The sequence below is a fragment of the Perna viridis genome, chromosome 12 (genome assembly GCF_037379345.1).
Source record: "Perna viridis isolate PV_CMFRI_1.1 ecotype Kerala chromosome 12, ASM3737934v1, whole genome shotgun sequence".
Classification (NCBI taxonomy): Eukaryota; Metazoa; Mollusca; class Bivalvia; order Mytilida; family Mytilidae; genus Perna; species Perna viridis.
In genome coordinates this window covers 2,956,429-3,013,147 of record NC_142456.1, presented here as the reverse complement: position 1 = coordinate 3,013,147, position 56,719 = coordinate 2,956,429, and the positions used below count along the sequence as shown (strand labels likewise).

Here is a 56,719-nt window from a genome sequence, read left to right as displayed (position 1 = left end):
TCCTGATTAAAAAATCATAGATATATACAACGGTGAAAAAGAAAATAGTTTGGAAACCACACCAAAACCACAAATTGAAGAAAAACTGAGAATAACCGAGGCAGTAAGTAAATATGTTAATACAAAACGCAATCCTCATTTATATGTTAAGAAACCACCTTAGCAACCACGTTCCCAAAATTTGTTTCTTCATATTATAAATTTTCAATACCTGTGAGTCACTTCTGCCATTATAGTTTGTCATAATGTTGATGCATAAGATTTCCACATGCCTTCAAAACTGACCCAAATTATGTATACTTCTGGACCCTTCCAAAGATCCCAACGTTCTACTTAAGACATAAAGAAAAAAATTGTTTAGGAATTGATAGAATATTAGATGTATTTGATAATTTTCAGTTAATTTTTTTGCTGAAACACAACTTCTTAGATTTAAGACATTTGCCGATCTGATTGAGTTTTGACACATACACGGTTGTCATATGTATATACGTATACATGTATATATTAATGCAGCAATTGTGTGAATATTAGTATGGCCTTTTTGTTCCACACAATTTTAAATCTAGAAGGTCTGAAAAATTTCCAAAGATGTTAGAAAGAGTAATCAATGAAACCAATGTTATAGCGGTAATCAAAAGAATGTAATCCAGGGACAAAGACCAGACATGGAAAACATACATACACAACAAAGAACATAAAGTAACTAAAATCATACATACAAAGTAACAAAAGTAAATGAGCAACTCGGACTCCACTAACAACTGGGAGCATGGACCAGGTGCACCGGTAGGATAAGCGTCCTCTGCTTGTCTAGAAACACCCGCCGACTTGCTCATAAAAAGTCAAGTCAGGGGCAGAAAAACGAGGAAAGGAAAACTATGACCCGTTGAATAAATCAGTTTTCATGGTGCAGATGGATACACCATAACGATCCACGAGTTCATGATGATGACCATAAAACTTCTGTAGTGATGACTTCAATCTTGTAGCAACATAACCCTGTTTCAGAAGTCTATTTGTTAGAGTTCTAGCACGATACGAAAAGTCTGCGTAGTTTCGGCAAGCTCTGGCATAACGTATGAGTTGTGATATGAACACTCCATACGCAGGAGCCGAAAGGATGTTACCACAGATGAAAGGAAAGTTGACAATTCTGAATGAAAAGTCATCACGTTTGTCGTAAAGTTTGGTCAATAGTTTTCTTTTACCATTGATTTCTAAGTGTTGGTCAAGATATGAGGCTGACTTCATAGTGTGTGTACTATACTTTATCTTACGTTCTATTGGGTAGATGAGATGTATCAAATCCCCGAAATTAGGATTGTTTAGAGATAATACGTCATCTATATAGCGGAAACTGAGATTGAAGGATCTAGCCAAACGATATTCTTTCTTTCTGATCAGATCAGCTATAAAGTCAGCCTCATAAGAGTAAAGGAATAGGTCAGCAAGTAAAGGAGCACAATTTGAATGTCGACCATTTGTTGAAAAACACGACCACCACTGGACAAATATGTTGCGATTACAAATTCCAGCATTTTGTATACATCTTAAATATCAAATATCAAATTTTTATTGCTCCCTCCTCGGGACTCGAACTCATACCGCTGTGACATCTATTTCAACACCGCCTGCACAAAGTTCAGCGCCCTATACCACTCGACCAGCTAGACTTTATAAAATATAGCTATAGCTGGCCGGGTCGGGTATTTCCTCTTCGTAGCATTAATCTACCAGGTCATTGGTCCAACTGAAAAAAGAAAAATAATGAGGATTTAAAAACAAGGATTTGAAAAAAAAACAGAGAAGTACCCTTAAAGAGTGCTTCTTGAAATTATATCTAAGGTGTATATTTTCCATTCTTCATTAAAATGCATTGTTGAAATAGTTTTTCAATGTTTTCATGTCCTCGGACATAAATTACATGAACATATATGTATATACCATATTTATTTACTATAGATTGCAATAATAAAATTTATCTCCACTTCATACTACGCACCGCATAAAATTTCAATCTCCTTCGTTCAGATTTATATTCTAAGAAAAGAAAGGACGCCATGGTTATAAGTTTAGTCCCTATTCCATGTAAAACTGGTATAAGATTTTGTTGCCTATACAACAAATCATCAAATGTTTGGTTTCAATAAAAGTTTATGAATTAAATTTATAACGACATTCAATTCTGTCATCGTATCCTATGTCCAAATTAAAGTACATTTTTATCAATCTATGGATTCCTCTTCAGTTAACAGTGATGTGCAGTCCTTCTCCTATCCTGGAAATTTTTCCCGCTTGTAAATATACCCTAAAAAGTCGTGATATGTTACGAAATATGTTAATCTATAGGTATATGGAAATCGGTTTCACCAAAAAAGTATGTAGGTAACTTTCACTTTTTATGAGCAACTCGGCGGGTGTTTCTAGAAAAGCAGAGGACGCTTACCCTACCAGTGCACCTGGTCCATGCTTCCAGTTTTTAGTGGAGTCCGAGGTGCTCATTTACTTTTGTTACTTTGTATGTATGGTTTTAGTCACTTTATGTTTTTTTTGCGTATGTCTGTTTTCCATGTCTGGTCTGTGAGCATGGACAAGGTGCACCGGTAGGGTAAGCGTCCTTATACATTATTTGGGAATATTCGTCAATATTTGGGAATCGTATTGCGCTAGTTACCGATTGTTTGAAATTGCTGATTTGATTATTTGCTATAAACCACTTTTGTTCGGTTTATGTTGAATATACGGCTAGGTAAACCTCAAAGAATTCAAACAAAAAAAATGTTTTACTAGTATCAAATCAGAATTTTTATAACGCGGATCAACACAGTCAATCATCAATCGAAATGGTCAGATGTAATTTACATGTATGCTTTTTGTGTATAAGGATACCAAAGAAGTAGTTCCGTAATAAGGGGGGGGGGGTGGCTAAAATACCAAGTTAGGTGATACGAAATGGAACATGTTGCTCATAACTGTTTAGAATGTATAAATATAACTTACAACCTAGACACCATATCAAACGTATGGGTCTATTTACCTGTTCATTCAATTTGTATTTAGAACAAAAAGTAATCAAGGGAACCACGATTCTAGCGGAAATCAAAAGAATGAATTTAAAGGACAAAGACCAGACATGGAAAACAGACAAACACAACAAAGAATATAACATAACCAAAATGATACATACAAATTAACAAAAGTAAATGAGCAACTCGGACGCCTCTAAAAATATACAATATATGCATCAACTTCTGAGCCTTCCACAATAAATATGTTTAATGTAAACGAAAACGTTTCTTAATCACAATAAAGTGTATATGATATACAATGTATATGGTAAATAAGACAAAACGAAAACTTATGAGACTATTAAGTATAAGTATTTGTAAGAATCAGGCAAATTGGAAAAAAAAAACAGAAAAATGCATGTCAAAACCCCACCGATCTGACAATATTTATCACTCAAGGGTACTTTCTCTATTTGAAAAGACCATTATCAGTTTTCTGCATCATTGGATTTGCTCAGAAATTTTTCAATAGAATCTTAGAAAAGTGAGGTTTTTGTCAGAGTTATCTGTCCTTGAAAATGTTCATTTTCGTTGCATTTCGATGGAATCGTAACTCAATGGTCCAGCATAATATGGAAAATCTTGATGTACAGGTACTAGTACTTCATGATAAGAAAATGTTTTCCTCGATTCTGATGGTGAAAATAGTCATATGAAACTATCAAAATTGTTGGGTTTTTTTTTCATATGTTTCATCGCGGACGATATTATTATAGAAACTGCCAAGGAAGCACGTTCTCCTGATTATATCGGTAGAATAAAAAACTAAAGGGTTCAGCATACAAAGCAGGATTGTCCGAAGAATTACTATAACAAGATAACAAGTTGCTGTACGTTTGAAACTGATATTGACTTCATACAAATAATACGCTTCCATCGTCATAGGCTAATTCAATTTCGTATATGTAGATATTTTTATTTAATTTCCAATTCGAATTTTTCATGCAGTAAGTTGACGTTGATGCAAAAAATATAAATGTTTTCTAAAGTACCCCAACCAAAAAAAATGGCTTGCGCATGTCTGTGTATCAAACGGAAAATATGAAATATCAGTCATACACTTTGATTCTAGAAATCTGGAAAGTACATTAAACACAGTTCCATCGGATTTCACTGTCGCAAGGAGTTTTGAATCACCGCCAACCGACTCAAACTTTTTTAGTATTATTCATAAGATATGTAAGTGGTGTCCATATCTTCTCACTTTTTTAAATCTGAAAATACAAAAAAACAAAAAAAAATCTATACAAAGTCGGATTTAATGCTAACGATGTATCAGTACAAGTCATTGGAAGGCCATAATTTAAAACAAGTGTTTCTGCCGATTCCTTTAAATCATTTAAAGTCATAATGTAAACATAGATAACTATATCTTTATCGTTAGACTGGTTGCTTACTGGGCTATATCTGTTATGTTATCATAGAATAAATTGTTAGGTAATTGTTTGACTCCTTCATTATCTGTGAGACACAACTCCCTGTTACAAAAGTAAACATGAATACAGAAACCATTTTCTTTGCTTAAATAAAATTTTATAAATATTTCAATTTTATTTTTTCTCCAAATAAATTACATGTAAATTAAAATTACCATATGCCGTAAACCTGTCAATGTGATTTAATTACAAAAACGCGCACAAGTTTGAGGAGATTGGGTTGCACGATGAATACAAAATATCAAGAGATTTTGATTAAGTCTAACCTATTAGAATCAAACCAAAAACCGTATTATAATTTGTCAAAGCACCCTAAAAATAATCATTAGGGACCAAATATATTGTGGTTATGTTGCTGCAAGAGTGAAGTCATCACTACAGAAGTTTTATGGTCGTCATCATGAACTCGTGGATCGTTATGGTGTATCCATCTGCACCATGAGAACTGATTTACTCAACGGGTCATAGTTTACCTTTCCTCGTTTGTCTACCCCGACTTGACTTTTTATGAGGAACTCGGCGGGTGTTTCTAGAAAAGCAGAGGACTCTCCCTACCAGTGCACCTGGTCTATGCTCCCAGTTTTTAGTGGAGTCCGAGTTGCTCATTTGCTTTTGTTACTTTGTATGTATGATTTTAGTTACTTTATGTTCTTTGTTGTGTATGTCTGTTTTCCATGTCTGGTCTTTGTCCCTGGATTACATTCTTTTGATTACCGCTATAACCTTGGTTCCCTTGATTACTGTTATATATTTTAGATTTAATGCAATATTTCAAGTGATTTCCAAAGTATCTTTTTTTTAAGTTTTCTTAACAGACTCAGAATTTATATTAGAGCTTTGGGAAAATATATAAAAAGTGTGAAATAATAGTCATTATTAGATAGAAATGATTTATCCAAAGCTATCTGTTTCAAAAAAATATTTCACACAATATTCAATAATTTCATTCTCGGAATTCTTTCTTTAGAACTCTGATGATATTTTCTTTTTCTGTGAGATCAGTTATAATTATATACGAAATAACAAAATTCATTTAAAAACTCTAAATCGTGAAAGAAATATGAATCGATGAGAGCAGACAAATGATAAAAACGTACAGGATAATTTATTTTCATTTTCCTCTGATGAACTTACGTTCAGAAAATATAAAATGATTAAAAATAAAACTCACAACATATTAAAAAAAACCAGAAAGATATACTGTGTAATGTTCTCGCAATGTAACGTCCAACGATCAGACAATAGCTGTTTTTTCTTTCTTCACTGTGGTCATATAGACAATAACAGTTTATTGACATGAAATAAAACAATATACGGGGTAAAACGCGAGGTTCACTGAGCTTTTCCTTTCGGATTTGTGCCGAATTCGTTTATCGATTTTAGTTCTAGTCAATTAATTGTAATTGTCATCATACTGCAATCTTTATTATGCATTCATCAAATTATTGTTTTTATCAAAATGTTATTTTACATTTCTTCCCTACTGGCTCCCGATTAGTGATGTACAGGTACCAGTACTTCATGATAAGAAAAAGTCAACACATTTTGGTTGTTCAAATAGAAAAAAATACAATATAATAATCATAAACTGAAATGACTGTATTGACCACCGTAGTGTCATTTATAATCATATCGTTATTTTTATGAAACGCATTGGCTTTGAAGACACAGGAATGGATGATACCACAAACGACAAAAGACACATTGCTGTGTAATAAAACGGAATTTTGTTATCAGTACAAAGTGCATGTTTTGCTTCACGAATTCCTATAGGACTTTAAAAAAAAAACCATTTCTGGTGACCGTCACTTTCGCAAGAAATAAAAAAAATCACTACCAGCTTTATTGCATTGTTAAAAGGTAAATAAGGGGTTTCCACATGTATCATCTTCAATGAGAGGGAATAAAGATTCTCGGGGATATCAAAATTAAATCCAGGTACAAAGACCAGACATGGAAAACAGACACACCCAACAAAGAACATACAATAACCGAAATAATATATACAAAGTAACAAAAGTAAATGAGCAACTCGGACTCCACTAAAAACTGGGAGCATAGACCAGGTTCACTGGTAGGGTAGGCGTCATCTGCTTTTCTAAAAACATCCGCCGAGTTGCTCATATACAGTCAAGTCTACGGTAGACAAATGACTAAAGGAAAACTTTGACACGTTGAACAAATCAGTTTTCATGGCACAAATGGATACACCGTTACGATCCACAAGTTCATGATGACGACCATAAAATTTCTTTAGTGATAACTTCAATCTTGTAGCAACATTACCCTGTTCCAAAAGCCCAATCGTAAGAAGTCTAGCGCGATACAAAAAGTCTGTGTAGTTACGGCTGGCATGACGTATGAGTTGTGATATAAAAAAACTCCATTGCCAAGTGCTGAAGTGATGTTGCCAACAGATGAAAAGTCATTGCTTTTGTCGTATAGTTTGTTTGTTCAATATTTTTCCTTTACCATCGATCTCTAAGTGTAGGTCAACAAGATATGAAGCTGACTTCACAGTGTTTGTAGTATCCTTAATCTCAAGTTCTTTGGAGTAAATACGATGTATCAAATCCCCGAAACTAAGATTGTTTAACGATAACACATTAAAGGATCTAGCTAAACGATGTATCTTGTTTTTGATCATATCAGCGATATGGGGAAGATTCCAATACAGAGACAGATTCCATGTGAACAACATGACAATCCAAGGCAACGCCAAGTTACCAAGCTATATAGATTTCCTGAAAATCGTTCAGCGATATTAGGTTTGTGAATGATTATTCTTTGTAAACAGAGTAAGCATAAAAATCAAAATGAAACCGATTACTAAAATTCATTGCTTAATTTTTGAGTTTTTAATCAGAATATTTTAAGTCGTCTGAACAATACTTATAAACGAAGGAAATTCCTATATTTTCTATATATCTAACTGCAAAAGATTGTTCTTGCCAATTGTACGATTCACAATAAACGTATAGGCTTACATGATTTTTCAAGGTAATCCAAATATTCAAGAAAGTTTAAGAATTCTTAATCTCAACATTAACGTTCAATAAACGTCTAACCGGTCCATATATTGCATTATAATCCTCAACATCATAAAATATCGACAAAATAGGAACTTTATTTAACCAGTTCTAGAGGTCTTCATAGTTTCTGACATAAGAAATAAATCTTTAGCTTATAGTAACCTATTAATGAATCTGATACCAATAGTATTTGTTGTCCATGACTTATAAATATTTTGGAAATATCGTTTAAATATAACATCGAAAAGAATAGGACAAAGTTGTCTCAGATTATCTTGATACTTCTACCATCACTAGAATTATGGTAATCTCTATACTTAAGACAGGGGATTACAATACCTTTTGACCAACTGTCCATTTACACCCCAGATGATAAAACACGGTTGAAGAGTTTGTTAAGGAGTAAAAAGGGAACCAAAATTCCAGCAAAAACCAGAAGAATATATTCCATCATTAGACAGGGAAAATTGACACAGACAATAACGAACATAAAGCAACACAGAATCCACTTAAAACTGGGAACATGAACTTGGTGCACCGGTAGGGTAACCATTCGCGTTTTTTCTAGATACATCTGCTAATTTGACCATATCACGACACGTCCAGGGTAGACGAAAGGAAAATAGAAAACTATGATATGGTGGAAAAATCGGTCCTCATGATCCAGAGTGTTACACCATATCAATCAAAGAGGATTTGTTTGTTTTTTGTTTATATATTTCGACAAAATTATGCAATATAACCCATTTCGGACATTTTACGCCTGATGAACCGATTCGTGAAGCCTAAACTACCCGAAAATTGGTTGTGCAAGCATACATTCGCCAAATATGGCCTCAGGGAAGCGTGCTCACTTTGAGTGTGAAAGGTTGTGGGTTCGATCCCCTGCCGCGTCACAAATAAAACTGTAAAATTAGTTGTCACTGCTTCTTTGCCAAGCACATGATTTTTAAGGGGATATGCACTATATGCTGTAGTCAGAATTATATATCCGAGTGGAGTTAAATACCAAACTGCTAGCTATTGTTTCAGATATGTGAGCTAGCACATTATAGATCGTGTCAGACGAGTACAACGAAGGGCTTTTTTGATTGGAAAATTCTGAAATAAAAGGTAACAATAAAAAATACTGAACTGATTAAATCCAATCAATATCAAAACGGAGCGTCAGTATAAAATCTTTTGTAGCTCTAAACTTCTTCCTTCCAATATTGTTTGGTATATTTCAACTCAAATGTGTGTGGTAGAATCTGGTACGGATTAAAATTCCAGTTCTTTTGAATCCATTCTTGGCTGTTTTACACCCCAAAATACATATAATCTAAAGTCATATAGTGTCCTAACATATTCCTCCCTTTCTAAAAACTATCAATTTTAATCAATAATAACTAACCACTGTCCTATCACACGTGTAGTATAAAATTGCCTATGGTGAAATCGGTTGTCAAAACACTATAATCAATTGAAAAATCAAGGAACTAAATAGAATTAGAATTACCTATATGCAAGTGAATGTTCCATGTAATAACAAAATTTCCGAACCGATAAACACAGTTTGAAAATAAGTTTCGGATTTTGTAGGAAATACGTCAAGTAAAGGACGAGTAAAAACTTAAGATAATAAATATAGATGAGAAACTGAACAATGATATCTGAATATTGGAAATTAACTTTTTTGTGCAGCGTATGAAACAACTTTTATAACCTTGTTCCAAAAATAGAACGAAATATAAAGACAATATGCGGTTATATTGGTATATGCTGGTATACTGGTTATATTGGTATATGCTGGTATACTGGTTATATTGGTATATGCTGGTATACTGGTTATATTGGTATATGCTGGTATACTGGTTATATTGGTATATGCTGGTATACTGGTTATATTGGTATATGCTGGTATACTGGTTATATTGGTATATGCTGGTATACTGGTTATATTGGTATATGCTGGTATACTGGTTTAAATCTGTTGTCAAGGAGAAACTCTTGCATACTAATCATATGTTGCTCGGTGTAGCCTATATTGTCTTTTTGTTCAATAGTGGCAAAACACATTTGTAAGATGCTTTGTGGACGATGCTTGAAAATGCCTGCTGTTTGAATTTGAACCAGCAATCAATCATTCAATGACTTATTATGATGTCACAGTACCAAGTCAGTTTATACAGAATATTACAATTCAAATGCTATCATTTTTTTCTATACAATCTCATATGCAAAACTTTCCTCAATTATGAATTTCCATGGAAAATTTAAATTTGTCGTAATATCAAATTATATATGTAAAAACACCCTTAAAGTCAATTGCATTTTCAGGTACTTCGCAATACCTACTTTATATATAAATAGAAATGTAGGAACAGATCTGCCAAGAATTGCTTATAACTCGTTCCAATAAATATTTTGACATTTGATAATAATGCTGCTGATCACATGTTACTCCTTGAAACATGTGTTTATCATATCGAAATTTGCAATATACTTGATTGATTTTTTTTATTTAATAACCACTGGGGCGATGCCTCTGCTGGTTTACCTAAGGTTCTAGAGCGTATCAGACTTGTCTGGCCCCAAATTTGATTAGATTTTATTTATACTATTGTATTACATCGAGTTGTGCCTACAAATACGTTTTTACACAATATCCGAATTGCTTTTGTTACTTCGTATATATTATTTTAGTTTCTTTATGTTCTTTGTTGTGTATGTCTGTTTTCCACTTCTGGTCTTTGTCCCTTGATTTTGATTTCTGCTAGAACCTTGGTTTTCTTGATTACTCTTGCACAAGATTCACTTTAAAGATTCCAATTTGTGTTACTTTTGTAATCAGAGTATAGAGACTATAGAACATCTGTTTTTTGACTGCTTAGTCACCTCAAATGTCTTATATGATTTTCAATTTTTTCTAAGAAAATACTTTTCTGATTTTCGTTTTTGGTGTTCCCAAGCAGATATCAAATCAAATCTTGTATTTCGTCTTATTTATTTCAAATTGAAATGTGTGTATCATGGAATGATCTTGAACATGAGAGAGATAGAAAGCATGATAAGTGCAGTCTTTCAAATTAATATAATATAGTGAGGAATAAATACATATTTACAAAACCCCATTACACTCAGATAGTGATGTAGGGGGAATTTGTAAAACCCTGACTACATGTATATTCAAAAAGAAATAAAAAAAAATTATATAAGATATTTCAAATGATTCTTATTCGAGACTTTTTTTTCTGTGTTGATATTAAAATATGATATTTAGTTAGATGCTGCTCGATACAAATTCTTATATGATTGAAATAAAAATTGAGTTACAAACAATTTGATTGAAAGTTGTGTTAGCTGATGTTGCAAACGAAGAATATATAATTTTTCATAAACTGCGGTTTTTCAGTTGTTTAGAAATATAATTTCTGAAAGTAAAACCAAGAGTAACCTTGTTTAAAGTAAAACTTCTAAATATGATAAACCAAATCCAAGTAACTAGGTATAAAATAACGAATATATGGATTAACGGATATCACTTCAGTGATTTGTGCATACTTATCAAACACTAGACCTATGTATTTACTAGTATGTTTTAAGTAAACAAATACGGTATGACTGGTGGTTTATCTTCTTTGCTGAACATTTGTGAATTTCTAATTTAATTTCTTTGAAACGCCCTGTTGACTTATATAAGTTATCAATTACAATCTTTCTACAGTTAAATACTATACTAAACCGCAGTAATATATACAACTAGGAGGTGTAGTATGTTTGCCAATGAGATAGTTATTGCATTAATAGCCAAACAACGAACAATTAAGATTCTACAGATCACCATGTATACTTTGATTTACCGATATCCGGTGAGTGTTTCCAACAGTTAATAAATGCTATTTATCGTGCCTATTTTGTTTCAACCGACGCGAACTGTCATATTTCTCTGCTATATTTATCTTTTCTTACCGGTGTTGCTAAAATATGAATTTATGATTTATTTACATTGGTTGACCTGAATAATTTATCTACTTACATTCATTAATAAATGAAAGCAATCATCAGTAGAAGCACAATATAAGTTTGTCAAAAACAAACCGAAAAAGTTGTTATTTTACCAATCAAATTAATGACCATGCAATGTACATTTAGGCTCTTAAATGTGTCATTCTTGATAACAAATCTTGTCAATTGCTTGTCTTAACCTTAGTATAAATTATTGACATATAAATCATTATCGATCACTGTACATGTACTTATAAATGTAAAAATAGTTCACTGTGAAAATCATAGTGTTCATAGTCAATTGCGGATCGAAAGAAGAGGATATAGACATTTAAGTAGAATGGCAGCAAGGTAACCATTGTTTGGTTTTATGTTTTTTTTTTAAGTTTTATGTTTCTTTTACTTTTGTTTGTTTGGATTTGTTTCTTTACTCTTTTGTTACAGAAAACCAGATGGTGATCTTGAGATTACAATGTTTCCATTTACTCCATATAATGGGTGGGACTGGCCTTCATATCCTTGCTTCATGGAGGATCCCGCAATGCAGCTTGATAGAATAAGAAACTTTGAATGTAGAAAAGATGATATCTTACTCTGCACATCTCAAAAGTCTGGTCGGTACTTTTTAAATATTATTACTTTTATTTTGTTTATTTTTTTTTAATTGTTATTTTTTTTTTATCAAATTTCTTATCATCACTTCAAATGATAATTATATTACTACAATGTAATAATATTATTGTTATTACATGTATAAGGTGTCAATCGCATTGAAAATGTGAACATCAACGTTCCTGCTTAAAACAGATATACTTTGTTTTGTGTTGTCAATAGCACGAAAAAGTGTGAAAAGTTTTAAAGACAGAAAGAAAACAACTACCGTCACTAGATTATTTATAGTCAAATTTGTCTAAAACTATGTAGAAGTAATATTAATGACTTAATTAATGAGGAACAAAGGAACGTTTGAGAGCTTTGAGCAAATCTAATAGTGCGTTTAAAACGGTATGTTCAATTCTGTTTCATCCACGACTGAAAGCAATATTGCTTACTATATCTTCTGGCGTGTATTAATATATGCACTTGACTAGGCAAGCATATAAATACGGAAAAAACTAGTAAATATATATTTGTGTATGCGTGTTGAAACATTACAAGTCCGTAACTTGCAAAGTAAATAGTAGAATCAAGTGTGTGAAACATTGGAAATCTTAATCGTTTATTTCATGTCGTATTAGAAATAATGATCTAGTCTTCCTTGTATTCTATCTAAAGTGAACTTTAGATAGAAGTAATACCGTACACACACGATAAACGTTTATCTACTTGCCAAAAACAAAAAAATATATATAATAATGATAAAAGTATACACCAGCAAAATGCATTTTTTTAACACTTCACACTGTACACCTATTTCATTGAGCAAATTTGTTTCGAATCACGGTACACCGTACACTGTTCACCCGTCATAAATGTAGTAAACCAATCTGTTTCAAAAAAGTTCTCTTCATCTTTTCACAGGAACTCATTGGATTCATGAAGTAGTCTGCATGTTGGTAGATCACACTTTTGAATACAACAGCCGAGATGCTACGTTCAAGATTCATCTAGACTTTACAACTGACTTTACCTTCATTGAAAATGAGACAAGACGACGAATTATTCACACACATTTTCCGTATAGCTGCATTCCGCAGAAACATAAAGAATTAGGAGGAAAGATAATTTACATGAACAGGAACCCAAAAGACAGACATGTATCGCAATATTGCTTTTGGACTAATCTTAGAGGGTTTCCGAATCCATTTAAATGGAACGATTATTTCAACAACCATGTACGAAACGGTAATGCATATTTACATACCTTATGAATATTACGTGGCCTTGATTGTCCACGGGAATTATGTTCATATAAGAGCAAAACTCGGTTCTTTTGATAAAACATTTATTACAGGACTGAATACTAGATGTTGAGGAACGGGAATTTTGAATTTCAAATGAACACTGATATTGCCGAAAACACAACGATCGGCGCTGCTGTCGAGTCATTGAAGCTAACAAATTATACAAAAAGTGTAAAAGGGCTGTATTCATACCTGTACCTACGCGGCGAATAAAGAAACTCAAATTAAATCTTCGGGTTTTTTTTCTAATAAAAATGAAAAGGACTCGATTGCAAATATGGTCCCTCCTTCTATGAAAAGGTAACGTTTGTATGATTTACCTGTCGTAGACTCCAATAAGCACACAATTTACCACACAAAATGAATCTTTACTACGAAATTACAAAACAAATCAAATTAATAAGAACAAAAGATTTTCAATTATAGTGCACACTTAAATTCAGAAATTGAGTAGTGCATAACACATTAACAATGCTATTTTATTAGTCAGTTCGTGTGTATTGTTTTCATCTCTATTACACATGTTTGAATGTATGTATTTAGGTCGGTATATATTTTTGATTATCATGCTACTAACGAAAGGTTACTCCTTGAAACACGTGAAAAGCGTATCGAAATGTGAATATATGATTGGTATTTTTATATTTTACCTTATAGTTCGAAAAAAAAATAAATCACATGATTGACACTATGGTCCGTTACACAACTTTCAGGTTGTTATACAAGCAGACTGCCTTTTTGTTATTAACAATTTGTATTTTCTCTTACTACCTATTTTTTTAGATATGTTCTATGGAGGATGGTGGAATTATACCAAGCAGTTTGAAGAAGCAATGAAGTCTAATAACAATATTCTCAGTGTCACTTATGAAAAACTTAAACTGGTAATAATATGACATATTTTACTCGTAAAGTAGAGTCGTTTTATAATTTAATATACATTTAAATCTTATCCATTCAATATATTTGGCCAAATACTTGATTGTCAAAAATATGTGTTAATGAGGCATTAGAATATATTAACAATACCCCATTATTTCAAATCTACATTGGCACTGGAAATACAATTAAAAGAAAGCCATGTTCACTCTTTTTAGCATCCAATTGATGAAATGCAAAGAATAGTGAAATTCCTAGAAGTTCCCGTTGAAGTCGATTTCTTGCAGCAAGTAGCTGATAAAATCGCTTTCAACAAGCTCAAAGACAAGAAACTTGATGCTACTGTAGCTGTCGCTCGTGACTCCAAATCTACTTTGTTTCGTAAAGGTAATATGAAATGTCATTCATATAATTGTTATTTTTTACACGTACTAATACATTGTATACTTATAATTGAACATGTATATATATTATATTACAATTGACTCATTTGATTAATACTAATAAGAAGTGCTTGTTACGTTGTTATTTACAGGACAGATTGGCGACTGGAAGAATTATTTCACAGTAGCTCAAAATGAGGAGTTTGATGAAATGTACCGGAAAGAAATGAACGGCTTCGACGTGGAATTTATATACGAAAATCCATAGTATGAAATAGGGAGAACACTCATAAAACGGTGTTGGCCGAATGTATACACTTTTAATATGGTAAAATAAATGTTGAATTTGGTCACTAGTCTATATTGGAATAACACCGCATTCCCCCAATGACAGTCAACAGACCTCAATAATTATTATTTTTTTTCCTGTCATGCCACACAAATAATGACATTAACGGACCGAAACCAATTAACTTTCCACCGGGTTTTAATTGTATAGAGGTTACGGATGTCTATGGATTAGTCCCAGGAATCTCCGGTATATCTTGCCATGTTTCTAGGATTATATTCTGACTTCCAATGTTTGGGTATAGATGAGGTACTGAATACTTCCGATGGCGTTGCTGATTTTTGTGATGATTTCCCATTTGGACTAGACCTGAAACAGCCGTGAATGAAATCAACATTTTTTTATGTATTTAAAAACTGTAAATCATCTTGTGGTGTGTTTGTTCCTGAACATCGAGGAAAATGAATAGCAGAGAAAAGAAAAATCATTTTCACTAGTCAGTGCAATTGCACTAAATACACATAATGACATTTTTTTTTTGTATAAAACACTTGGTTAAAACTATACAAAACACTTAAGTACCGTTACATATAACCTTTATGCACTGCTTATGGTAGAAGTGATTTATGTTGAAGAACATCCGACCGAGTAAACGCTGTGTTTTCAGTCTAAGTTATGATAGTTCTTTCAGTTTTCAGATTTGTATTTTTGAGAAGCACTACATTCATCACCCACTAGAATCCATCAAATCAAACGAAATCAAGAATAATAACTCTTGCAATTTGCCAAATTGATTCACAATCTGTATGATTTTTTATCTCAAGATTGCAATAAGCGAATGACAAACTAAGAATTGTTATGTGATCTGTGACTGCTTCTGAATTAGAATTAGAAATAAAACAGAAATCGGTGGTTTTTTGACAGCTGTTGCATTCTTGTCAATTACATGCGATATACATTTGTAGGTCTAGGGGTGTGATATAGTGTATGCAATATAGGGTAGATTGAATATAGGGTTTAAGCAAGCACTTATAATGCATGACAAAAAGTATATTTTCATCTAAATATATGATACATGTATATTTCGATACAATACCAAACTGTTTGTTGTCCTATATATTTTTTTCAATTTGGAATAAAAAATACTGAACAGATTTAAAAATGTTGAATTTTGTTGAAGCCATGTTTTATTCTTAGAGTCTATGAATTAGATCGTATTAAAGTTATATTGATTTTTCCTCAAAAGACATGTCCATTTGCATAGTACATTGTAATTTCATCAATTATGATTCTCACAATGATTCTTGTGAGAGATGGCAAAAAATAGCTAAGTTTATATATGGGAATGTAGGCAAAATAGCTTAAATAGTGCTTATGGAAAGAGTAAAACTATGATTCAATCTGTGTAAGTCTTATGCATGTATATGTAAATAATATAAAATTCACAAGAGTTCGCACTGTCAAGATCAACCTCTTGTCCTCCTTTACTTCCTTTAACTTCATGGAGCTTTTTAGGTTACATTTGTACTTTACTTCAAATAAAATTCCTGTTACTTTTTTTAGTTTAATCCTTAACAAGTTTAAGGACTTTTTTTTTTAAGTTTTACAACATTCTATAGAATATAAGATTATAGGTCTTGTTGATAAGAATATCATATAATTTTTGTTAAATTAAAGGATTTTTGGTAAATTTTTTTTCATTGCATAATTATTACAACATTATGTAATAATACATGAGCCATGCCTATATCAAAAACTTATATTGATTTGAAAAAAAATAAATACGAAAAAGTGCAATGTCTAGACGTCAACATGAACTGTTATAAATTAAAAATATTTATATAAAATTTATATCACAAAGTTCTTTGATATATTAAATGTCATAGACGCATTTCATTTTTGTTTTCGTGTATGTCCATATTTACAAGACACAGACTTTCGCACAACATTGAATCACCCCGTTCATTCTCTCTCGTTATTTTAATTATATGAACAGTTCTATGACCGCTATAACCTTGGTTCCCTTGATTACTCTTTCAGATTAATATTTAAAGACAGAAAACGGAAATATAATTTCTTGTAAGTTGCAGTTTTATATATTTTAAATATAAGAATATTACATTTGTAAAAAGGTGCAAAAATTGTATTCTTACTCCATGTATATATTTAAGAACAAACCGATTTAAATTTAAGCCTGATGTATTTCCATTCGCTCCTTTTGCTGCAAGAACACATGTGGCTATGGCTCCTAATAAAGAAATGACAGCTACAGCAGCAGCCGTGCCACCGGCCTTTATAGGCGTACTCGACTGGAAACCTACAAAGTTACAATAGATGAATGACAACTTTTTTTTTAAACCAGATATTAAGCTTTGAAACTTTAGCCTCTAAACTATGTCTTGCGTCGGCGACTTAACAAACGAGGCAATTTTGTAGCGGAAACTTTTAAAGATGACAAAATGATTATTGTTGTCAAATGGTTTATGGGTAATTTTAATTCTCAATACCCTTTGAAATTATTTGTATTATACAACCAGCCCTTATCTAAACGATGAAAAAAAAATATCTTAAGTCCATGCTTCTAACTGTTGATGTTAGTAAAGTAATTTATATTTCTTATGCATAAGAACAATAACCTTTTGGAAACAGTATTTATCGAATACATTGATTGAGTAGCACTACTTATCAATCTACAGGAAAAATATCTGACTCAATAGCATTGACTAAAACAGATGCCATGTTTCATAATAACAATAAGCCTTTGTTAAAATGTGTTTTTCCTTTGTCTTAATGACAATTTGCTTCTTTGTTTTCTTAGCAATTTTATGAATATATCAAGTCTCCTTATGTCACATTAATTTAATTGTTAGTAATTGCTCTGTTACTGCGGATTGTATTACTTTTGTTGTCGGCATCTTTTCAGTTTAATTAATGGGGCGTTTACACGTGTTGAATACATTTGATGATTTTAAAAATATATTCTGTTCTGTATTTAGGTTATTCAGTGATGCCGATGTGCGTTCCAATATCTTGTCCCTATTCTATTTTCTGCGTTCATCTGTATGTCATGTCTTTAGTGATCTTAGTCTTTAATAAACCATCTCACGCCTTGCTAAATGCAGCTTTTCAAAAAGATAATTTAATAATTACTCACTGTTGTTTGTAACCAAGTTATTGTTTGATGCTTGATTTGTTGTTGACTTGCTGTCTGTCATAAACGAAAAAAAAAACAATAAAAAAACGTTACTTGTGCAGTTCCACAAATACAGGATTGTGTGAAAGTACACAATCAAATCAACTGCTTAAAAATACACAAATATCTGAGGTTTTTATTGGTGAGAGATATATTATAAAGATTTGTATACGAATTTCATAGGTGATGATCTACATTTTGTTCTCTTTCTCGCAAATTACTAGTAGTTATTCCTACACAGTTGGTATACTAGAACGCGGAAAATATTTTCAATTGAGATTTCAATCAAACTGAGCCCCGTGCAGGTCCGGGTGTTAAAAGAATAGGCCTGCTGCAGCGCTAAGCTTGTAAAAGGCGATTAAATAGTGCTCAGAAGCCTATCCGGGGGCTAGGCGCTCTGCCCACAGAGCAACTGTGATGTGTGCCCCAGGTGTTGGAATGCGGTACCCCTGGCGTGTTTTATGCTGTGGTTGTCAGGCTATAATCCAAAAAATCTGACCGTAAACCACGGTGGTGCACCGTGTTAGGAAATATGCCACGTTCCTCTCACTTCAAAGAACCCTGCTTTGGTATTCGATAGGAGTTGGAACCTTTGCGCTCCGCCACAGAAGGCTAAATTGCCCGACCTTACCCATCCCTCCCTTATATCTTGTGACAATCATAATTTATCGACCCTATTATTCTTGTTTCATCCCTTTTTTCATTTTATCATCCATTTCATGTTCATCGCCTGAATATAGCTGAAATATAGCTGCTCGGGCGTTAAACCCCAACAAACAATCAATTAATCAATCAATCAAACTAAAAAAACATAGTATGTATGTATTCATTCTTTGTTTTGCTGTCGTTTTGTGTGGTATTTTTTTTATTTGTTCGTTCGTTTACTCTGATGTAAATCATATCCAAAAATAATAATGACCTAATAATTATCATTTGACAAAAGTGCACGACAACACTGTGTCCGTAAATTCAATATAAAACGATATTAGTGCAATTAACATGTTATATAGAGATAATGAAGGTTTGCAAGAATAGATACATAACATATACAAATCGAGCAGTACAACAGTACAATACAGATTGATATATTTTATGTTTTTATGTGAGAACTATATATACACTTCCTATTAAAAGAATAATATATTTGAAGGTTCTTTCGTATCTCAGTTCTCAAATTTGTCATGTGGTCTGTTCTCCGCATAAACTACTTAAATTGGACGACATGTAAAAAGGAAATATATGTAGAAAGATACTCTTAACAAATAAAATGTATTAAGACGAATACTTAACTTATCAAGTTTAGACCCTTGTTAAAAAAGCTGGAAAAGCAGAGAACGCTTACCCTACCAGTGCACCTGGTCCATGATCCCATATTTTAGTGGAGTCCGAGTTGCTCATTTGCTTTTGTTACTTTGTATGTATGATTTTAGTTACTTTATGCTCTTTGTTGTGTATGTCTGTTTTCCATGTCTGGTCTTTGTCCCTGGATTACATTCTTTTAATTACCGCTATAACCTTGGTTCCATTGATTACTCTCTAAACTGATAGTCAGGAACGAAAGTCGTCCTTTTAACGAATGGTAATATCAAGGGAAGGACCTAAACCACTGCAATGATCCCGACTTGGCACAGGATGGTCGGAAATAACCAATCAAATTAAAATAAGACCTATTAATTGAATTCAGTCACTACATGGATGTGATTGAATGGAACCATTGGTAGGTATAATATTAATCAAAAAACCAATTGGTTTTATAGTGTGTTATATCTAACGCTTTACTTTCATTACGGTCCATTATCTCCGATGTATTACATTATAAACTAGTATAAAATTGCCCACCTTCAAAAGTCTGTCATAACTGTAGTCAAAACAGTACAGTAAATAAAAAAAATATAAACACAGATACGACAGAAGATAAAATAAAAAATGTGTATTCCATTTAGATATTAATTTTAGCGGTATAAGTTTAGTCGTACAGCGTTATAATTTCCATTTAGATAATTAATACTAATGTTTAAAACAAATTAAGTGTATTGTACTTTCAAGGTAAACAACACAACATTCAATTATTGAGTTGAAAAAAAATGTCTCTATAGTTGATTTTAGCAAATCAAAGGTATAGGAGCATTCGAATATGAATATGGCCCAAACATCAACTTAGTATTAATAATATAAAATTTGTTTTTTACACTTGAGGACACAATTAGATCTACGAAACTATGTCAACACCAAAGAAATAGATTTATATTTGCACATATGATAAACTAGATAAATGCATGAGTTCACTTAAAACGAATTGTTTCTTTGATGTTATGCTATATGTTTGCCAGAAATATTACTAGAAATATACCGAAAAGGACAAAATGAACAAAATCCCTGAACTTCGGGTACACTTCATGCAATTTTTAGTCCTTTAAATACAGCAATTTTCAGAAGTTCTTATATTTTCTCAGTTATTATGAATTCAAATTTCCTAATTCACAATGAATACTTTTGACATGTGTTGCTTAGTTATAGTTGTATTTTAGGTCAATATAAGTGGCTTAAACGCCCGTTCCCCCTTTCAAAAAGAATGATTTAGAAATTACGGACTTGAACTTTAAAATGAATTGATCAGTTTCATAATATTTAATCAAGTGGATACAACTCGTATATTACATGTTATATAAATCCGAAAAGCAGAGGACTTACTCTACTGGTACACCTAGTCCATGCTCCCAGTTTTTGGTGGAGTCCGAGTGGCCCATTTACTTTTGTTTCTTTATAACGAGAATGGACATGGTAAATATGTCAAAGAGAGAACAACCCCATTTGGATGAACAATATCAGCTCAAGGTCATCCATGTATAGGTCTTCAATAAACAATGAGGAAACTCTCTCACCACAAGGCAAATGGCCCAAAAACATTAAAAAAGGCCAGAATTGTTATTTTGGTAATTAAATGCTTTTCGTTGGGTTTTTTCCCTGTTTGGTTTTTATATTTGGATTGTTTTCTTTTGATTTATGCTCGAATCATGGTTCCCTTGGTTACTCTTAAGGAACCAGCAAAGCAAAATTCCGTGCTATGCATACCCAAAGTCGTAGAAGAAATTGATTCCAGAAAACAACTAAAAATACTTACAATATATGCCCCAAATATAAAAGCCACACACACCACATGTAAAATCAACCCATCGGTTTGGAACAGAGATTTTTGAGACAAACATTTTTCTGATCAAAGTAGTGACAAATAGCAACACCGTCCCACATAAGCAGGGAGTTGATATCAAAGAGCAGCCAATATTGATAACCACATATGTCCCGTATATATAAAGTCACAAACCAAACATGAAATCAATCCATCCATTGGGAGCCTAGATAGTTGTGACGAAAATTTGGACGAACGAACAGACGGACAAGGTTATTCCAATACAATACCCACTCGTTGATCATGATAGTTGTTTTCTGTTGTTTACAAACTTAACATGTCTTTTTTTAATGAATCGAAAGAACTTTCAAAAATGTATTGCGCGAACAGAAAACTACACCATAGATTTATTACAAAGGAAAACATATGCGATATACTACTTTGTAAAATTTCTCATTTTCAGTATAGTCATAAAGCAAACACATGCGGATTATTGGGGTTTTTATGATAATGATCGTGAAATATACTTTAATTGTAAATTCACTCGACGATATTTAATAATTACAATAATGTTTTCAAATTCCATAAATTTCTAATAGCATCTCAATACAAAAAGGTAGTATCATATAAAAAGAATTTCGCTCCATACTTTTTATAATTTTGTTTTTCTTCTCTACTTTTATACACACTCGAGTAAAATCATTTTCCATTTACGGTCACTGAATGACTGAATAACGAATTACATTTTTTATGCAAACACTCTAACCTATTGGCAGGCAAATCTCCCACATTCTTTTGGAAGGATTTCCGTAGACCTTTATAAGTCTTATGACTGATGTATGTTAATCACATTCCTGCGTGTTTGTCAATTTTAAGACGTGACTTTGTTTATCATATAAGAACGAATATTTAAAAAAAATCATTAATTGTGATACTATTGAAGTATTTCAGGGATATAATGTATATATATATATTGTATGTGGAGAGACCAAAAATAATCTGTCATATTTTTACCTGTACTTGATTCAAAGGCAACTGTCACTGATTTACTGGAGGTAGATGGAGCAACCATCGTTGTCAATAATTTACTAGTGGTAGCTGCAGTCGTTGGCGGTAAATTACTAGTGGTATGTGCAGTCGTTGTCAGAAATTTACTGGTGGTATGTGCATCGGCTGTTTGTGTCAATGATTTACTGATGGTAGGCAATGCTACAGCCGTTGTCGATAGTTCACTGATAGTAGGTACAGCGGCTGTCGATGTCATTGATTCACTTGTAGTAAGGACAGTGATTGCCGTTGTCACTGATGCCTTTTTAGTAGGTACAGTTGCAGTCGTTATATTTGATTCACTTGTAGTGAGGACAGCAGCTGCCGCTGTTAGTGATTCATTTGTGGTAGGTACATCGTCAGCCGTTGTCATTGCTTCACTTGTGGTAGGTACATTGTGTGTCGTTGTCATTGATTCACTTGTGTTAGGTACAGCGGCTGCCGTAATCACTGATTTACTTGTGGTAGTTACAGCGGCTGTCGTGGTCCTTGATTCACTTGTGGTAGCTACAGCGGCTGTCGTTGTCATTGATTCATTTGTGGTACTTACATCGTCTGCCGTTATCAATGATTCACTTGTGGTAGGTACAGCGGTTGCCGTTATCACTGATTCACTTGCGGTAGGTATAGCAGCTGTCGTTGTTATTGATTCACTTGTGGAGGGTACAGCGGCAGCCGTCATCACTGATTTACTCGTGGTAGGTACAGCGGCTGTCGTTGTCATTGATTTATTTGTGTTAGGTACATCGTCTGCCGTTGTCATTGGGGCACTTGCGGTAGGTACAGCGGCTGTCGTTGTCATTGATTCATTTGTAGTAGGTACATTGTCTGCCGTTGTCACTGATGCACTTGCGGTAGGTACAGCGGTGGTCGTTATTACTGATTCACTTGCGGTAGGTACAGCGGCTGTTGTTGTCATTGGTTCACTTGCGGTAGGTATAGCGGCTATCGTTGTTATTAAATCACTTGTAGTAGGTGCTGCAAACGTCGTTGCCTCGAATTTACTTGTGGTTTGAAAAGCAACAGTCGTTGCCAATGATTCACTGGTTGTAGGAGCAGCAACTGTCGTTGTAAATAATTCTCTGGTAGTTTGGGCAGCTATAGTAGTAGTTAATAATTCTCCGTAGTTTGTGTCAGCCGCTGTGGTTGGCTGTTCACTTGTTGCGTCATTAGATGCTATTGCAAACATATTTTTGTGTAATTTAAGAACGTGGTAAAGTGTATAAATAGGAATATCGCCTAAGTTGATTTAAGACAATCATGTTTGAAATCACAAAATAAATACAACAAATTGAGTCGTTGAATAAAAATGTATATTGATGTAAAAATCGTCATATGTATGCCAATAAAAGAATTGAAATCTAATCAAGTTAGTTTTGTATTCATGGGTGCAATATCATAACGGACCGACTTTGATGCGGGATAGTGTGCTTTTAGTCTTCAGTTTGTAGGTTTAAAAGGTGAAATATTTCTTTAAATTAAGAAATAATAAACTTCGAAAGTCAAAACAATAGGATAAAATGAACAGAAGCAAATTAATTATATGATTCAGAAACAAGACGTAAAGTCTCCTGTTTTCCCTTTGAAATGATGTTCGCTATTGACGTGTTATATTTTTTTCTGCATCGCTTCATTACATTACACAACTAAATGTATGCTTCAAATTAATAGTGAACGAGTACGTAATATAGCTTCAAAATATATTTTAGACATAATTGTATGCTTAGTATTCGAATTGTCATTGTTAATACCATCCCTTAAGACGTGCACATTTATTATCATGATTGTATGAAATTAATGTCTTTTCCTGAAATATTCTCATAACCATTTATGTCAACTTACTTTGTCGTGGATCCGTTTCTGTTCCATATATCATCATACTCCAATTTTCTAGTCTTACTGGGAAGTATAAAACATTGAATAATTGAGTATTGCAATTACTAAGAGTAATCCAGGGAACCAAGGATATAGCGGTAATCAAAGAGTAATCAAGGGAGCCAAGGTTATAGCGGTAATCAAAAGAATGTAATCCAGGGACAAAGACCAGACATGGAAAAACAGACGTACAAAACAAAGAACACAAAGTAAGAAAAATCATACAAAGTAACAAAACAAATGAGCAACTCAAACTCCACTAAAACCTGGGAGCATGGACTAGGTGCACCGGTAGGGTAAGGGTCCTCTGCTTTTCTAGAAACACCCGCCGAGTTGCTCATAAAAAGTCAAGTTTGGAGTGACCAGTCTAAAGCAAGAAATATGTGTTGCATTTCTTTCTGGTGTACCTTATGCTATAACCAAATTTTATTTCTCATGTATCTGTTTGTGCATGGTCTGCTACGTGCTTTTGTTATTTTGCCCATAATTTTCCCGTTTGACAACTCGGAAGACAAACTTTAAGGCAGATCAAACCTATTACATGAAACATTGTTTTCTGTCATCTTGCAAAAACCATCAGGAGAATGTCCTTTTTGGGTACAAATAATCAATTTTGTTGACTTGAAGAATAGAAATGTCTTATTCACAAACATATTCCGTATAGCTTACATTGAAATTTAGGGTGTCTTGTGACAATTGCAACTATGAAGCATTGATATGTATTGTATATTAATTAAAATTGCACTACGGTGATAAGGAAGCATTTTTCTTTATTTTTGCAAAGCATGTAAAAGCGTATTTCGATAGCTTGAACAATATTTTATTTTAGATTTATTGTCATTTAGGACTTATTTGAAGAAGAAATATATTTCCTCGTTTAAAGGGAAAGCGTTGCATTTCTAGGATTTTTTGTAAAAACCTGATAAACTGTAAAACTAAGTATAAGCACATGATTACTTCAATTCAAATACTTACGAATTAGAAATAACAAAATAATCAAATTATAATCGAGTATTGAATTATTGAATTAATTAGTCATATAGATGCATTCCACCACAAATAACAGACCACTTAAAAATGACAAAATTTTTGTTAGGTGTCCGGGTTCCTATGTTCTTTACATTAACTTGCACTCGTACTGAAATATGTGAAGTTAAACATATATTATTTTCAGTTTTGCGGTTAAATTGTTAATACATGTCAGAGCAGATACTTAGCTATATTTTGTTGCATTTCATTTTTGCAGTGGTATATACTACCTGAAAAGGCTTCAACAAATATCGATATTCTCTAGAAAGTTTATCTGTTAAACATTTCATTTAATGTAATGTGCCTTGGGGCTAGTTTTACAATGGTGCAAAATAATGTTCCCGAATATTTAAATCAATATATGTATGCTATAATCAATATTTCAAGCAAAATTATAAAAGTGTAAACATCCGTAATGAATAATAATAAAATACATAAATATGTTTACATTTTTTCTATGTGGTACCTTCACTTATAGATTTGTAAGAAGATATCTCTAAAGTCCAGTTTCCAAGAGGATTTTCCCACCAAAAATGTACGGACATAAACTGCCAGGTATGGTTGCCTTGGGCAATGTTGTCGACTGCATCAGTATATCTATAATGAAGTAAATGACTTCTTGTTCCGCTTGGGGATATGGCGTAAAGCTCTGTTGCTCCGCGGAATCTTGAGTATGAGAAAGTCACGTGAAAAATCACATGTTCAAGAAACAGAATGGACGAACAATCGGTAGATGAGAGTAAAATGGTGTCTGATACTTGAGATCCATTTCTGAAAAACATATTAAAAATCGTCAAAATAAAATATCTTTAAAATATATCTTCGCTTTCTATAGATAAAAAAAAACACACACACACACACACCGTACAGGCAGCAACCTACCGCGACGAGAACAATAAAACTTGCGCTCTCGTTTAGTTCAGGCGTAAAAGTGAATCCTGATGTTTATTGCCGTTTCCAATGACCTTAAAAGTTACTTGTAGACAGAAAAGTTATTATTTTCAATTTAAGTAAGGAATATTATTAGTAAACATTAAATTATCAACAAAATGACTTAAACGTTAACTCGTGTTTAATTAGGGATCAATTTTGTAAACTGGTAAACCCACTTTGTATCTTCCCAACTTCAAATCGACATATTCAAATGTTCGGTTGTCTCTTTCATTGGGTTTATTCATAAAATGAAGATTAGGATATAAGGGCATTAAAACATAGATATCAATACCACTAAGGAACGAGTTGTAAACTTTTCAGTATATGTAATGAATATGTGTTATTTGGTGTCGCCTGTAAAGAGATAGGTGTATTCTTAGTCAACTGGTGCACAATAAATAATTACGTAGTACACACTTTAAAATCAGCAACGACAGCTTTGAAGTGTCTGTATAGCCTATCATTTTCACGGGGTACTAATTCTTGTCGTATTTAAGTGATTCGTGAACAAAACTGAAATTTAATGCGGCAAAACTTTGCATTAGTATGGGTATTGTTAAAAAAAAACAGTAGCCATGGTCAAAATACACTTGTTAAAAATACAATTAAAACATTCCTTGTTCTTATCATGGTCTTATTGCTTTAACTTTCAATATTCAAATTTTAGGCAATAGAATACGGAAATCCAGTCAAAAGTTGTGTAAATATTTTCACATTCACTTTCTTTCTAAAACAAAATCCTTATCCATATCATGGTCAACGGACATTAACAGGCAGTACATCGGAGACATTGAAATGGAAGCCAATACAAAGAAACAGGAAATTTACTTCAAAGAATTTCTGAATTAAATTTAATTCTCAAACAATTATACATATATAATCATTTGAGATATGTTTATATCCGTAGAGTATTTTCTTACAGCTATTACTTGTTGTATTGTCTTTAAATGCAAATTTCTGTCGTTGTCTATAACCTGTTTACACCAGAATAGACGTGATTTAAATGGCATATATGAATGTACTTTAAAGAATCAGGGTACATGGCAGGACAAGAATTTAAGTACAAGTCCACATAAAATTCAGACACTACCAATGGTAAACTGATTCACGGTAAAGAAAAATTAACTATAGAAACGATGCGTTTTTAGTCTACATATGCTATACTTTCACAAAACAACATTTTTTCTGCATTCAGATATGCACTTTTTAGAAAATCATACAGTTATCTTCCAATAAAAGCAACCAAATCAAGCCAAATCAAGAACGATAACTCTTGCAAAGTGCAAATTTCATGTACAATCTATATAATAATTATCTTAAAAGCGCAACAACCAAATGAAAAACTAAGACTGTTTGCATGATCAGTTACTGTGTCTGAACAAGAAATAAAACAGATTTTGGTGGGTTTTTGACATGCATGAATCCCCTTCTGTCTGATTTTTATAAAGACTGCAACTTAAATAGGCTTTGTAGCTCATATTTACTAGGCAAAGATACACATATCATGCTTTACATCATACGCAAAGATACACATATCATGCTTTACATCATAGGCAAAGATACACATATCATGCTTTACATCATAGACAAAGATACACATATCATGCTTTACATCACAGACAAAAACTACTAAATGCATTTTAGGTAGAGTAAATTATTAAATGTACAGCTAGTGTTGAATTAATACTTACTCTGTACCAGCCGCTTTGCTACAAGTTTTCTGTTCAGGAACAGTGTTCCATGTCTTGCCATTGTCAACCATTTGTTTCGCATCTATTAGACCGAACCCAATAACCTGACTTACTAAATTACAATAACTAGAATAAACTTACAGCTGACAGCACTTGATTGACTTACTAAATTACAATAACAAGAATAAACTTACAGCTGACAGCACTTGATTGACTTACTAAATTACAATAACAAGAATAAACTTACAGCTGACAGCACTTGATTATATGAATACTTAATTATTTGCAACGTTATCAATTCGTTCGTGACTAATTAGTATGTCATACAAATGTAATGAATTTAACTCTACCCAACAATGCTTGTTAGTCTCGTACTAGAGTTATTTCAGATCCAGAAGTTCTATTGTTTAAAGCATTCAAAACCTGACCCTTTAGCTTTCTACTTCAGGGTACACCAACATGATACACAGTTTTCAGAATTGTCCATGTTGTGCTTTATTACAGGGCTTATAGCTAAGCATCATATTTATGTATTTATTTTTTTTAAAAGGTTGTAATCGTTAATATAGCAAGACTTGCATGTTTTATGCATCTTTTGTCGATGAAAACATGTTATAATAGTGACAACACAAATACAAATCCTACTGATTTTTCATTTCTTTTCAGCACCGTTTTAATGATCAATGTAGAAATACTGAAAACGACAAATTCTCACCTTCTTTTCCAGCGCCATTAATAGTCCAATTAGAATACGTGTCTTCAAAACCCTGCCTACTTGATGACAACACTATCAGGTGCTGAATATCTCTCCACGTCAATAAATTACTGTTAAAAGATAGATAAATCTTAACCAAACCGAAGCTTTGTAGCAATCCTTAGGAACTTCCAGTTCGTTAGTGTTTATTCTGAATAAAACGGTATAACATCACCCCTTCATACGATATGAAAACCAAAATTCACTTTTTATGAGCAACTCGGCGGGCGTTTCTAGAAAAGCAGAGGACGCTTACCCTACCGGTGCACCTGGTCCATGCTACCAATTTTTAGTGGAGTCCGAGTTGCTCATTTGCTTTTGTTACTTTATATGTATGATTTTAGTTACTTTATGTTCTTTGCTGTGTATGTCTGTTTTCCATGTCTGGTCTTTGTTCCTGGATTACATTCGTTTGATTACCGCTATAACCTTAGTTCCCTTGATTACTCTTTCACTAATGTCATAATGCAAAATATCTTCGGAAACTCTACGTCCCTATATTCCAATATTTTCAAAGGTTAAAACCAACTATAATAATTTAAGGTTAATAATAGACATTTTATGCTTTAAACATAAACTTGTTCCAATGCAAAGATTTTCTTTGCAAACTTGAAAGAATATTGGAGTAGAAGAATGATATAATATACTAACATACAGAAAATTATTCTTATGCAATATCAGTTGTATCGAAGTGGTCATCATGGGGACCAATATTTGACCTAAACGAATATAGTCCAAGGGTAAAGGTACACGCAAAGTTGATAATAAAATGTTAAGTCCTCGGTAAACGTAAGAGGTAAGGAAATATGTGACTATGACACGGTGCACAAATCGATTTTCCTGGTGTACATAGATACACCGGAACATTCCAAGAGTCCATGATGAGGACCATAAAACTTTTGTAGGTATGAATTCAATCTTGAAGCAACATAATTTTGTTCAAGATGGCTTATTATAATATTGTAAGAAGGCTAGCATTATATGAAACATTCGTGTAGTTACGGCAAGATCTAGAATAACCTATGGGTTACGATATGAAAACAAACTTCATACCTAGTTGTTGAAGGGATGAGGCTGCAGCTGAATGGAAATTTGACAATACGAAATGAGAAGTCATCGTCTTTGTCGTATAGTTTTGTCATTAATTTTCCTATACCATCGATCTCTTATTGTATGTCAAGATATGAGGTCAAGATCGAGAAATGTCATTGACCAACACCAACAGTGCTAGGGTGTAAATTTTACAATGGATTGCCTAAAATGTTTTAACACTTGCACAAATTTCTTTTCAGGGAATGCATTTGTAGTTTTCATAAATATACTCGACAATGGCATACAAAAATGGTATGTGGCGATATGATAAGAACTTGAACACATTAAAGTCTGGCAGATTCTTTGCTAGAGCAAAATAAAGAAAAAGTCATGAGACCTTTAAACAGTATATTGTTAAAGTAAAGAGAATTCATGGGAACGAGAACTAGTTATTATAACAACATAATTTAAATATAACGAACTGGTAGAGACAATAGACATAGACACGAAATGACAAAATGCACTATTAAAAGAAATAAAAGTTAATGACTACTCTGAACATGGATCAGGTACACCGGAAGGGTAAGCGTCTTATTTTTTTTTCTGGAAAAAAAACAGTCGAGTACTTCAAGAAAATGTCACTTCCAGGATACATGAAATCGAGAAGAAAGACTGACTATGACACGTTGAACAAATCGGTTCTCATACTACAAAATTATTGGATACCGCGCGCGAAACCTGGCCACCATTCATATACATACAATATATATAACTGAGACCAGTATTTAGTCAATGAAACAATATAGATAGATGACGATTCAATATTGAATTGTTTACAGTTCACTTACACGTGCACATATGGAAAGGCACAACGTTCCATATAATAAACCAATTGACAAAGTTAACGTAAGATATAAGTGTAATTACAAATTGTGAAAAGTTACAAAAATGGTAGGGTAATCAATGGAACCGAGATTCAAGCGGAAACCAAAAGAATGTTAACCAGGGACAAAGACCAGACATGGACAAAATCAGACCAACACAACAAAGAGCATATCATAAACAAAAAAAAAACAAAACAAAACAAAACATACAAAGTAATAAATGCAAATGAGCAACTCAGACTCCACTAAAAACTGCGAGCATTGACCAGGTACACTGCTTGGACAAGCGCTCCGTACTTTTCTAGAAACATCCGAGTTGCTCATAAAATGTCAGTCCGGGATAGACTATGGGAAACTATGACAACTTGAAGAAATTAGTTTTCATGGTACAGATGGATACATCGTAACGATCCACGACTTCATGATGACGGCCATAAAATTTCTGTAGTGTTGACTTCAATCATGTAACAACATAACCCTGTTCCAGAAGCCTAATTGTTAAGAAGTCTAGCCCGATACAAAACCTTTGCTTTCTAACGGCAATCTCTATCATAACATATGAGTTGTGATATGAATACTCTATACGCAGGTGCTGAAATGATGAACAGATGAAAAATAATTTGACAATAATGAATGAAAAGTCATCGCGTTTGTCGTATAGATTGGTCAATCTTTTTTCTTTACCATCGATCTCTAAGTATAAGATATGAGACTGCAATCAGTTTCTGTAGTATCCTTAATATCAAGTTCTTTCGGGTAGATGCGATGTATTAAATCTCAGAAACTAAGATCATCTAAAAATAATACGTCATTAATAAAGTGGAAGAGTAATCAAGGGAACAAAGGTTATAGCGATAATCAAAAGAATGTAATCTAGGGACAAAGACCAGACATGGAAAATAAACATACACAACAAAGAATATAAAGTAACTAAAATCATACATACAAAGTAACAAAAGTAAATGAGCAACCCTGACTCCACTAAAAATTGTGCATGGACCAGGTGCACCGGTGGGGTAAGCGTCCTCTGCTTTTCTAGAAACACCCGCCGAGTTGCTCATAAAAGTCCGGGGTAGAAAAACGAGGAAAGGATAACCATGACCCGTTGAATAAATCAATTTTCATGGTGCTGATGGATACACCATAACGATCCACAAGTTCATGATGACGACCATAAAACTTCTGTAGTGATGACTTCAATCTTGTAGCAACATAACCCTGTTCCAGAAGCCTATTTGTTAGAGTTCTAGTGCGATACAAAAAGTCTGCGTAGTTTCAGCAAGCTCTGGCATAACGTACGAGTTGTGATATGAACACTCCAAATGCAGGAGCCGAAGGGATGTTGCCACAGATGAAAGGAAACTGAGATTTAAGGATCTAGCTCAACGATATTATTTTTTTGGGATCAGATCAACTATTAAGTAAGCCTCGTAAGAGTGAAGTAATAGGTCAGCGAGTAGATCAAGAGGCGCACAATTTGTTCCCAATTTGAAAACAGGAATTAATAGAGGTCAACTAAATTGCTGACAGTAATCTCGGATATCTTGCTCTTTGGTTTGTGTTTTATTTTCAAAATCCATACTGCAATCGCTTTATTTCAGCATTTAAAATAAATTGACAGTATATTTATTGATGATATACGGTCATTGTCAGTATATAATACTTTGACTGCGTCTAATTTCTTACCCTTGCATGAACTATCGGGGTGTCACAAGTTTGGAAGAAATTTAATTTACACGCCTAATAAAATGTACAACTGATTAAAAAAGATGATGACTACAGTTTAAAGACAATACCTGCGTATTGACTAGAAATAAAAACGATATACGAATTCGGCACGAATCGGAAAAAAAGTTTGACGAAGCTTCACGTTTTACCCCAATCCTACGCCTTATCCGATGATAAATTGTTTTTTTTTTTATCAAGTATATACACAGTTATTATTTATCTATGTGATGCTTGAATACCTGAAATTATTTTTTTTATAATGTCCCGTTTTAAAAGGTCAAATGCCCCTACATCTTTATCATACCTAGGTGGTGAGTATTTTAATGTGGAGAAAGAAGTCCGGAATTAAGTCCTAATATTATAATGGTAATAATTCCCTCTTGGCATCTAAGATACTAAGCAGTGCTTACTTTGCTTCTAATGTCAAAGCTATAATTCCTGACACAATTGGGGTAGAATATGACGTCCCTTGAATACCGCTACTGCTACATCTGCTAGTGATTGTTGTAGTGGTCTGAAATATTAACAGTACAATGACACATATCCAGAGACCAAGATAATCAAAAATAGAACTTGAGTTCATGAAAAAAAAAAATACATTCTGTATTGTCATACTCTTAAATGATACGAACAGATACTAGAAGTAAATATATGTTATAACGGAAAAACACTTATATTGTATGTACAATACAATTACAATTATTTTGTTTCTCAAATTTGCTTCAAATCTTACTAAATGTTTAATTCAATGCAAGGAAAAGTAACTCCGTTTTTCACCCTTCTTTAGATCTCAGGCTTGTATTCCTTGATCCATAGGCTTTTATAGTATACATTAAATTTTCATGATTTTTTATAAATAGACCAGGAGTTTCAATTTAACTTTTGATCATGTTTTTCAATTAAGGAAATGTCAAAAATAATTTATAGGTCCATTCTAGAAACAAAAGGCACGAACTTTGGTACACCAGGACAGGTCAAACTAAAAATAGACTTTTTTCTACTTCACTATTATTTTGAGTTCATAAAATAGACCCATTTTCTGAAGCATTATTTTTCATGAAAATACTGTTTTACCTCAAAAACAAGTTTTTTGTGTCATAGCGTGATATTTACCCTGTACTTTTGATGCAAAATGATAGTCATTTGCCAAGAAACAAAACAGGAAAAGTCCAAAAGAAGCGCACTATATTTTTAGCCTCCATGTTTAGACATATACCCGCTCAGGAATATATAATACCTTTATGGTGATAGAATTGAAAGATTTTGATTGTTTTAGTTCTATTTTGGTTTAAACAAAACACTATTGTTAATAGATAAAATGAATATCTGAAAGGTTTCCAAAGATTTCAAATTCATGATGTCGTAATTCAATGATGGTGCATCATAAACCTCTAAAGGCAGGTTGGTAAAAAAACCATAAATATAAGTATCATGACTGTGTATGAATATTATGTAATGTTTATATATGACATGCTGTATTTAATATAAAACTACATCTATAAAAATCAGTTCGTTTGTTGGGGTTTAACGTCCGAGCAGCAATATTTCAGCTATATTCAGACAATGAACATGAAATGGATATAATGAACATGAAATGAAAAAAAAAAAAGGATGGGTCACAAAGATAATTGGGTCGACAAATTTTGATTGCCACTGGAAAAAGGGGGGATGGGTAAGATCGGGCAATTTAGCCTCCTGTGGCGGAGCGCAAAGGTTCCTACTCCTATCGAATACCACAGCAGGGTTCTTTAACGTGCGAGGAACGTGGCATCTTTCCCAACACGGTGCACCACTATGGTATGCGGTCAGGTTTTCCGTATTATAGCCTGACAACCCCAGCATGTAATACGCCAGGGGTACCCCATTCCACCACCTGGGGCACACATCCCAGTTGCTCTGTGGGCAGAGCGCCTAGCCCCCGGCTAGGTTTCTGAGCACTATTTAGTCGCCTTATACGACAAGCTTAGCGCTGCTGCAGGCCTATTCTTTTATCACCCGGACCTGCACGGGGGTATAAAAATCAGACAGAAGGTGATTTATGCATGTGAAAAACCAACCAAACTTATTTTTATTTCTTGTTCACTGTTACTGATCACATAATAACTCGTAGTTTTTCATTTGATCGTTGCGCTTTCGACATTATATAGACTGCAAATGAAATCGGCAAGAGTTATCGTTCTTAATTTGATTTGATTTGGTTGATTTTGGTGGAAGAGAAACGTGTGACTTTTCTCAAAAGTACATCAATTTGAGTCATCCGTGGTTAAGTTGTAAGCGGTGAGCGATTGAACCATAAACAATGAGTGGTAAGATTTGAGCGGTTAGCGATTGAGCAGGAGGTGAATTTGGTAATTGAGTGATTGAGCGGTGACTCATATGCACCGTAATTTTCACCGAGTTATTGCAATCAAATAAAATTTATTTTATTATATTTGAAAAGACGAACTTTATAAACAATATTATTTTTCAAAACTGTTTTAAAACAATTTTACGCGGTTTGTCCTTTGCTACTAAAACTGTATTTACAAAGTATATAGAATTATATCGGGACCTAATGGAATTCAAAAGAGTTTTCACTCATATATCTTGCAAAAGACACGTCATTGTATTCAACAGTTGGAATGCGATACATATGTCACAGTCACTCACATTAAATTAGTATTGAGATTTTCAATACTTACTACAACAATTTCAAACCATTTTGGAAATTTTAAGTGTTTACACTCGTACGTTGTGTAAAATAAAATGCCATTTTTTTTATTGTGTATGTCTGTTTTCCATGTCTGATCTTTGTCCCTGGATTACATTCTTTTGATTACCGCTATAACCTTGGTTCCCTTGATTACTCTTTTAACACTAGGACTAAAATATATGTGCCGCTTTTACCCAATTGATATTAATATTGACAACTATGGATATCAAAAGTGTTTGCACTCATTTATCTTGTGAAAAAAGTTCATTTCATAATAGTTGTGTGTCGTAGTCACTAAATCTATATCAATATAGACAACTCTTACATTTAAAACAATAACTTTCTAAATTAGGAATATATAAGGAATACATCTCACTTTAAAGAAATTTTTCGTATTTAATGCCATTTTAGTTGATGGATCGGGGAAAGAATAATCAAGGAATCAAACACAAATTAAAGCGGAAATCAAACGAATATAATCCAGGGACAAAAACTAGACATGGCAAATAGACAAACACAGCAAAGAACATAAAATAACCAGAATAATACATACAAAGTAACAAAAGTAAATGAGCCACTCTGACTCCACTAAAAATTGGGGGAGCCAAGGCCAGGGGGAGAAGTAGGGTTATCATCCTGTGCTTTTCTAGAACACCCACCAAATTGCTTTTAAAAAGTCAAGTCCAGGGTAGACGAAAGAGGAAATGAAAACTATGACACGTTGAACAAATCAGTTTTCATTGAGCAAATTGATACCTGTAACGATCCACGAGTTCATGATGACAACCATAAAGCTTCTGTGATGACTTCAATATTGTAGCAACATAACCCTGTTCCAGAAGCCTAATTGTAGGAAGTCTAGCGCGATAAATAAAGTAAGCGAAGCTTCGACAAGCTCTAGCATAATGTATGAGTTGAGATATGTATACTCCATACGCAGGTGCTGAAACGATGTTGCCACAGATGAAAGGAAAGTTGACAATACGGCATGAACCGACTTCGCCTTTGTCGTATAATTTGATCAGAAGTTTTTCTTCACAATCGATCTCTAAGTGCAGGTCAAAATATGAAGTTGACATCATAGTGTCGGTAGTAAACTTTATCTAAAGTTCCTTTGAGTATATGCAAACTAAATAAACCCCGAAACTAAGATTGTTTAACGATAATATATCATCTATATAGCAGCAGCAAACGGATCTAGTCAAACGATTTGGATCAGATCAGCTTTAAAGTCAGCCTCATAAGAGTGAAGAAATATGTCAGCAAGTAGAGCACAACGTGTTCCCATTGGAATGCCCCGTGCAGATCCGGGTGTTAAAAGAATAGGCCTGCAGCAGTGCTAAGCTTGTCGTACAAGGCGACTAAATAGTGCTCAGAAACCTAGCCGGGGGGCTAGGCGCTCTGCCCACAGAGCAACTGAGATGTGTGCCCCAGGTGGTGGAATGGGGTACCCCTGGCGTGTTGCATGCTGGGGTTGACAGGCTATAATACGGAAACCTTGACCGCAAACCATAGTGGTGCACAGTGTTGGGAAGGATGCCACGTTCCTCGCACGTTAAAGAACCCTGCTGTGGTATTCGATAGGAGTAGGAACCTTTGCGCTCCGCCACTGGAGGCTAAATTGCCCGACCTTACCCATCCCCCTTTTTCCAGTGGCAATCAAAATTTGTCGACCCTATTATCCTTGTGACCCATCCTTTTTTTTTCATTTCATGTTCATTGTCTGAATATAGCTGAAATATTGCTGCTCGGACGTTAAACCCCAACAAACAAACCGACCGTTTATTGAAAAAAAAAACGCATCCACCACACTGGACGAATATTTGAGATTTGAAAATATCTTCTTCTGTATATTTGGAAGATGATTTGGAATTGCTTTATACAAGTTATCTCTACCAAGAACGACATATTTGTATCTAGGCGTACCGTCTTTGTTGGAATAGCGACCATGTATAATGATTTTAAGTCGGAATATTATCTTAATATTGGGAATAGGATCCACATTGAATTAATACCATTACGGGAGTAACACGTATCGTGGCAAGACTGGAGACCCTATTTGATAGCTGTGGTTATAGAAGTTAAAGTTTTGAAAGAGGTTTGGAAGTACATTTTATAGCTGTTTTTATGCAGCTTTGTTTGTATGGATTCTTTAGGGGTTTAGGAATCAAGTACAGATACGGCAGATCACAGGCAGTGTCTTTGGTAGAGAGACCAAAGGAGGATAGTACAGGGTTATGGTTTCCAATATCTCTTCTTTGGAAAGTGTGGTAGCAGTATATGTCTTATAACTGTTATTATTTTTTAACGACAAATTCTGATAATAAACATTGGAAGTAATACATTTTGCAGACAAACACAATATTGTTTTGGGATTTGTCATCTGGTACGACAACATATTTGTAATGTATAGTAGACAATATTTTTGCTACATCGGGGGCTATGAAAACTTATGTAGCGTTGGCAGTCATTGACCTACTTAAAACGTTAACGTTCATAAATTTCAAAATTAAAAAATCACAACTTTTACCCACTTTGGCAGAGAATCAATGACATCTTGTTCTTAGTCCATGGGCTGGGAGGGTCCACCGCACCGTGCACCCCTCTCCCACTCATCAACTTAATGGTGATTTCTAGGTACCTTAATACCTTCCATTACCGAATCAATTTGTCGCGGAAGAATATTCTCGGATTCTTTTTCAGTATAAGTCTATATTTGTTCCCGTCTGGGTCAAAAAGCCAAGATTTTTGTGACTCAATTGTTTGACAGTCTTAGCCTTCCTAGGATAGCATGTGTGAATAAACTAAACAAATTTCTAATAGTACCAAGAAAGTTGCGGTAACACTTAGGCTTTGGCGGTAAAATGATTGTTTGTTTGTTTGTTTGTTGGGGTTTAACGTCCGAGCAGCAATATTTCAGCTATATTCAGACAATGAACATGAAATGAAAAAAAAAAGGATGGGTCACAAGGATAATAGGCTCGACAAATTTTGATTGCCACTGGAAAAACGGGGGGTGGGTAAGGTCGGGCAATTTAGTCTCGGGTAGCCTCCTACTCCTATCGAATACCACAGCAGGGTTCTTTAACGTGCGAGGAACGTGGCATCCTTCCCAACACTGTGCACCACTATGGTTTGCGGTCAGGTTTTCCGTATTATAGCCTGACAACCCCAGCATGTAACACGCCAAAGGTACCCCATTCCACCACCTGGGGCACACATCCCAGTTGCTCTGTGGGCAGAGCGCCTAGTCCCCGGCAAAGTTTCTGAGCACTATTTAGTCGCCTTTTACGACAAGCTTAGCGCTGCTGCAGGCCTATTCTTTTAACACCCGGACTTGCACGGGGCTGAACTAAAATGTTAATTTTTGGCATATAAACGGTGTACAATAGACATGTTGGGTACTATTGTTTTTATTATCCGTGTATTCAACATATTCGCTCATTTCAGGGGCGTATTTTTCAGTTATAATGTGACAATAATGAGTTTTTCATAAAAAGAGGAATTTTCAGAATTTTATATTTTCTTCAATTTCTCTTATAATTGGCAAAATACAGTACTTCAAACAAGCTTTTATTCAAATACAATTATATAGGGTCTTAGCTTTATATCGAGCCCAAGTAATAAACTTTTCCAAATCCATATAGGTGGAAAAATGGCCACCTCTACCCATGATATGTTTGTATGTATGATTTTAGTTACTTTATGTTCTTTGTTGTGTATGTCTGTTTTCCATGTCTGGTCTTTGTCCCTGGATTACATTCTTTTGATTAACGCTATAACCTTGGTTCCCTTGATTACTCTTTGACTTAAAAAAGTTCAAATATTTATTTCTTGAGCTCATTTTGAAGTTGAAGCTAAGACATTATATTAAAGAAATGTATAACACAAAAGCTTGACCGTACTACTGTATTCTGCAAAAAGGGAAATAACGGGTGGTGTAGAAGAAATTCTGAAAATTCCCTTTTTTACGATTGTTTAGTAATTATTACCAAAAAAAGACAATCTAAGCGCCAAAAATTGATCATATATATTGGGAACATCATTATCTTTATCATGAATACCTACAATATGAGTTTTACGGTGTCGGTAGGCTGTGAATGAGAATTATGTTTGATACTAAGACCAGTTTTCTAGGGGTAGGGGTAATATTTTTAACATTTTGTTGAAAATCATTTCTTGAATATTAGTTTTTTGTGGTTCATTTATGTAGAAAATTACATTATCTATCGAATGATACCAAATTTGAGAGGGTTTAGTCCAGCAATAACTTGTAGAGTCGAATTTATGTGACTTTTGAACGAAAAATCGAAAATCCCATTTTACGCTTGTTTTGATACATGCTGACTATTAACTATAATAAGGGTACCTAATAATAATATTTGGTTGATGGGTGGGGAGGGGGGGGGGTTGCACGGGGAGTTATCTCAGCCCATGCACTATCTCGTTTTATCCATTTTATTGCGTAAGCCACCTTATTATCCATAAAACTATAAGGTTATAATTTTAATTTATGGAACGTAGTTCACGTTACTTGGGACTTTTACAAAGGACCTTACGGAGAGATTCGTTTTGGATGATGCTTTAATCTCCCGTAATGACATGACCGGAAAGACTATATTTGAACGGAGAGATTTTGCAAGCACAGCAAGGTGGTTTAGCCTTGAATTCCTCAATCTCAATGGGACAAATGATCGATTTTTTGACATTGAACACAAAATGGTTTTGATAGTCTGGAAACCAATGTTAAAAATGATGACCGCAAGTTGATATAATGATGAGGAAGTTTCAGTAACAGGAGTTTTGCAAAGGGAGTGTAGTAGAGTGAGAGGTATAGAATTGTGTTAATAAAATAATGTGATGAAGTTCAAGAGGTTTTTGTATGAAATGAACACCATCTACAGTGTATGGATACAGCATGCATATTAGGTGATGCATACTAGCGATGGCCATGACTCCTTATTCATTTCGGTTTTGTGTCGAATAAATTCGTCACATTTATGTTATTGTTACATTGGCTTGAAAGGTTTCCTATACTTTTGATGATGTCATTGTACCAGTAAGGTATTGCAGTAACTTAAGCATTGGATAAGGCTTTCAAGTATTGTTTTAAATAGTTATATCTTAAACATTATACCTAATAGTCAGATATGTTGGAAATTGAAATTACATAAATTTTCTTCTATTTAAGGTTATAGAACATCCAAAAAAAATTATAATCTTGAACTTTGTGAAACAATAATCGTTTGTACACTTTCGAATGTAAGCAATTATACATACAAGTTATATGTTAAACTACATGTTATACAATCGCACGTATATGTACTCATACATATAGATGTATTTTATAAATAAGTGATTGAATCGTTGAGCGATTGAGCCAAACATTCTTTGATAATTGCGCGATTAGCAATTGAATATTGAACGGGAATTGGGAAAATTAAATGATACAGGGAGTGAAACTGCGCAATCCCTGCTCATGCCTGGTTCATTATTATTTATTTCGAATGACATGTCGCACAGTACCAATTTGTATGGATAAAACAATTATGTCAATTGATATTTCTAATGTTAATAGCAAAATGATGAGGGTCCATAAGGCCTTATTCTGCCTACTAAAATAATCGTAGTTCAAAAATGAGAAGCTTCAAATAAGCTCGAAAAATCATTAGGGAACTTCCATTTGATTAATGGGGACACTATGATCATATTTAAAATAAGAAGGCAGAATTGATTTTTTTTAAGAAATAAAAAGGCAGGACAGCTGACAAGAAAAAAAAAACCAAAATTTAATTTTCCTGATATTTTTGTTATTATATTTTTTCTATGTTAAAATTAAAAGGCATGACCGAAAATTTGAAAAATTTGAAAAATTAAAAACCAGTACTACTCACCCCTGACCCTTTCAAATCTAATGACCGTTCCCTTATTTTACAGAAACAATCAGCACGCTGAATAAAGATAATTGTTTTTGTAATAATTGTTACATCGCTTTTTATTCCCTAATGCGATCCGGCAAAGTTGTTTAAATGTCAAGACCTTTTATTGTTTATAAAACATGTAACACTCTCGCGATCCTTACTTCGAATATCGAAAAAACAAAAGTCATTTTCTTTCTTTGCCTGGTAAAAAAACCAAAGCTCTGGGTATTTTTTAGTGAAATGATGAAGAACAGTCCTTTTAATCTAACACTGTTAATTCAAGACTGCCTTATCTATCCGAAAAAAAAATATGTACGATACATGTACATGTACAATGTACACATGTCAAACATATCCCTACGTTTATTCGATTTAACAAAGTTTACATGCAAACATAAATCTTAATTAAGCATTTTTGCGTGTATAAAATCATGTTGGTTGAGTTTCTTGTATACAGTGTATAGTGTAACATTTCATACAGTTCAGCTTTTGTCGTGTTTTCGAATATTGTCGTGCAAATTTTAGCCTCTATATTTTGTGTTCAATGAAGTAGTCTTTTATTTCAGTCGGCACATCCTGTCTTACGTTTGTATTCAATCTATGTCTTTCCAAATTATATTTGTCTAAAAAACAAAGGCAGGTACGTACCGGGTGGTGGACTTGGAGGGGTGCGATAATGCATAACCATGGCCTGGCCGCAAATCATTTGAGGCGTTGTGGTAAGAATATCCACTTGGCATTTAAATCAAAATAGATTTTGCAGCTGAAATCAAGATATGACAAGCTTTAATGCATTTAAGCGGAGGTGTCATTTTCATAGGTGGACATCCTCGGAAAGGAGACCCCCCCCCTCTTATAATTTTCCGAAAGGGTAAAACTTGACGAGGCGTCATTTTCACGACATATTTAAGTTGTCAATTCTTTCTATTTTAAAACTATACTGGAATTTGTGACAGTTCAATTTCATACATTACAACATTAATTATGGTTAAAAACTGTCATTTTGGTCCTATACTGAATCGTGTCACTTCTGAGCTTCATGACTGCCCCTTTTCTCCCTATCATAGTAACTGAACAATACGGAAAATTCTGGAAGCGGCAAGTTTTGAGCTCCCGCCGGGAGACGGACAGAACAGTGGGGAGATTATGAAATGTAGAATAAAATATCGGGAGGCTCCGGTCGAAAGCGGAGGCGTTAATACCTATATAGATGCATTTATTTCAAACTTTCCTATATTAATTTACTACTATTAGTAGTCATAATTTCTAATGCAAAAGTGTCACTTGTTATATTTTTCTCATTTATATATTTATTAAGACTTCGCAAATATTAAAGAAATAGTTGAATTCTGCTAAAGATAATTATAAGTTTATCAACAATGATATGTACATATAAGTGCTTATCATGTTTTACCTATTGTACGCAGAAAACATTAAACACAGCACGGATATGTTTGTCTGTCTGTCTGTAGTTAAACACAGGAAATTCCAGTGATTTTGAAGATACAGTCACTCATGCAGTGCTGCCATGTTGTTGAGGATGCAACGGTAAAACATAGTTTTATAATTGTCTCATCTCTGTGGATACCGTTTTCAGCGGAACATACTCTTGATGACACTGAATTTTATTTAAATGAGTTTTTCATTTTGTCAATAATTGTTGAAAAAGCACTATTTTACGGAACGGGAGACCAAAATGATTTGTTGCTTAAAGCTTTTTTTAATGCGTAGAAGTAAAGGTACAAATGCAACCATTCTTTACAGGGATAAGTACGTGGCTTTACCAATGCGAGAACACCCAACGCTTTTTTTCACATTTACGTCGGGCTGTTCAAATTTTATATCTTAATGCCTCTTCAATATGAAGCTTCAATGCTTAATTAATCATGCGCAGTCATTTTCGCTATTTAAGACATTTCTTTGGCTGACTCCAAAATGAAAAAAACAATATGAAACATTAACAATATGATATGTTCATTAAAATCATATCGCCTATAAAATATTGTGTTTTCGATAGTTGATTCATATAAAGTATTTTTTTTTCAACATACACAGATTGAACATGCATGCAACTTCGTTTATTTTTTTTATGAATGAAAAATTAATTTTATTTTTAGATTTTGTTCAAAACAAAAATGAAAACATTTGTTTTAATATTAAAAATGGACACATTTTAAGTTTACTGAAGGGAGATAATTTCATTTCCTCTAGTAGGCTCTATAGAGCCCTATGTACCCTCATCCCTTGTATCAGAAATATATACAAATATTATCACCAAGGAAAGGAATAAAACGTTACGCCGGATAGATTTATAGCAACACAGCTTACCAAATATTTATCATCTTCACTTCCTCCGTATGCAGCTGTAAGAGCCGCAGCACAAACTTCTGCGTACCAGGCATTTTGTCCCGCCTGGACACTGGTAACGGCGATAGTGTAGATACTGTTTACATATCCGTCTGCATTACAATTATCGGAAGTTTGCCCATTTCCAGCCGCAAATAAGTATATAGAACCTTTTCCATTCCTTCCCTGTATACAAACACTGACATGCTTAGATATAGGTCTTGTTTTTTTTTTTAATTTAAGGTAATTTAAAGTAACGCATTATCGCGATGGCCAAACTTAACAATCCTCATTTCTGAATTACATGTATTTGTTTTGACTTATAGAGTATTCAGAACTGATGCACAGGATGTACATTTCTGTTTGTAAGCCAAAATATAAGTTTAAAATCGTTAAGATCAGTTTGTAACTATTCAAAGAATAAAATTTGTTACATTTTCCATATCATTAAAGTGTAGACCAAGACACTAAATCATTGAACAAACCATTACATTAAAATTTTACAAATTATTGATGACATGGACGAACTTTATAATGTTTACTTCGTTTGGATGATAATCAATTCAGTACGTTAACTTACATATATATTTTAAAAGCGGTAACCAGAGATGGTCATTATATTATCGACACTACAAAAAGGCAATGCACGTGCCAAAGATCATGCATAGTAGATTTGTAGTCATTCAAATTTAAATTCTGTGATAATTATATGTTTATGATGCCAAACAAACTCTAAATTAAATTCAAGTTATGAACATAAATAAGTAAAATAAAATAAAATAAATAATTAGAAAAAACTGTCCAAAGCGCTTTAAGTTTATCCGAATAATTGAGGACCCGTGAGTCTCACTCTGTCGGTTCAACGATATGTTAAATGCTACTGCCATTCTTTTTCATTCAAGTTATTAAAAGTTATACAAATATTCAACTGTATTTAATTGCTAATTGTGAGTAAAGATATATGTTGTAGGTGATAAAGACATATACTTTTAATAAACTTACAAAAGTTACCCCATCCTTAAGTGCTCCCTGTGTAAGTGCTCCTGGTTTACCGAATCCCGATCCATCGTTAGGTCCCCAACTGTTAGAATATATATCAATTCCATTCCGATAGTGTGATAATCCACTTGCCTCTTCTGAATCAGTTATGGCAAGCGTTCCCAATATTCTAATTCCTTTACAAAAAAAAAAAAATTAAAGAATTTGATAATGAAAAGTATGTGTATTAAAATACAGTGAAAAAAAAACATTTCATTTTATTGCAGTGTTATATCAAGTTCAAGATGAAATGTTACTGGATGTGTTTATAATATATATATATATATATATATATATATATATATAAAGGTCTGAAAAATTCCCGATTTCCTACATAACAACATCTAAATGATCTGTCCCGTACTACAATACATAGTGTACTAAATTACAGCCCTAGATTACTCCTACGAGGAGGAATGACCTGGCCCACGAAAGCTATACTTTTATATAGCCTACCTGGCCGGGTGGTCTAGGGCGCTGGCAGTGATGTCATAGCGGTACGAGTTCGAGTCCCGCGGAGGGAACGACCAAAAATTTGCATGGCAAATTTGACAGTTCTAACATCGTTGGGAATTTTTCAGACCTTTCTATACGTTTACATATCTTACCTGTATCAATTTGATCCGATGGAGCAGTGTAGTGAATAGAGTCGTCACATTCTGAGACGTTTGTATAATATTGATTTGTTGTGACATGCATCATTAATTTGATCCTCTATCCTACATAATAACATCTAAATGATCTGTCCCGTACTGCAATACATCGTGTACTAAGTTACAGCACTAGATTAATCATACGAGGAGGAATGACCCGGCCAGCGAAAGCTATTTTTTATATAGCCTAGCTGGCCGAGTGGTCTAGGGCGCTGGACTTAAACAGACTAACAGTCTTTGAAAAGAAGTTTTTGAAAGATAATCCAACTGTGATGTTAGAGGAAGATGTGCTGTTATTCAAACTGTGATAAATTGTATATTCTTGAGTTCTGTAACATGATGATTTTATAGATATTCTGATTTGTATTGTTATTTCGTATAGTTTTATTCAATAAAGATAAAAAAAAAAAAAGGGCGCTGGACTTTGTGCAGGCGGTGTTGCCATAGATGTCACAGCGGTACGAGTTCGAGTCCCGCGGAGGGAACGACCAAAAATTTGCATGGCTAACGTGTAGAAAGGTCTGAAAAATTACCAACGATGTTAGAACTATCAAATTTGCGATGCAAATTTTTCGTCTATATATAGACAGAAAGAAAAAAAACAGTTCTTACTTAAGTCTCAAATTTATAAACATGTTAACAAACCTATAACAGTGGCATTGAATGCAGCTCCTACAACACAAATGTTATTGTCCTTGACGGCAGCTATCAAACCTGCAACCTTTGTACCATGACTGAAATGGAATGTAAAAAAGCGACTTTAGTCTCATAGCGTTATACTTTGTGGATTGTTTGTTTGTTGGGGTTTAACGTCCGAGCAGCAATATTTCAGCTATATTCAGACAATGAACATGAAATGGACGATAAAATGAACATAAAATGAAAAAAAGGGATGGGTTACAAGGATGATAGGGTCGACTAATTTTGATTGCCACTGGAAAAAGGGGGATGGGTAAGGTCGGGCAATTTAGCCTCCCGTGGCGGAGCGCAAAGGTTCCTACTCATATCGAATACCACAGAAGGGTTCTTTAACGTGCGAGGAACGTGGCATCTTTCCCAACACGGTGCACCACTATGGTTTGCGGTCAGGTTGTCCGTATTATAGCCTGACAACCCCAGCATGTAACACGCCAGGGGTACCCCATTCCACCACCTGGGGCACACATCCCAGTTGCTCTGTGGGCAGAGCGCCTAGCCCCGGGCTAGGTTTCTGAGCACTATTTAGTTGCCTTTTGGAACGGTTTTCCGGGTGGTTCATAAAAACACACATAATATATTGAAACTATCTTACTTTTTTGACTAAAACGTAAGAATTTGAGATTTATTTTTGAATATGAAAAAAAAAGTCTAAATTATTTGCATTTATTTCTTTATGAATGAAATTCAAATATACGTTCATGAATCTATAACTCTACGATGCAAGCATGACCAGAGTTACTTTAATAAAATTAAACAACAAAAAAGTGTGATGGGGTCGATTGATCTTTCGCTCCTCCACTAATCAATGCAAAATAGCAGGGAATTCTACTGCTTTTTTTCTGATATTCAAATACCTTAATAAATTATCTTTCCATTGATATATAATATAGCAGTATACCCTCTAGCTCTGTTAAAGTTCCTAAGATCCTCAACCGTCTGTTGCACTAAATAGTTGTAGATGCCTTGATGTCATCATTTCTAACAGCGAAATAGTTTAGAAGCGACTCTCGCTTTATTTTTTGTCAAATGTAAAAGTCAGGGTTAATAAACTGTACGATATTACACGTATGCGGTGTTTTAACCATGTTGTTAATTTATGACATTCGAGAAACAAGTCTCCTCCATCCAAATGATAATCTTAAATATTGTTTACCCTCGATAGTGTTTCCAAAATTTTGATACGCTTCCTAACGCTTTGGGGGAAAATGGAATTTTACCATCACAAATTATTACTTCTCCAACATTACGGACATATTTGAAATGGCAAATTACAACAGTCTTTTAGTACGTTATGATAATATTTAAACCCTGATTTGATGTATATTCAATAAGACAGCAATTTTTCTATCTATTAAGAAGCACACCAGGTAAAAATCGTGCAAAATAGGATTCATGGTTGGAAAGCCTACATATTTTTATTTTTGATATTTAGTTTGAAACATTACACTAAACAAAAATTTACACCTGTCTTTTCATATAAACATTATTATTAGGAGATAAAAATTATGAAGAATGCACTTAAGAATTCAAAATTTAGATGACACGAAAATACAATGGATTCTGCTTGATTTTTAATGTATATCATCTCCTAATCTCCTAGCAGACAGATTGGAATCAATAATTATACATTTTATCATATTGATCTATAAAGCAATTTAATAACAAAAATTAAAATGTGTTACCTTTTTGGGTGAACCACATTTTACAAATTTTGCATGATTCTTACAAAGACTGTTACTTAAAAGATGAAGCGGCAAACATTTATATGACAAGTAGTGGTTTGATGCTTACTTACAGTATTTCCTTCTTCTTTATAGAACTGCATATCAACTTATAACGTGTATGCATAACACGACAAATATTGTACTATGTTCATGTTCATAGTAATATTGATCTACAGTGAGACTTTGTTAGAATGTTTTACTTTTTTTCATTTTTTCCCGTTTAATCACTTTTTTTTTAAAAAATGATATAACGTCGGATAATATTTAAAAGGCCAATTTGTTGACCCAGTCACTTATCAAAGAGATGGGTTCAGGGAATTTCGATTCGTTTACACTTACCTCGAATCACTTGGTGGATAAGGGTCATTATCATTCCCATATATATCAATATCGTTAATAGTATCCTGAAAGTATCGAAAAGTAAGTATATGATTAAACACTGTTTTTTTCAAGAATTTATCGGACCATTCACTCACAAATTTACACATCTATACGTTCTGGAAAAACAGTGTTTAATCCTTATAATTCCAATCCATAACTATCAGAAATACATGTATATTGATAGTTTTTTTTTCTTATAGACTCTCAATCAGTGAAATTGACATTACAAATGGTGGCATTCAACTGACAATGTGACATGGTTGCCAATTTCAATATTCAAAGTATTAACGAGATACTGATGACTGTACTCTTTCAAATTGTGACATTGTTGTTTTGAATGTACAATACGGAACATCAATGGAATAAAGCAAACAATACCATTTTAAGCCTCTTAAGCGTTCTATCTTTTGACCAAGCGATGGCAGTCATTTGTTGTGTGCGATTTGTACATGCAATTTATACTATTGTAAAAAGAAAACTGTCATCGCTGAGGTCGTTAAAGGTAAACAACCAATCATAATTGTGAAAAAGGCATATGTTAATTAGATTGGAATTTTATTAGTAAATAACTTATCAGACAGAGTGATAGAAGATGTCTGTACCTATTTTGCATGAAATATATGATTACATTAAAAACAATATGAAAGAGAATTTTTATGAAAACTTTGGAAAATTTGGAAAATATCAAATGGCTGGAAAAATCTGATTTTAATCGTTGCTTGGTGGTTAAAAATTCACGTGAATTTTAAGTCACCGACATAGAATTGGAGACACCATGAAAACCATCGTAACGCCTTCTGTATACCGTGTAAAATGAGCTCATCGGCACTTTTAAAATATCAGATAATGTTCAAACTATTTGTTGCACCTGTTCCACACTTGTTTTTAGTTTTTTAGTTTTTTTGTTTTCGTTTTTTTGTTGTTTTTTTTTTTCATTCTATGTGTATTTTGTGTGTCTGTGTGTGTATCTTTATTTTCGCTTCTGTAATTTGTTGATTTTTTTTGCTAAGTGATTTTGTATTGTATTTAATTATGTTCTTTCCTTCATCTGGTTTTGATTTCGACAAAGCAGCACTTGATCTGAACGACGTTTGATTTGGTAACAAAATATAATTTAAATACATAACCTAAGTTGACAGACTATAAAAGACCTTTGAATAGAACTATCGGTTTATAAACAATGACATGTTTTTATCTGACTTAAAAGAAATATTCGCACAACTTGCGTTCTGTCCTGGCTTTCGACCCAGCAACTTAGGTAATACAACAATGATATGAAAGAAAATATAACTTTCTAGTACAAACCACGTTAGGGGCTAAATCTGGATGATTAGTCTGTAATCCATCATCGAGAACAGCTATAGTAATCCCCCGTCCACTGTAACCATCCGCCCATACATCTTCAATTCTCATGGAGGGTTGAACAGCGCCATTCTAAAACAAAATTTCAGATAACATTAGTTAGAAACGTGTACAGATGTTATTATTGCTATTTAAGCGCATGGTATCATATTAATGATGCTCTGTTATTGAATTATTTGTTTGTCATGACATTTTTGTAAAGATTGTCTGCAAGAACTTAAGAGTAAAACTAATACAAAGTTATGTTCTACGAAAAATATACCAAGGATAGGTCAATTCCTCTTTTCCAGTCAGGTAATTTTGACTAGATTTCACCTCCAGAATAATGCAATTGTGATTTACCGTCAATGTACTGGATTCCTACACTCCACAAGAATCCATACAAACAACGTTTCATAGCTGGATCGTTATGGTGTATCCATCTGCACCATGAAAACTGATTTATTCAATGGGTCATAGTTTTCCTTTCTTCGTTTGTCTACCCCGGACTTGACATTTTATGAGCAACTCGGCGGGTGTTTCTAGAAAAGCAGAGGATGCTTACCATACCGGTACACCTGGTCCATGCTCCCAGTTTTTAGTGGAGTCCGAGTTGCTCATTTGCTTTTGTTACTTTGTATGTATGAGTTTAGTTACTTTATGTTCTTTGTTGTGTATGTCTGTTTTCCATGTCTGGTCTTAGTCCCTGGATTACCACTATAACCTTGGTTCCCTTGATTACTCTTTCTCCTAGCTGTACAGGATATAAATACCTCGTCCATCTATCGACTATACAGTCTTAAATGTATCTATTTATATGTTAATGAAATACCTAAAATACTTTGTTTTTTGTGTATATAATTAATCAATGTTTTGTCTTTTTGAAGAATTACTCGTTAACTCTAATTCATAAGGACACATCAGACTTACTAGGTACCATAAATTTGCCCATTCAGGATCTAGCGTCCGGGTCTTTCTGACATGAGATATTTCTTGCTGTACAAAAGTTATCTGAAATAATAGAAGTGAAAAGATCTAAACATTCTTGCACAATTTATCCAACAGAAATCAGACTCCCACAAAACGTAAAGATGTTGTTTGCACGACCGATTCTCAATAATTCACTCAAACATTTTATGGTCTACGACACACTATACATATATCTGATAAACGATGATACACTTTATATATTCAATATGCGAATAATCGATACAGAGATGACACACTATGCATGACCAATGCACGATCACACATTATACATGGCCAGTACAGGATACACCTAATATATTATAAATACACGACAGCATACCAAAAATTCCCGATCAACTTATATATTACTTCGATGCTAAACGATGATATGACATACTCAAACACACGATAACATACTATTATGTATTATGACTGATACATGTTGATAAATATATATAACCGATTCACAATTATATATCCTGTATGTCTAATAAACGATGACATACATAATATCATGACCTATACACAATGATACACAGGTACTATACATAACCGGTACACGATGATACAGTCCTTGAACCGATTCGCGCAACGATTTGACGGATCATTGATCGATGACGGATCGATGACCGGTGACCAATCTGATCGCAGTTTGTTATGTAAAATGACGTAAGATCTGTCTTAAATATAAGAAATGTAAAATAAAAATATAAATTGATGTTTAAATCTATCGGTTTGACGGTTGGATGACTGACCAGAAACTGATCGTTGATCGATGACCAATCGCAATTTGTGTTGCACGGATCGGTTCAGGTACTTTATACTATAAATAACCGATACACGATGATCGATTAACACTTTCGTACTATGTATGCCCCAGGCACGATGACGTTTATTTTGATTGTTACATTACTTAATGCCAATGTATGATGACACGCTTAATATGACAAATTCACAATGATACTCTATAGATATCGGCAAAAATACCGAAACGCTAGCAGTTGGATGATTTAAATACGTCAAAATCTAATGTTTTGTTTTTTGTTTTTTATCCCCGCTCCAAATTCTCATCTGATACGAAATTTGACAAGTATATACATGAGCATGATTTCGTAATAATTCCACATCGCTGTCTTCAGTTAGCTTATCAATGCTTCTTTTCCGTCTGGATTTTCGTATTCTGGCAATAATGTACTCTTCATAGTCCACTGTCATCTAAAACAAAAAACAAGTTTCTCATAGATATGAAACTGGGAAGAGGATTATACTTTGCTCACTATGTAATATTGTTAGAATCACTACCTCATGATATCGAAAAATGTGTACAAATGATAAAAAGATAAAAAGTAAGACCATGAAATCAAAGTAAAACGGATTGTCACATTTTAATTCATATTTGAGATCTTTGAATAATAAACATTAAGGTACATTTTCACTAAAATATGTTATGACATGGTGTAAGACATACCATGACAAATTTGTTTAAAAGAGTAATCAAAGGAACCAAGATTATAGCGGTAATCAAAAGATTGTAATCCAGGGACAAAGACCAGACATGGAAAACAGACAATTACAACAAAGAACATAAAGTAACTAAAATGATACATACAAAGTAACAAAAGCAAATGGGCAACTCGGAATCCACTAAAAACTGGGAAAATGTACCAGGTGTACCGGTATGGTAAGCGTCCTCTGCTTTTCCAGAAACAGCCGCCGAGTTGCTCATAAAAAGTCAAGTCCGGGGTAGACGAAAGAGGAAAGGAAAACTATGACAAGTTGAACACTGTTAGTTGCTTTTACAACGTAGATACGAAGTCATGTTGTAGTTAGATCTGTTGAATCAATATTTGTGAAAAATTCAGTTGATCTACGGATATATATTTTTGTTTGCTTGTTTGTTTGTTTTTTTTTTTCGTTTTCGTTTTTGTTTTGTTTTGGTTTTGTAAACTTTATATCTAAGGGCACACTCACGGCTTCTAACTTGGTTATAAAAAAAATTAAAATGTATTAAAACGCGACTGTTTCTCTGTTTAGAAAAGAACAGGTTCGTTCCGTTTTCTTTTATTTTTGTTAAGTCCCTCTTAACTTAACTGAAAATATCAGTTGTAGTTACAATAATACCATATTTCCCAATATCTGCAATCTTACAGTTTGTTGTCAAAAGTTACTCTGATTAAAGGTTTTTCAATACAAGCACATCCTATGCGTGTACTAAGGATTCAATATATGGTATCGGCACTAAGAAAATGGTCATCTCAGTAGTAATGGATTATAACTACAATTTGAAAACATGTTATCTTGAATGATAATAGTAGTTTATGAATCGGGAAATAGCGACTTAAGGATGTTTGCTGGTCATGTTCAGCCATTATATCCGATTTTCGGACTCTTACATTTAATAGCAGTAATATTTGTTGCACAGTGACTCCCATTTTTCCATTTATAATTTCATCAAACACATCCTAAATGTTATTTGGTAGTTTTTGCTACCAAGACAAAACCTTTTTGAAAATGATAATGATTTTTCCCGTCAAGGTTGCAAATGTTATAATTTCAAAAGCAAGTTCAATGATCCACGTTTTCTTCTTATATTGTTCTAGCATGAAAGATCTCGCAGCCCTTGTTATTCTTAAATAGACCAGCAACATCCTTAAAAGTAGGAATGATGTCGTCTAGATTTCCAATTGTTTTGTATGTAGTTGTTGTTCGATCCTACGATGGACACCCGGGTAACGCCGTTGCTTACAAAAAGTGCTGATCGCAAAAAGATGATAAAGAAGTCCATCAAAATGAACGAGCGAACAGAAAATAAAATCATACAATGTAAGTTAAAGTGTAGACTATAATTCGGGTAAGTATCATAGAATCCTTCGTTGAAAGGTATTAAATGATATGAATTTTGAAATATTGAAACTCGTATAGAGGTTGATAATTTCTATTTTAAAGTTATATATTTCTCTTTTTTAACTAAAATTTTCACAAGAATTGATTCAACAGATCTAACTAAACATAACTTTTATTCGTATCTACGTTGTAAAAGCAACTTATCGCAACATTGTTAATTTTGAGATAAAAATAGGACAATTAATTGGAAAGAGTGACAGTAATGATTTAATGACAAAAATTATGATCACGAGTGCCTAAGAACGCCTAGATTTAAGGAGTGTGCAGAACTTGTTACGCGCATGCGTTAAACCTTAGTGCGTTCTTGGCACGAGTGTTTAAATTATGAAAAAAATGCGGTTGCGATTTAATAGAATTTTTTTTGTTTTTATTTTTATTTTTTTTATTTTTTTTATTTTTTTGGTGGTAATTGAGGATGGGTAATTTGGGGATGGTATATGGTGTAAGTGGGAAGTTTATACCATTCAAGGATGTCATATTGGGATGAAATTATTTGTCAAATTCTGGGATATTGAATTGGCAGTACAGATATGAAGACTGAAGACTATTTTTTAATTTCTCGTTAATCTGTTTCTTACAAATACTACACGTTTTGACATAATAGGGTTCGAGATAGAACTGTATTAGCATGGCTGCAAGTGGACAGAATATCATATATAACTGTTATCAAGTTTTTTTCAAAAGTATAAACCTACCGTCGCCATATATAGGGATAATCTCAACTGCAATAACTACTATTAGTTTAAGACCGCAGATTAATGCAATCAAATAAACTAACGTCTTTAAGAAATACCAGCTAATATGCGGTTTTCGATAACTTCTAGTATTGACATGATAATTATTCTACTGATGCCCTAGCACTACTCGTTTTAGCCATTTTTGACTATAAGTCTTTTATTGTCTTATTTCCATGTTTGTTTTCAAAGTAATATTAATTGACTTTTTTTTCAATATATCAATTCTAACATCAAGATTATAAATGCCTCAGCATTGTACAGTTATCCATTTAGGAAAATATGAAGTAATCTTGGCGTGTAGATATTTTATTTATCTTGTTTCCATTTTTGATTATTATCTATAACTTTGCAGTAGTCGCTGAACATAAGTTTTTATAAGATTTAAAATTGTACTATGTATCGGGTTAATTAATCAATACACCAAGTGATAGCGAAAGCACACAAGAGAGTTATGACAAATGTCTTTCATTATTGAAGCTTTAACGCGTATTTTTACAAATTTGAATTTTTAGTTCAGTGGTTTTAGATTGGACGTGTCATTTTAAATATATGATATATGGCTGACCATAATCATTTCTTTTGTTATTAAAATTCTCTCGTTTACTCTGTTCATGTAGATTTTAAATGTTTATTTTACTTGGGATGAAAATCAAGGATGATCGGTATCTAAATGTCTTCTCAAATATTGAATAACAAAAGTCATTTGAAAAACCAACTACATTACTATGTTTATAAATCTCCCTAAAATGCATCAACAATTTAACATTCTTTTATCGATGGATCTAGGATTCGAACGTTAATAAAAAATATAATCGTGAATAACGACTAGACAAATTAATAACAAAGAAAAGGAAATAACCAAACTAGCACACACATACATAAAAGAGGTAAAAAAAAAATAGAATCCACTTAAAATAATAATAAGCGATAAAATAAGTTTAGATCTACACCATTTCTTTCTTTTTTATGAGAAATTTCATTTCAATCTGCTATCAAATTACTGTTTTAAATCATTCTGTGTTTAATTGAATACAATGACTATTTCTCAATCTTAATGAATTAATGTAATTCTATATTTTCCATGGATATAGTTTTAAATCTAAAAATACCAATTAAACATATTAGAGAAATATTAGTAAAAAATGCAAACTAAAGATTTAAAAAAAAACGCTACTTTGTTCATTTGGTACAAGTCAAATTATATCTATAAATTAGAAATCTTATCAAATGAAATTTATTCCCCCATGCATACGTGATACTGTTGCTAAATATAAAATGGGGATTGGGGAGTTTCAAGACGATGACAATTACAATAAAATATGAAACATAAATTCAGTTTAAAACAAGTTTCCAACGCATGAGCACCCAATAGTTGTGATGCAGCGATCTTACATATTCATAGCAAATTACTGAAACTTGATTGGCTCTCAAAATTTCAGAGAGGGACTACATATAGGATCATGGTTTAATTTCTCACCATTAAAACCGTTGTTGTTTTGACTAACTCAGGAACTTTGCTCGTATATTGTTATTACTTTCATTTTTTAGATAAAAAGTTCCATTTATAATTAGGTATATTTAAAAAGATTAAATAAAATATGGTTTTCGCAAAAAGGGTGTACATTTATCCATACCTTTAGTACTCGTCATGCCGAATATATAGTAATTTACCTGGTACAAAATGCCCCGTGCAGGTCCGGGTGTTAGAAGAATAGGCCTGCAGCAGCGCTAAGCTTGTCGTAAAAGTCGACTAAATAGTGCTCAGAAACCTAGCCGGGGGCTAGGCGCTCTGCCCACAGAGCAACTGAGATGTGTGCCCCAGGTGGTGGAATGGGGTACCCCTGGCGTGTTACATGCTGGGGTTGTCAGGCTATAATACGGAAAACCTGACCGCAAACCACAGTGGTGCACCGTGTTGGGAAAGATGCCACGTTCCTCGCACGTTAAAGAACCCTGCTGTGGTATTCGATAGGAGTAGGAACCTTTGCGCTCCGCCACAGGAGGCTAAATTGCCCTACCTTACCCATACTCCCTTTTTCCAGTGGCAGTCAAGATTTGTCGACCCTATTGTCCTTGTGTCCCATCCTTTTTTTTTCATTTCATGTTCATTTTATCATCCAATTCATGTTCATTGTCTGAATATAGCTGAAATATTGCTGCTCGGACGTTAAACCCCAACAAACAAACAAACCTGGTACAAATACTGAAAATCCGGATGTTCTTTCTCAAACCAAATTGCAGGGTCGTCGTTTCTTGTTGATTGTACAACAATTCTGTCACTAAGGTCTCCATCGCCTAGGTTAGTTCTTCGATAATCTTGTCCTTCTTCAATAAAATCCTCCTCCGATACTCCAAACCTATTATCCATTTGGCTATATCCGTTCGTGAAGTATACAAAAACTAATAGAAAGACTACAGTATACACTGACATAGCAAAGTGGAATTGGATTATTTTCTAAGTTTGTTTTCACGTTTTTAACACACAGGACAAGAGAACAAAATGTTAACGAAAATCATTGCAAATATTTAAAATTAGGGACAGTTGACGTATTCACTCAATCATGATTTTTTATAACTATATTCACGGGTAGGTGCGTTGACCTCGTACTTCTTTAAAAGGTAATTTCATCGTTTGAAGTCATTATAGTTTAATGTAACGTACAATGATCCTTCATAAATATAGTACTACAATAAATAAGAGTTAACTGTTTGCTTTTGATACACACTTCAATTACAATAAATTTGTTTCCATAATTATGAAATGAGCAAGAGAGATTCACTTAAGGGTTTATCATTACATATTGACAAATATGGGTTTTATTTTGCCATAATTTTCCCTCTTACTGCAAACAAAGCTTAATATTTGAGATTTAAATTCATTTTCTGTTCGTAAGTATTAAAGTCTTAGCTTGATTTTGCAGAGAACGCAAAATAAAATTAACTCAAGATAATGTATTGAAATTGGTACCATATATTAAAGGTAAAATAGATATACTGGTCAAAAGAACGACAATAGCTATTTATACACAATAGGTGATAT

At 33.5% G+C, this 56,719-nt stretch overlaps 2 protein-coding genes across 3 annotated transcripts; one reads left to right on the top strand and one right to left on the bottom strand.

Annotated features, from left to right (window-relative positions):
- The first annotated feature begins 11,974 nt into the window (after positions 1 to 11,974).
- Positions 11,975 to 14,963, top strand: LOC148600774 (sulfotransferase 1B1-like). Its single transcript, XM_088555599.1, has 5 exons — positions 11,975 to 12,140; positions 13,048 to 13,371; positions 14,214 to 14,314; positions 14,528 to 14,696; positions 14,845 to 14,963. Exons 1-5 carry the CDS (start codon positions 11,999 to 12,001, stop codon positions 14,958 to 14,960), a joined length of 852 nt encoding a protein of 283 aa, XP_088411725.1. The 5' UTR covers positions 11,975 to 11,998; the 3' UTR covers positions 14,961 to 14,963.
- Positions 14,964 to 15,211: 248 nt separating this feature from the next.
- Positions 15,212 to 56,226, bottom strand: LOC148600773 (uncharacterized). 2 transcript variants are annotated; one of them, XM_088555596.1, is made up of 17 exons: positions 55,871 to 56,226; positions 51,137 to 51,253; positions 50,000 to 50,080; positions 49,034 to 49,162; positions 47,687 to 47,751; positions 45,570 to 45,658; positions 44,236 to 44,408; positions 43,216 to 43,419; positions 32,685 to 32,788; positions 28,592 to 28,701; positions 27,877 to 27,988; positions 25,719 to 26,023; positions 24,191 to 24,247; positions 22,316 to 23,524; positions 18,136 to 18,189; positions 17,160 to 17,298; positions 15,212 to 15,350 (listed from the first exon to the last, which is right to left on the bottom strand). In XM_088555596.1, the coding sequence occupies exons 1-17, from the start codon at positions 56,108 to 56,110 to the stop codon at positions 15,212 to 15,214; spliced, it is 3,327 nt and encodes a 1,108-aa protein (XP_088411722.1). In that variant the 5' UTR covers positions 56,111 to 56,226. The 2 variants fall into 2 exon arrangements, with proteins under 2 accessions (XP_088411722.1, XP_088411724.1); XM_088555598.1 differs by lacking the exons at positions 45,570 to 45,658; positions 47,687 to 47,751; positions 49,034 to 49,162; ... (1 more) ...; positions 51,137 to 51,253; positions 55,871 to 56,226 and adding an exon at positions 44,880 to 45,018.
- Positions 56,227 to 56,719: the final 493 nt, after the last annotated feature.

Coding starts and splice junctions, on each gene's coding strand:
- LOC148600774 (XM_088555599.1), top strand. CDS start 11,999: ATGTTTCCATTTACTCCATATAATGGGTGGGACTGGCCTTCATATCCT. Junction 14,315..14,527: donor CTTATGAAAAACTTAAACTG/GTAATAATATGA, acceptor CACTCTTTTTAG/CATCCAATTGATGAAATGCA. Junction 14,697..14,844: donor ATCTACTTTGTTTCGTAAAG/GTAATATGAAAT, acceptor TGTTATTTACAG/GACAGATTGGCGACTGGAAG.
- LOC148600773 (XM_088555596.1), bottom strand. CDS start 56,110: ATGTCAGTGTATACTGTAGTCTTTCTATTAGTTTTTGTATACTTCACG. Junction 32,789..43,215: donor GTGAAGATGATAAATATTTG/GTAAGCTGTGTT, acceptor TTAATATTTCAG/ACCACTACAACAATCACTAG. Junction 27,989..28,591: donor TAATGGCGCTGGAAAAGAAG/GTGAGAATTTGT, acceptor ATTGTAATTTAG/TAAGTCAGGTTATTGGGTTC.